Source organism: Sarcophilus harrisii, chromosome 3, assembly GCF_902635505.1.
Source record: "Sarcophilus harrisii chromosome 3, mSarHar1.11, whole genome shotgun sequence".
In the NCBI taxonomy this organism is placed as follows: Eukaryota; Metazoa; Chordata; class Mammalia; order Dasyuromorphia; family Dasyuridae; genus Sarcophilus; species Sarcophilus harrisii.
Window position 1 is genome coordinate 316,380,799 of NC_045428.1, and position 72,089 is coordinate 316,452,887.

The window sequence follows — 72,089 nt, forward strand, 5'->3', positions numbered from 1 at the left end:
TTATGGAGAGAAATTTAAGCAAAGTAATAGCAAAAGAAATATAGTGAATAACTAATAAACCAGTTTGCCTAGAATATGGAAATAATGAAAAGGAGAAAAATGAAACAAATATCAAAAAGTACATGTATTTTTATGCTTAGCTACATTATGCTGACTTTGCTTTTTAGTTTCCCTTAAACTGGCTGGCTCACTGTGGCCAACTGCATTAGCTTCTGAGTAAATGTCTGTTGCTAAAGTATTCATGGAGGTACTTATTGTGTTTCAACAATTCACAACCCTGAAGGCTTCACTTAAAAAAGAAAGAAAGGAAGAAAAAAGAATCACCATTTCTTGAATATTCTCTTACTGCCTTTTTTTTTATTTCCCCATACTCTGACTCATCTTTATTCTTCATCCTATGTGATGCTACTATCAACCACTCCAAACCAAACTTATCGCTTTTTTAAATTTCAGTGCCAGGGATATGGGTAATGGCTTTTGAATGTTTGCTGAACTAAAGACTTTTAGTCAGAAAGGAATCAAAGGATAGGGGAGTTCATAGGAGAGTGTTAGTTCCAGGACTCAGAAGTCAGTGGTCAAGTTGTATAGGGATAGATGAGAAGTAAAAAGTGCAGGCTTTTCAGGATAGAGGTGGATCACCAATTAGCACCAGGTGGGTAAGCAAGAATCAGGGTCAGCAAACAGGTGAGTCAGAAGCCAATTGGACAGAGAAAATCAGGCCACAAATGCCAGAGACCAAAGCAAGAGGTGGGGGAAGTTAAAGTCAAGAGTCAGAGGATATAGAATGTCTGAATGATGAGAACAAATTAAGCAGAAGAGATAGATGTAAGATGACAGTAATAAGGAAGGACTTTTTTAAGTGAAGCAACTTTTCTATCCCAGGCTCTGGGATTTCATCTGTTCATTATGGTAGAGACAAGAACTTGTTCCAAGATGAGGAGTCCAGACTGAGTAGGTAATTGGGAACACCTGCTTGAGTCAGAGAGCATATGAACAGAGACAAGTTGCAGTTTCTGGCTGACAAATTCTGCCACTCATAGTCAGGATGGACTGATTTTTCTCCTAATTTGAATTAGAGTACCTTTGTGGTGTGATTTGGGGAGTTACAGAAGTGACATCTGTGCAGATTTCTACCCCAATGCTCCCCAGTGCTTGAAATTTATCTATTTACTTAAAGCAGAAACGAACTCTCTCACCACAAAATTAGAGGTAAGGAGTAGAATAAAAGTTTTTTTTGAGAAATTAATCCCTGTGATATACTTAATATATAGCATTGTCTTATTTAAAAACAAAATTTGAAAGGATAGGAGGGAAAAAACCAAATATATCTTGGATGTGAGGAAAGTGTGAATGGTAGAAGAATGTAAAGGACACAGAGGTGGGAATGTATAGATATTGATGACAATTCCCCTCAAAATCATATTTTGCTATCTCTCTTTTTAGGCTATAATCTCTTCAGTTACCTTAGTGATTGTTTTAAATATTCTCATTTCTCCTCAAACTTTCCCTAACACCATATCCTTATAGGCTTTTAGCTGAGGACTTGCTTCAAAATATTATTCATTATTGTTTATGATTAATATTATTAATCATTATTATTCAAAAAGATTTTCCCCTTGATTCTCTTCAACTCATACCTTCTGACATCATTCCCATTATCTCCTCTTTTACTTCATTGTGATTATCAAACAGATCTCCTTGCACTCCCAACCTTCTACCCTATCTTTTCCATCACTTTGCTTGCATTATCACTCCCATCCTCTCTAAGTATTAATCTCCCACTATTTATTGATTTCTATGCTGCCAACAAACATGACTATGTGATTCCTATCTTAAAAATGAACAACCCCCTTCTTAATTGGTCATTCTAAACTACTAGCTATCACTCTACACTTCTCTTTCCCTTTTTAACTAAATTTGAGGAAAAAAAGCCATCTATAATTGGTACCTCCACATCTCTAATTTTCTTTTAGATCTTTTATAATCTGGTTAGTACTTCATCATACTGAAACTAAACAAATTACCAATGATATCTCTTTATTTTATTCTTTTAAAATGTGGTTTTCAATGAAAAATAAATTAATTTCTAATTATCCCAAGTACACAACATTGAGGAAAAATGAGAAAAAGTATCTTTCTAGTGTATATACATAATCAAGCAAAATAAAACTTCTATTTGGCAAGTCCAAAAATATGTCTCATTGTGCAGTTTTTTGTTAGAGGCCAAGTTTTTGAGTTTTTTGGACCCTTCTGGAGATGGACAGCATTCTTCATTAGCAGTCTTCTGTAATTAAAAGTTTCAAAGTTGTTTGCTTATTTTATACCAGACCTTTTTGTGATGACAAAGAATTGTAAAAATAAGAGGATGACCATTACTGATTTCTTAATAACCAAATATAATAGCTTTTTATTCAGTTTTCATCTTTCTTGACCTCTCTGTAGCATTTGACACTGCTGATTACTTTCCCCCCCAAGTACTTCCTTTTGTGTTTTTTTTTTTCTTTTGTATGTATGTGGTTCTTCTCATACCTGAATGATTACCTCTTAGTTTCTTTTGCTGGATCTTTAATTCTTATTTGCTGTATCATCATCTGTGTCATGTTCATTTATTAAGAGCATTCCCTAAGGCTCTATCCTGGGACCTCTCCTCTTTTGCCTTTATACTATCTTGCTGGTGATTTCAGCAAATCTCAGGAATTTAATTATCATTTTATGCTGATGATTCCCAGACCTATATTTTCAGCTCTAGTTTCACTTGTGAGTAGCAGTCACATATCACCAATTGTTCATGATACATTTTGAACTTAATATCCCATAGGTATTTCAAATACACTGTCTATAAAACAACTCCAACCTCTTCCCTTCTATAAGCTTCCCTATGTCTATTAAATACACTGCTATCCTCCCAGTTGCACAATTTCTTAATGTTATTGTCATTCTGGACTCTTCAGTCTCAATCAAATGCCATATCCAATCAGATATCAATTCTTGTAATTTTTGCCTTTATTACATCTCTTATCTATATCTCCTTCTCTATACTCACAGAATTCCTCCCCTAGTTTAGGTCTTCATCATTTGTCACTTGGATGATTGAAATACTCTTGTTATTGTTTCCCTGATTCTAGCCTTTTCCCACTATATAACCAACCTCTACATAGTTGTCAAGTAAATATGAATCTGACATGTCCCTCCCATTCCCTCACTCATAAACTTCAGTGAGTCTCTTATACTTCCAGGATTAAATTTAAATACTTCTGTTTGACAGTGAAAGCTCTTCATAATCTATCCCCATCTTCTTACATGTTACTTCCTTCCATATATTTTGTGTTTCAGCAATGGCATTCATATTCTATCCTTGTACTTTTGTACTGATTGACCTCCATGACTGAAATGCTTTCCTTGACACTTCTGCGTCTTAAAAACCTTGTTTTCTTTCAAGACCCACCTCAAAGAGTGCCTCTTCTGCAGGAAGTCTTTCACGGTGCTTGCAGTTGTGAGAATTTTTTTCTCAAAGGTTGTTGTTCATATATTCTCTATGTATGTTGTATAAACCTAATTCCATCCCTAGTTTTCTGCCTTTAGAATAAAGTGCTTTGAGGTCAGAGACTATTTTATCTTTACCTAGCATACAATAAATAATAGATTAATGCCCCTTTAAACCACTGATTTATTACTGTTACATGCTATCTTAGATTAGATGATTTTTAAAATCCCTTCTAGTTCTAATATTTTGTGATACTGATGATTTGGTTCTATATTTTGAGAAATATTCAGGAATGGGCTTAAATTTAACTTTGTATCATCTTTCACTCCACTGATTATATAATCCATGATTTTGAATCCTCCAAAATTCTGGGTTTACATCAGATTCAAGCCCGAGGCCTGATCCTAATAAAATGATCATAATCTTTCTTTGGTTTATTACTGGTCACCTAGAGCAACCAGGAAAAGCTCTAAAAGAGTTCACACTTAACCAAATCTGGCTATCAGGGTAGGTTTAGACTGTGACCCAGGGGTCCTCAAATTACGCCCGTGGGGCCTGAGGACGATTATCCCCCTCACCCAGGGCTATGAAGTTTCTTTATTTAAAGGTCCACAAAACAAAGTTTTTGTTTTTACTATGGTTGGGCCCTCCAACAGTCTGAGGGACAGTGAACTGGTCCCCTATTTAAAAAGTTTGAGGACCCCTGACAGTAATACATATTCAATACATTCAAGACAGTAATACATATGGGTAAGTTAACTACTATTTTAGGTACAGAGACTAGGCCTATGATTTCATTGGTATAATGAACTTCCCAGGAGGAAAACTTCTACTACTAATGAAGGTTGGTAGTATTAAAGAGTTGCCTAGAGCACTGAGAGTTTAAATTGTATGTGCCCAAGGTAGGACTTGAGCCCAATCACTTGCCTTTAATTAAAGAATGAAAAAGTTGCAAAGGAATAACAGGAACATATGGGTAAAAAAATAAATAAAATATTTAAATAGCCCATCAGCTCTTCTTCAGTGGAGTTTGAATTAGAATAACCATTTATTACTGTGGGAGATCCTTAGCCTTCTGACAAGGCTCTGTGAAGTCCCTTTTAGCCTATAGTCTTTTCCTGTCATTTGGATGCCATTAAGAAGGCAAATACACTGAGTAAATGATCCCATCATCATATTTAAACTGTTATAATAAGTCACTAGCTTGGTTTTCTAGGGAGTACATGGCTAATTAATGGTGTAGCTGATCTTTTCTTTCTCTAAGGAATACAATTCATTAAAGAATTTCATTCATTCCTTAGGTTGTCAAACATATTGAACTTAAGGGTTACCCAAGCAAGCCACAAGGATAATGCTGACTAAGAAATGTCCTTTCTTTGGATATAAGACTAAATCTGGGTATATCATTACCTAAGGCATTAAAATTCTCCCTTCTCTATAGGAGTTTCTCTATAGGAAAATATTCACAAATATTTTCCATGGACTTTATATTCAAGCTAAGTGAGAAATACATATATCTGCCTTTGCAGGAAATCTATGAGTCCCTTTATTTATCATGTAATGCCAGAGAAACTGAGGCAGGAGAGAGATTAGAGAGCCTTTTTAATATTTTATTAATTGGAGAATATAATTGACTGGACAGGACTCTCGTCTCAAATTATCCAGTCAGACAGAGATAAAGATGTACTGGGACCAAGGAATCCATGTTGGTCCCAAGGCTGGAGGAGACTGTCATCTCAAAGAATCCAGCGTCCAGTAGCCAGTAGCCAGCCTCTAGCGGCCAGCCTTCAGCCTCCAGCAGCCAGCAGCCAGCCTCCAGCAATGAATGGGAGAAACCCAACTTCTTAAATACCTTTTAGAAACAAAGAAAGGGTAAGAAGTGCGGGAAAACTTCTGCCAGGATGGGGGGAGACCATAAATCCTAAAAACCCAGAGACAGGATGTCTGAAAGTTATCAGTGAGGTATCTAGGAATATTTTAGAGGGATATTGTAAATTCTTGAGGACAGGGAACAGTCAGGAGGTCTGCTCTCTTGTTCATCTTGCTAACAATGTATAATCTTAGAGTAAATGGTCCCTCGTCTTAATGGACCAGAAGAGGGGTTTACAACTAAGGGGATTTAGACAGAACAGTTAAGGAAACTGAGACAAGGGAAACTAGTGCAGGGAAACCGAGTCAGAACAGTTAAAGAGAACTGTGGCAAAACAACCATTAATTATTTGACAATAAAGCTTTATGCACAGGATTTCTCTTCTCAGGATATGTGCAGTTTTCATATAGTTTTGTACCAAGGCATTCATTTCCAGTTTCTGAGAGGATGAGATTTTTGGTGTCTTTCTTACCCTACAACCAGAAGAACTTGGACAAAGTAACAAGTATTTGTTGAGCTATTATTATGTGCCAGGGACTCTGTTAAGTATCAGGGATACAAATATAATTAAAAATAAACAGAGTCCCTGCTCTCAAAGTGATTTTATTCTTATGAGGGAAGACAGTAAACAAAAGGCATCTGAAAAACAGGTTTTGTGGAGGAGATGGAAAGGTAGGTACAAGATAGGAAGTATAGCTGGCCTAGGCCTATTTTCAAAATGGAAGCCTTGAGAGGAATTCATCAATGGGAGAAGGAAGTCAGAAAGGCAGAGGGTATTTCAGGTTGAAAGAGCCCCAGGTACCATGGGAAATTTCAAGGAAAGAGAGCAACTGAGACATGATGGTAAAATTCTGAAAGCCAGAAGCAAAAATTGAATAGGTTTGAAGGATAGATGGCCCGGGGCAATCCAAAATGGAAGGCCTCCCCCCCCAAAAAAGGAGTTTTTTTAATGGGAGAAGGAGTTAGAACTAGCTAGAAGAGATAGAAGGCTATGACAGGCTGAGAAGGTCTGAAGAAAAAGAGAGGCTAGTTAGAGAATGGTAAAGTCTTGAGAGTCAGATTGGGAAGGACTAAAGTCAGGGAGACCAAAGAGAAGACTTTGGTGTTTGAACTGAGAAGATCCTAAACAAGAATAGAAACTGTGTGAATAAGAGAAAAAATGAAATATTTGAGAGATGATGAAAATATAGGGTAAATAAAACTTAGAAAGTGACTGGCTATGAGAACTGAGTGAAAGCTAATCTTGTTGAATATAAGGATAGTAGTACTATCAATAGAAATGGGAAAGTTGGAGGAAGGATGTATCTGGGATAGAGATAAGTTCTCTTTGGATCATGGTAAATTTTATGTGCTTATGCAATATTTTTTTATTATAGCTTTTTATATACAAAACATATGCATGGGTAATTTTTCAAGATTGACCCTCGCAAAAACTTCTGTTTCAACTTTCCCACTCCTTCCTTCCATCCCCTCCCTTAGAAGGCAGATAGTCCCATACATGTAAAATATGTTAAAACACACACATATAATATACATATGTAAGTACACAGTATACACATATACAATGTATGCATATACATACACACACATATATATATACAATACTCACACACACATACATATATATATATACAGTATATATTTAATATTTATATGTTAAATATAATATATGTATATATATTTATACAGTTATCTTGTTGCACAAGAAATATCAGATTTATGCAAGCAAACAATAACAGAAAGAGTGGAAATGTTATGTTGTGGTCCATACTCATTTCCCGGTATTCTTTCTTTGGGTGTAGCTGGTTCTGTTCATTACACATCAATTGGAACTGATTTGAATCCTCTCATTGAAGAGAGCCACATCTATCAGAATTAATCATCATGTAGTATTGTTGTTGAAGTATACAATGATCTCCTGGTTCTGCTCATTTCACTCAGCATCAGTTCATGTAAGTCTCTCCAGGCCTTTCTGAAATTATCCTGCTGGTCATTTCTTACAGAACAATAATATTCCATAATATTCATATACTACAATTTATTCAGCCATTCTCGAATTGGTGGGAATCCCTTCAATTTCCAGTTTCTGGCCACTACAAAAAGGACTGCCACAAACATTTTTGCACATACAGGTCCCTTTCCTTCCTTTAAGATCTCTTTGGAATATAAGCCCAGCAGTAACACTGCTGGGTCAAAGGATATGCACAGTTTGATAGCTTTTTGAGCATAGTTCCAAATTGCTCTCCAGAATGGCTGGATGTATTCACAATTCCACCAACAATGCTTATGCAATATTTAGATAGAGAAATGAATAATTATATACACCTGTATGTGTATATATATATATACATATATATATATGTATATGCATAGATATGTATGCCCATTATTTAGAAACTGGGTAAGCATGCTATCATGGAACTGATATACAATATTTTTTAACTTCTCCAGGCAACTGAATTTTTCTATATTTTCCATAAAATATTTCATGACTGACAGTATCAAAATTCTTTGTTAGATTAATGATCATTATATACAGATCTCTGTTTTGATTCTGCTGTTTTTCCTGAAGTTGTTGAGTGGCAAATATCATATAGATCATTTCTCGGCCCTTTATGAAATCACATTGGCTTTTGGGTAAACAATCATTTTCCAAGTGAAGGCTTAGCCTAATCTTGCAAGCACTGACAGCGAGAGGTAGAGGGAAAGGGAGTGGGGAAGAGGGAGAGGGAAAAGAAGACGGAAAGGGAGGAAGGGAGGGAGGAAGACAGGGGGAGAGGGAGGGAAGGAGGAGGAGACAGACAGAAGAGATACAGAGATAGGGACTCAAAGAGAGACCCAGAGACAGAGACACAAAAAGACAAACAGACACAGAAACAGAGAGAGTCAGACTCAGACACCCTCTCCCCCCTGTTATTGTCATAGGACAACCTATTTTCTTTTCCTTTGTAGAGATGACCAATGAAAGCATCCTTGAACTCCTGGAGAATAACCTCCTCTTACTATATTTTTTTCAGCTTTTGTATAAACAGCAGAGTCACCTAACTTGTAAATCTCAGCTGGAATAGAATAAGCACTGAGTCCTTGCCACATGAAAAAAACTTAAAAGCAGCCAAAAGCTCTTCAGTTTGAAGTTAGACTAGAAAGGGATCGACTTCAACCTGAGGTATAGAGAGGTTTTGAATCAATCAATTCAGCATTGATTGATGATGGTTTACTGAGAACATTGGCTCAGTTCATCTCTCCAGGTATGTCCTTATCACTAATTAATGTAGCTCCACCAGTATAAATCTTTACCCTATAAAAAACTTTCAGGGCATGTTAAAAGTGCTTTGGATTCTTACTACCAATGTGAAACTGAATTTCATCTGCCCTCTTAATGAGCCAAAAATACTCAGAAAAGTGTTCTAATTTGTTGAAGTTAAATCTTCTGGTAGTCATCTTGCCTTAGGGCTGCCATTTTTTTGTTGAATGCAAATGTTTAGCTTGGAATAGATAAGTCTATGATTGGTCCAGCATTCTGCTTTACACATCATTTTTATCATTTTCACAGTCTGTCTTCTTATAAATGACATAGTCTATTAAATGTCAATGTTTTCTGCAAGGTTACATCCACAGAGTTTTATTGAGTTTGGGTAAATAGAAGGAAATGTTGGTGATAAGAATGTCATGTGAGGTACAAATCTTCAGCAGCAAGTCATAGTTGCTGTTTCTGACTTTATTCATCCCAAAGACTGTCATGACTGATAATTTGTACCTAATCTGGAATTAAAATCATCCAGAATTATGTCTATTTTCCTTTAGCATGTTGGTGATGAGGTTCTTCAGGTACTCAACGTTTTTCTTTGATCTCATCAAAGTTTGTCATGATAGAATACGCACTGATAATTGTGACACAGTGCTTTCCTTCAAGGGGCAATTACATTGTTATGAGTGTCTCCCTTTGGGAGGCGTACAAAATCATTGACTAAATTAATTTTAATTGCAAAATTTACACCAGCTTCCTGGTGTTTTCCATCCCTGTAACCATTCCAGAAAAATGTGTATTCAATTCTGACTTTGGTAAATTGATCTTCTTTTGCCAGCTTCATTTCAAAGCTGTTATTTGACTGTGATACCTACTGAATAAGAGCTATTCATCTTTCAAGTCTTCTGGATTTTGTGCTGTCCATAAATGTACAGATGTCATGTATCAATGGTGAGTGGAGCCATCTTTGTAAAAGCTTATATACATTTTTTTTATGTTTTATGTGCAGGATGGGATACCCACTTATAGGGCAAGCAGGCCAGGGCTGGATGAAGCAGTCAATGTTTGGGGTATTCTTTTTAGACCCTTCCTCACTCCAGGAGGTGAGCAGTATAATCCTTTAAAATGATTGCTCAGACATCCAGAGGGTGCTGAATCCCACTGCTGTTTTAGTCCAATGAGAAACAATTCTGTGAGCTGGGCCACCTGTGTGTAAGGTTGTGACCATAATTCCTAGGGTATTTGCACCTGCTACTTTTTCATTTGCCTTTCACCACAGGACTTTGAGGTAAGTAAAAATTGTAAAATAGCATGAGAGATGTTTTTTGACTCACACATAAATTGGATTTAAGTGAGGCATAGTTGTTAAAGTTGTTATCTTACTCTTTTGTCCAGAGTTGTCTGGTGACAAAAGTTAAGACACTTGCTGATGGCTCAGGATCAGTGGATGACCTTTACATCTCCTATATCTAACCAAACACATCACTCAGCAGCTTCTCTTCCTCTGTCTTGATGACTATTGGAACAAATTTTTTGTTCCATTTTTTTTGCCCATTCTACTAGGGAAAATCATCACATACTTGGGGTACATATCCTCCTAATTCACCATGAAAACACACACATATAATATACATATGTAAGTACACAGTATACATATATACAATGTATACATATACATATACACACATATATATACAATACTCACACACAGATATATGTATACAGTATATATACATATATACTGTCATGATAAAAATCTGCAATAAAGAGAAATTGTGGCACAAAAATTCAAGCATGATCAATTTATTAGCAAGACTAGTGATTGCCAATATATGAGATCCACATCTCCTCAAAGGGGATACATTTGGAAGTCAGAATGGCTTTTTTATACAGTTATAAAATGCAGTCCAGTGATGCAAATTAAGCTAATATTGTGACTGGTCCTACAGAGATGAAGATGGACTTGACTCTGAGGGAGGGGGATTTTATAGCTCAGGACAACATGGAATTGACTCACATTGTCTGAAAAGTCTGAGTGTGTGAATATCCTGTAATCAGGTTAACTCATCTTCCTTTTCACCCTCCTCCCTTTTAAAACATGCAAACTTTGAGTCAGGCTGTAGCTCATGGGAATAGGGAAATTAATCTCTTACAAACACTATCACTGAAACTATATAGTTAATCCAAATCTGAGCTACCAGTGCTGATACATTGATTTGATACAATTCTCAGTCAAAAATAAAAAATAAAGTTGGGCATTAATTTTCAATTTCAAAATATTATATGTATGTATATATATACATATTCATATTCACATATAGGTATGTATATATATATGTATATATAAATTATATATATAAAGATAGAGACAAAGAGACGGAGACACACATACATACACGCAAAAAGAGAGAGAGAGAGAGAGAGAGAGAGAGAGAGAGAGAGAGAGAGAGAATAATTGGATGGAAAGTGAGTAAAAAGTAATTAGAAAAGTTCAAGATATAAAGAAGTAGGATAATTTTGAGTTAAAAAAATTAATGGGCGATTTCAAATGCTTTGACATCAAAGAAATAATACTAAATCATTTGAAATATTTAACAAGATTTGATAAAACTTTTCTGGAACCAGCTGAAAAAGACTTTAGTTCAAGAAAAAGATGATTCTAAAAGGACTGATTGTACTTCTGGCAGAAATGTGACTGAATTGGTCTTGGATTTGGGAATGCGACTGCCCAGTGGTGCTTTATAAGCTTCTCCAAATCATCCATCTTCCATTCTCTGCTCTTTGAAGCTTGCCAGAAACTTCTTTATAAGAATGTAATGAATTTAGAGGACACTAAGAAAAATTTATCTCACATTTCAAACAAAGGAACATAATATAGGCAAGAGAGGGTAGAAGGTGACAGGGTCTTTTGGGAGTTTGGAATTGAGGTTTTAAATAGAGTAGCTAAATGACAGTTTTTCCAGATAGTTTTTTTTTCCTTTTTTTCATGCCCTTGGGATAAAAATCATAGGAGTATAGTGTAAAGAGTTGGAAATGTCTTCAGAGATTATCCAATTCAATGCTCTCACTTTATAGATAAAGAATTTGAGCTCTAGTGAAGTCTGCTGACTTGCCTGGGGTCAAACAAGTAGCCAAGAGCAGAACTTTGAAAGGAATCCAGGTTATCAGATGCCAAATGTAGTTTAATTTCTACTTTCTCCCAAATACTTAGCCTTTCTGGGGTATTCCTTTTCTACAGAGTCTTAGTAGGAGAATGAAAGCAGCTATTTTCAGTAACACCCAGTTTCTCACCCTCAATAACCTCTTTCACTCATTAAATGTCTAGTCAAGACCACTTAGGTCCTCTGTTTTCCAGGGTTTAACTGTAATGTTCACATTTGCAAACATTTTTTTCCATCTACTTCAGTGCCTTCTGATTTTGCACAGCTGTTAACAATGTTAGCTGTTCTACATTGTGCCAAAAAATCTTGTCAATCCAGTGAAAAACTAACATAATTATGTGAGAAAATTAGTCACTTCTTTTGTCCTTCAAGATTAGAACCTGTTTGATTGAATTTTTTAAGGTTTACAGGCACTGGTTTAGGACTATTACAGACACAGCTGTTTATTTTTATAACTGGTGGGAGAATTAACCCTATACATTACCTAAAAGTTTGACTAATTATGCTTCTTAGATGAGGGCCAAAAAGAAAAAAAAATATTATTGAGAAAGACAAACCCCCAAAATAATTCCTACAATTTGTTCTTATTCTCAGTCTTGTCAACAGCTCTATGTCTGTGTTCATCCTGTTCCTACCTCCTTTTCTATCCTCCTTTTCTACACAAAAGTACCATATACAGAGGAAATATCAGTGCAAATAAATAATAAGAGACTGAACTCGATTTAATGGGCATTCACCAAGGGCTCTCTACTATGGCATCTCTGAGTGAGATCTAGGATTTAGAGCCCTGCCCAGAGTTCCCCGGGTCAGAATGGATAGAATGCAGTTTCCAAATTTGCCCTGTATTATGACTGTCATCCTTCAAATCAACCCTATCATTCACATTCAGACTCACTGCCCCTGCCCATGACATTCTCAATTTATTCTTCATGACTCACAATATACCCTCCAGAATCCTAACCAACTAATGATATGCTTTATATACCCAGGGGCTTACATTTACAGTTACACCTCTAATAGGGACTCATAATTCCTAAATAGGCCAGGAGATAATCAGCAGCTATGAGTAACTGTTTGCACTCGCTCCCCCAATCAGGTGTTTACCTTTTGCAGGTGTTCTTAAATTCTGCAACCAAAACCTTTTCTCCATTTTCCATGTACTGCCCTTTAGCACATTGTCAGTTCACACATGGTCTAGTCATGCTCAGTTCAATGTGCCATAAAATGTATGGATATTTTCTAGAATAGAATTCTTGGATGAAGAAAGATTAAATAACATTTTTTAAGAGTTTGACAGTTGACCTCTCAGGTTCCATCCAAACTCTGAGATTCTATAACAAAAAATAGTCAATCAATTTTGGATAAAATTGAAGTAATTCCCAAGTAGAGGATCCTAATGACAAAGAATAAATTCCAGGAACACACAATTCTGAATTTAGATGATTAGATGAATTTAGAGTTAGATTTAGTTTGGCATCTTTTTTTTTTATCACCTTTGGCTTAAGAAAAATGCATCTAAATCAAACCTTAGTTCCTGAGTGTCAGAAAAATTTTGATCCTTTAAACCCTGCTTGTTGGGAACACTACCCTGACTGTTTTAAATTAATCAAAGAATCTTTATTGCCATATCTGCTTAAATCTTAGCCTGGGTACCACCTTGCTATATAGGACAAAGGAGAAAGACACTTCAGTCATTCTTCAAAAAACTGGTATTCAGAGAAAAAAATAATATTAAAAAACAAAAGATATAGTTTGCTATTTATGGTTCTCTTAATAAATTATTTCACCACTTGTGGATCCTATATTTTAGTCTTTTCAGAGATCCTAAATCCTGCATTATTTGAGTGTCATGAAATATTGATTTCCAAAATGCTACAGTATATGTGGATATTGTAAGAATTAGGAAAAAAAAGGCAAAGAACACTTGCTGTGGCTGCTGATATACTTTATGTACCTCAGTTTCCTAGAACTACCAAAAATCTGAAAGCACAGACTCACTTTGCCTTCCTTATATAAAGAAACCTTGATGATAGAGGGGAACCACCACAAAGAAGCTTATCTGTTTAATGACAATATCTATTCAGATCTCTCATCTATGTGATGGAGCATGACTCTATAGAGGATTTCTTTTCCTCTTATCCTTTCCAATATCAGATTTATCCTAATGCCCCAAGATGCCCCAAGATGCCCCCAGTGAATAGTATGCCAGACCTTCTCTCCAAATGAATGATCTTTCATAGCAATGCCTGTTTTAGATATCTTTTGTGGTTCTTGTTTTATGTGTACAACTTCCTACTTTTTCTGCAGCCTATTCTTTCAAGAAAGGGTTAAACTCAAATTCTTTGAGGGAAAAAAGGGAAAAGTACAGTTTTAAAAATAGAACATGAAAAAGAAAGTGCAAGGATAACTTTCTCTGTGGAAGTAGATTTTTTTTGGGGGTGGCTAGACCTGGGATTGATGCAATTCCTGTTAGGTCCCCAGGGAGACCAAATAGATATTGAAAAAAAGAATAAGATAGAAGTTGAAATTCTTCAATCTACTCAAAAGTCAGGAGGGTATCATCTACTTTGTTTCTGTTGAATTTCAATTCTGTAACTTTATACTTTGCCAATTTATTCCACTTCTTTTGGTTCCCCTATACCCTTTTCTAGCAAAAATTCCTAGAAAACATAAAAAGGATGGTATGCTTAATTAAAGCACTGCAGGAAAGAGACCTAGTGATCAGGTATTATGTTCTCCATGAGCACAGAGCTAAGATGGACCATTTTTTTCAGCCAGAAGTAATCAATGTTATTACTGGGGTCAAAAAAAGAGTGCAGCTTATCTCTGGGCCCTGAGAGTAGTTTTCTCAGTTTTTGATAATTGGACTTTTTTTGTCTGATAGGATAGGGTGGTAGAAAGAGGACTAGCTAGGAATCACAAATCTGGAGAGTTCTGGTTCTGCTACTAGCTATCTAGTTTTTAATAATTCAGTTTGAGGTCCCAGGTATTTATTAATTTTCTTCTTTGTGCATAATCCTATGCTTTGTGTTAGAGAAGATGCAAAGATTTTATAAAGCAGGATCCTTTTCTATTGAATTTTACAGTTCAATAGGGAGAAGTAATTTCCCTTTTCTGAACCTTAGTTTCCTCATCTTTTAAATCAAAATATTGAACTCTTCAATTTCTAAAATTCCTTACTGGCAAAGTCTTTGATGTTTCAATCATTTTTGCTATTAGAGTAATAACTTTACTTTTTTGCTTTCTTGTTTACAATATTTGTAAGTTGAAAACTAAATAGCATAGATTTAAAAAAAAGTTATCTAAAAAGAATAGATTTCTCAGAATTTTCTGCCAGGGTAGCAATTGCTCTTATAGTTTTCAGTTGCAAAGCATTTTAATTTAAGTTTCTATCTGCAGTTTTATCTCTTATCTTATTTAGGCCATTAGTAGTATCAAGCTATCAACAAACTAATATATACTGAGTATATAGCAGTTCTTTCCTCTTCCCTTTCCACCTTGCTTCCCCTCCTCTCCTTTCCTATTTATCCTCTCCCTTTCTCTCTTTGCTCCTTTTCTTCTTTCCTCTTCATTGTGATTAATAGTACTACTATTCTACAAGTTAAGCTCTTGAAAGCCTAGAAGTTGTCTTTCACTTCTGTTTTTAATAAATATATAATAGATTTCCTGGTCAGAAACTTTTGCCTTCTCAGTATGTTCTTATTACTTGTTGCTAAGGTGATGTCCTTCTAATGGCTTTCCTTTTTCAGTTCAGTAAATAGCATTAAAATCTTATCATATGTAAGACAGTAGAGATATGAACCTAAAAAAATAATAGTTACTAGGCTCAGACTTATGTTCTACCAGAGATTCTTATTATTATATCTACAATCTGCCTACCTTAATCTATTCAGCATGTCATTATCAGATGTTTTCCCAATGCACAGATATGAGTATGTCTTTCCATTCCTCAAAAGCCTTTGATTACTCCCCATTGCCTTACAATTCAATCTCCTTAGCCTGACATTCAAGGCTCTCCATAACCTGCTACTAGCTTATTTTTCAATGCTGTATTCTTTTCATGGATTCTAAACTCCAAATTTATATTCTAAAACTTTGTCCTTTGCTTTTCTGCCCCTTTGCCTTTTCTCACAGCACTATCTATAACTAGAACAGTTCACAGTTGTTATAATACTTTGCCAGTGGAAAAAATGTTTTTCTTCTATTTACCTGAAAGAAAAAAGATGACACTGGAATGGATAGCCCCATTTTATAGATAAGAAAACTGAGGCTCAGATTAGGAAAATGAGATTAGGAGATTAGGAGTGGGAACCTAAGTAATTTTTATGCTACATTCTATTTTTAGGAATATAGAATTAGAGCTGGGAGGGATTGGATTTAGACCTCATCTACTTCAGTCCATTCAACCAATCATCAATCAATATGTATTTATTAAGCATTTACTATGTGTCAGATTCTGTTATTAAGTGCTGAGAATACAAAGAAAAAAAAAAGCAAAAACTCATTCAACAGAAGAGAAAACCAAGACCCAAGGAAGTTAAATGAATTACCTAAGCTCATGTGGTTAGTGACAGAAGCAACTGAACCCAAGTGTTCTGACACCAAATATAGTTAATGTTTTATTGTACACTACAAGTGCCTTCTCTATTATTCCACCTAAAATTATCTGCCCCTATCCTTCATTTTGGAGATATTATATATCTCTCCTTGGTAATAGAGGACAAAGAGTGGCAAAAATCTTTGTTAATTATTTTTGCTTTCTCACCACATTAAAAAAAAATTCCTGAGACTTGCTTATAAATAGCCAAATGAATTGATTTGAATTTTCCTGTTTTTTGATGTTTCAATTTTTCTTCCCCAACTTACACTAGCATGCCTTGAGCCAGGCTTCAATATGATATAGATTCCAGTAAATAGTGAAAAATGGTCTCAGATAATGATTAGGAATATAGTGGATAATAAGATGTAGAATCCATGAAATTTGGAATCGTTAGAGTTATAAGGACAGAGATAGGAAAAGGGATAGCCACTGGTTCTGTGATTTCATTGGTTTAGGGAATTCTTCCTCCTCCCTTCCTCTTCCTCTTCCTTCTTCCTCCTGCCCAAAAGTAGAATGGGTTGTCTTAGGATTTAGTCATTTTTCAGTGCCTGGAAGACTTCAGGTACAAAAACAATGCATGATCTCCTAGCTTGATATATCATAGACTGGATTCAGGTATGGATTGGGGTATATTATCTCTGAAATATCTTCCAATTCTGATACTCTCTTTTTTTGGGAAAGCATACTCTATTCTTTCAGTTTCTCTATGAAACCAAGAAGGGTATTAATTTAGTATATAAAATAAATAATTAATTACATGATTTATAATAATTTTAAATTATACACATTTTCTGAGAGACATCGAAGACCAGTTTCAGAGTAAAGAAAATAAAGGTTTGAATTCCATTTGTGACACATTGTTTGTAGAACCTCTGCCAAGTCACCGAAACTCTCAGTGCCGCAGGCAATCTTCTACCACTAGAAGATGTCTAACAATTGGTGATATGCACCCATCGAGGAAACTTCCTCCCAGTTTCCCACACTGATGAAATCACAGGTATAGAAAAATAACAGATAAAAGAAAAACCAAACCTAAAAACAAAAATATAAAGGCACATAAAAGTCACATCAATAACAAGAATTATCCAAATAAAGATAACCAAGATTCTAGTAATATTAGGGAAAAAACCCGTCAGTATCTTGAATACAACTTTTTTAGTAGAGAGTAGAATGAAAAAAAAATTTAGAATCCAAATTTGAAATTCTCACCAGTAGAGTTTTTATGAGAGAGGTTCTATTAAGATAGCTCTCTGGGTTTCTTAATTATTTTTTATACTCACAGGCTTTGTCCTTAAATGGGAGCCAACTGTTTTTCTCCTCAGGATTATAGGAGTAACAATGAGGAATTGTGACTTCTCACACACTACTAAGGAGACCTCAACTGGTGTACTTCCCATATCAATCAACCAGTTGAAAACAATTAGCTTTTATAAAGAATTATATACTGGGATGGAAGTTACAAAATGTCCCTCATTCCAGAGGATGCATTTTCCTCTCTGCATACACTTGGTCCTTATGGAGAGAGAACTTAAAACTTAAAATCAAAAGGGAGTTAGACACACGTGCATATTTGAGACCAAGGTGCCTTGGGACTCCAAGCTATAAGAATTCTTTTATCCCTCTGAGGAGTCCTTACCAAGGTAGCTTTAAGGCTTGCCATCTTAGCAAATGAGCTTCTTATCTGTGGTGACTTTTCAGGATGTAGCTTCTCCATATTGGGTCAATTTTCTGCTGATCTGTGTTGAGTAGACAGCTCAGCTTCCGTGTCCTAGTGTTTACTAGACTTGCAGAGGGGAACTCTGATGATTTTTTTCAACTTTTCAGAAGTAATAAGGTCCACCCCATCTCCATATATTTACTCACTTGAGAGCAAAAAAAGAAATACAAGAGAAGAGAGCTCTCTGTCAATCACCCAGGAACACTTGGCAATTAGATAATAGATAGAGCAGACTACAGTTCTCCCAACTAGCAGCTACTAGACATCTTCCTCATTTAAAATCTACCCTGGGAGAGCACTCTACTTGAACATTTGAATGGACAGCTTACTTTCTTCTGCATCATGTCCTTTTTGCTCATCAATCAACTAGGAGATTCAGTTACCTTTCATTGATGACTCCTTAGTCATTCATGGCCAGAAGAAGAAGGCTATCAAACCTCTACTGGAAGATAGAAATGAGAAAGGGACTATCACATGTACTTTCAAGAATATGCTTAGAAGTAAGCTCATTTGCAGTTTCCATTCCCTTCCCTGGAATTAATGCTGAGCACATCCCAAGCAAATGGGACCCTAGGGGATTTTAAAAGAGTATAACGCCCTAAGCAAGCAATGAATAAATATTTATTTGATGAATTGATTATTTCCCAAACCTAGATTTTTTGAATCTACTCTAAGTACTTAAGCTGCTCCACAATGACTACAATGAACATCTATATAGTATGGTAAAATTTGTAAAAAGTGTTATCTATATGTTATCTATCTAAATGAGATACCATTTATTCTCATTATCTCATTTAACTTGTGAATAGGTGATAAGATTATAAAATCTTCCCTATCCATAGTAACATAGTTACTATGACTCTCAAGGACATCCATCTGAGCCTAAATTGTTGGTACTATCTAAAGCAGAATGGACATTTTAGGGAAGTCAAGGCCACAGCTCACAGCCTCTTCTTCATTTTTTGAACATATATTCCATAAATACAAGGTTTTACAACTGTCACCCCGAAGGTAGAAGCTGCTACAATCCCCCTAGAAGAAGAGTTTCTAGCCATGGCTCTGACACAAATCACGCATAGGAACTTTACTAAAATGTCTAGCATGTCACTGCCTGTCATCTATCATCTAGATGCAGAATGTGATCTCTTCTGATCATAGGGAAATAGCTATTTCTAAAGCAAAAACAAAGAAAAGCTACCACAAAAAATGACAGAAGATAGAAAGGTGGCTAGCCAGCCTTAACAGAGCCTAATTTGAACATGTCTCATGATGACTTGAGTGTTCAGAAGAAACATTAAATTACTGTCCACTTTTGTAGCAAGTGATGGCCCTTATTCAAAATGAATCCTTGTAACCAAGTTTCCTTTTACTATCCAGAGAGTCTTTAGAGTCCTTCCTATCCCAGAAATTTGGGGGCCAGCCGAGTTAAAAATCAATCATGAATAAAAGGGAACCCTTTTTCTTTCCCCAGTTGACCTTATTTCCCATTTTGAATTGATATTGTTCAACTCTATCTTTGATATCTATATAATATTCTCTAACTAGTATGTAATCTAGTTGCCCCCACCCCTCATATACCACAACTACCAGTTTCCCGCTGCTGAAGCTCCAGGCTAGTAGGTATCTGGACAATCTTTAAAGGCAGAGCTGTTTCCATGAGCCTGGACCTACTTTTTCTCCACATCACAGTTCTTATGTTGACATTGAAACATTTTTATACCTATATGGCATGATTTCTTGGACATCAGAAAGGTTTCTTGCTCCAAGATGTGTCTTGTATTTACTAATACCTGAAATTTCTATTAAGAAACAAAGAATTTCAAAAATTAGACTTAAAATTTGTTTAGCAAAAGGAATTTTAGCAAAATTTAGCAAAAACTTTAGCAAAAGCCAGGAGACCTGCGTTTTCTTGTCCAGGTTTTCTCTATCATCAGTAGTTTTATTACTTTGATAAATCAGTTTTTTATCTGCAAGACTTAGTTTTCTCTTCTATAAAAGGATGGATTATACTAGACAATCTCTAAGTTTTATTCAGCATTGCACTTCTCTGATACAGGGTGATACCTTGAAGTGAACTATGGAACAAGGCAATGGGGTTGACCTAGGTTTTTTTAAAAAATGGTTCCTATGAGAACTGTAAGACAGGCATTTGTAAGAATTATGAAATCCTTTGTATTGCAAATATGGCTAATTCAAAATCTTATAGAAAAGGAAGGAAATCACCCAAAGACTTCTACAACCCTGGTTAAGAGAAGAGTGTAATTACAGCCATATTAGTACTTATTTCTAGTAAGTCTTTTTCTTTTATCCTTTCAGAGGCCATTTCTTTGGTTAAGCACCTAAAGAAGCAAAAGTCTTCCAATTTTTATGGAAACCTTCCATATTCTGGTAAATTTCTGAGTGCTTCTCTTTGTAATGATAAGAGATAATTCTTTGTGGAACAGATGGTTTTGGAGTGCCTTCTAGGTTATGATTGTTGTTGTTACTTTTTTCTGGGTTTTGCTAACCAGCTTGTTCCATATTAGAGTCATGGCATCTAAAGAGCAAGAAGGATCACTTGACATATTTTCATCTAATTTCATTTTACAGAAAATGAACTAAAGATGGGGAAAGGGAAGAGAGGAAAAATGATTTGCCTGGGGTGATGGAGGTAGTTCCCTACAGAGTTGGAATTAAAAATCCCTTTTCCCCAACTTCTAACCCTGTATCTTTTACACAGGCACCTTGGCTCTATAAATGGTTCTATGATAGTACAACAGTTGAAAAAACAACTAGGAAAAAACTAATTTCTTTCAGAAATGTTTGCTAACATTGGATTTGTCCCACAAAATGATAGATTGATGGGAGAGGAGGTGATGACAATGACAATAGATATGCGATTATTGCTATAAGGTTTGCAAAATAATTTCCACTCATTATTTCATTTGATCATCACAACCTTGGGGCAAGAACTATATAAAAAGGGAAACTGAAGTTGAGAGAAACTGTCTTGTCTAGGGTCATACAGTCAACAGTTGTCTGAAGCAAGGTTTAAAATCTGGTTTTCCTATATCTTAAATCATAACATGTTCCTACTGACATGAAGTGGTGGCCAGAAAGTTAAATGAAAGGATAGACACCACACTTCTAACCTATGTAATATTTCTCTTTATTCTGAGAAATATGCCAATCCCTTATACTGACAGCATATTTATGTAGTGAAAATTCATATCATTCTTGAAAAAAGTTTTACATTTATCAAAAAATCAAAACCAGAATTCATAAATTACCACTTTTTTATTTTTATCTTTTTATCTGGTCAAGGGAAATTTAGTTGGAATTAAACAAAAAATTACATAGTGTCAGATGTTACAAAGGGCTACTGGTCCTCAGCTGCATTATATACTTTTGGTTGCTATGGCAATAATGATTCTGATTAAAAATAGTGATAGGCAGAGACCTGTCACTGTGTCAGTCTTAAACATCCCAGGGGAAACAGGCAATGAGTATGTAGCTGAAAGGGCCTTTCTATGAGTCTGGAGAAATCTATATCTGTCGAGCAGAGTTTGCTTGAATATTTTTTTCAGGCCCTTGTCACTGTTTTGATGCCATTGAGATTTGAGCTAACTTCTGGGTTATGTTTGGATGCAATTAAATTGGCATTATTTGAGAAAACTAGACTTTAAAGGGATATCATTTTTCAATAGCTCATCTCCATTTTAGACCTTATCATTAAAAAAACAAAAAAATCCTCATAAGTATGACTTGCAATACAGGTGCATTGTGTGAATAGGTGCAGTTTATTCATGTTGATTCACTTCTGTGTTCCTGTTCTTGTCACACTGAATTATTTATTAATTTGATCCTTCTTCTTTGTCACCCCCTTCTCTCTCCCTCCTTCCCTCCCTCCCTTCCTTCCTTCTTTCCTTCCTTCCTTCCTTCCTTCCTTCCTTCCTTCCTTCCTTCCTTCCTTCCTTCCTTCCTTCCTTCCTTCCTTTTTATTCATTCTTTTCTTACTTTATTCCTTTCTTTCTTTCCCACCTACCTGCCTTCTATTCAGGAACTGTTCATTTACTTATTGTGTGTTCAGACCCATGACAGGTGCTATGAAATATACAGAGATGAAGATGCATTTCCTCCCTCAAGGAGATGACACTGGAAAATGGAACCTATATCCATGAAATATTAAGAGAACTCTACGAAACAAAATGTAATTATGTTCTAAGATATAATGCTTTTAAATTTTCAGAGACTTCTAACTTATTTGATCTCATTTGATTCTAATAACCATCTTATGAAATAAACAGAGCACATTGTATTATTCCCATTTTACAGAGATTTCAAATTATTTGCCTATGATCACCCAGGCAGAAAAGAGGAGAGCTCAGAATATTACTCACATCTTTCTGCTTCCCAGTTCTTTTTTCTACTCTCATAAACACTTTAGGAATTTAGAGAAGTAAAGCTTCAATATAAGCTGGAAGGATGGAAAAAATACTCAAACAGGTTTTGGGTCTGGGAGAATAGGGAGTATTTAAATGTGGAGAGATGAAATGAGGACATTTCTGTTAAGGAAAGGAGCGGCTTGTTAGGGCTATTGCATCTCCTACTGCTTGTGGTGGAATGATTTTAGACTTTTTTTTAGTTATATATATTTTAAGTTGCATTCCTATAGGAATCTATTTGAAATGTTATTTAACATGTTCTTGCTTTTAATTGTCTCAATATAATCGTTTTCACTTTTTCTTAACTGATTAATAAATGTCTGCTTCCAAAAGTTTTTCTGATATCAGATGTAGAATAGGGGATAGAGAAGGGAGGGATAATATGAAGAAACCTGAATTCATGAGACATTAAATCAAAGTGGAGAAAGATAAAGAATAATGATTTTGGGATGAGGTGGGAGAAATAAAGATTAAACTTTGCTGGCTTCTCAATTTCAGCTAGGCTCCTACTACCTGATGTGTGTATATACAAGCAGTTGTGATATGGTGGAAAGAGACATGGAGAAGGACTGACAAACTTTATATATATATTTTGTCCAGTCTCTGCAAATAGCACATTATAAATTTGGGTAAGTTCATCACATCTATAAAATTGTGTGTGGGATTAGAGGATCTTTAATGTTTTTTTTTTCTGACACTAAAATTCTGATTTTGTCTTTTCTTCTTACAGTGCTGGGCTCAGAGCAGTGCTCAATGTATATTTGTTGATTGACTAAATGATTGACAGTCTAGTCATAAACCTCTCATTCATGAAACAATCATGAACTGCTGTTGACAAATAATGGTATTATTTCTTATAAGTTCTCCGGTGATAATGTAGAGAAAACGGGTACACTTTCAATTTAAACCAGTATTATATAGGACTGAAAATGTCACTTTGTTGGAGGGAGGATGGGGCTGTGCAAGCAAAGACCCATCACAGCTAAGTTTAGGTCCTCTGGGAACCCCTGAGAAATGGTGAAGAGAAGGGAACCTGAATGTGTTACTCTAAGTCATGATGGAGTGCAGCCCAGATTGCAACAGTCAGCTGAGGTAATACATAATAAATAAGGCCTTGGTTAATGCTTAGCCTGGGGTGAGTAGAAATAGATGATCTGGGAGAGGAATAAGGTTTTATAATATATGATTATCAAATCCCTTTTCTCTCTGCCTTCATAAATAAGGACTAGGCAAGGCTCCATTTTATTATGGTTAATTTATAATTGTTTTAAATAATAGAACACAGTGGAAATGTTCACTTAACTAAAGCAATCAAACATTCCAAAGTAAGCAAAATGGATAATTGTAAAAGTCCTATTCCCTGATCAAATAAAAATGACCTCATTCCTATACTGCCTTGCCCTGGTTTCCATTTTGGAGGACATGGCACAGTGACCATTTCACATTGAAGAATGTTGACAATAAAGTATGTAGACTATGAAGCTTTCTCCCCTAGCCAAAATATAAGAACAATATTTCATAGCACTTAAAATTTTTATAAAATTCAAATTCAAATTTAGTGCGGTATATTTACCCAGAAAATTGTGGAGAAAACATTGAATTTGTGATTAGAGGAGCTGGCTTTTCATCTTAATTCTGTCCTTTTTCTACATGTGTATCCTCAGGAAAGTTACTTCATTTCTCTGTATTTGAGTTTTCTCTTCTATAGAATGAGAATTCAACCTGATGATTAAGAAAAGGCATCATGATAACATCAAAAAATTATTGAATTTTGAATGGAAGCACCTGGGTTCACTTAAAATCAATGGGATACTTAAATCCTGCATGACCTTAGTGGTCAAGTCCCTTAATTCCTCAGGGTTTGTTTACTTATCTGTAAAACTGAAATACTTGGACTAGACCTCTGTGATCTCGTCTAATTCCAAATCTATAATCAATGTAATCTCTTCCAGTACTAAATCCTGTGATTCTTAGGTGATTTTATATTGTTCTGCTGAACTATGATTAAGAGTTTTATTGGTTAATCATGTTTGAAAAAAATCACTTATATGAAATCTTTATATTCTTTATCTTTATACATCTTTAAAATGCCTTTAGAAGGATTTAGTATATGGCCAGTTGGGGTGAAATGTAATCAGAAGAGATTTTTAAAAATATAGGAAGTATAATCGCAAATTACAGCTCTTGACCTGATAACATGAATTCGGAAAAGGTCAGGACACTTAAGACATCACATTCTACAATATATAATTGGTTTTTTTAAAGAAGTTTTAAATCTCCCACCAAACCAGTCTTTCCAATTTTATGTCCCATTATTTGTCTTTGTTAACCCTCTACTGCAGTTCAGTTTACTCAATTCAATATACATTTATTATAAAATACTTGCTATATACTAAGCACTGTGTATACTGTAGTATACAAATTCAAACAGAGAGAAAGATAGTCCCTGCCCTTGAAGAGTTTGCCTTCTAATGGGGAAGGTAGCTCTAAAAGGAAGGTGAAAATAAGGGGAGGGAGAAGGTACTGGCATGGAGACACGCTGATAAAGACTGGAGAGTCACAAGTGAAGTGGGAATAAAATGAAGGAAAGCTGGTGTGAGCTCTCTCTCAAAATGGAAATTCTTACAGGAATTCACCAATGGGAAAAAAGAGAACACTGGATGGATCATTTAGAGAGAAAGCCACAGGAAAAAAGGGAACTACTGTTATGAGAAATTTGAATTTCTCAGTGAAATGTATGAACATTTGAATAGTGGTGGTAAGAGATAGAGAATCTGAAATAGAGCCAGGAGAGGAATGTCACTCAGGTTAATCTATCCCAAATCTGCATTGTCTGATTGATAAATATTTATTGATTTCTTGTGAATTCCTATCCTTTAATCATACAGATTACCTTATATAATATTTCTCCACAAATTCAACCTATCCTTAATTAGTTGGTTTAGTCCAGCTTCTTCAAAGATGTCTTCCTCCTTTAAACTGCTATGACACTCATGATCTGATCTGCATCACTCATTGTCACTTAGATTATACTCTTCCAAAGCAGCACCTATATCATTGTTCTATATGTGTGCCAATCCAGTCTCTTAAATAGAATGCAAGTTTCCTGAGGATAAGAAATAGAATAAGTACATGAGTGGATGAATGAACTTATATCTTTTTCTTTATATTTGAAAATGAGGCATTTTCACTTGAGTAATATTTTAATTACTATATGAGGTAATGGGTCTGTGAAGAAAAAAGTGATGAAAAGGAAATTAGGTGGATTTAGCTTTTTTTTTGTAATAATGATAAGAATGACAGGGATGATTCTGCTAACTGTACAATGTTTATATATTAGTTGTATCTTTATGGTAGCAAACATTTCATTGAAAAGATATTTGACATCTTAGTCAAACATTTAGATATTTCATTAGAACAAAAAAAATCCATATACTTCAAATTGTCCCAGATATTTGTCATGTATATAGGTAATGCATCTGGCTAAATTATTGACTGCTTCACAGTTTACTTGAAGTTTGATATTATTTAGCTATATTTTTCTTCCTGGGGTATTAATAAATACAGAGATTGTTAAGCTTTGTAATGAAGAGTAAGGAAGATGTTAATGCACTTACTTTTGGACCCTCTAGTAATGATAGTAGAAGAAAGTGATATAATTCATCATTCATTAAGTGCCTACAATGTATAACCTGTTAAGTTCTATATACTGGGATATAAATCAGTGGAAAATGTGATTTATTTGATTTTACTAACTCTATATTTATTGTATCACCTATTTCATTGTCATCTTCATTAAAATTTGAGCAAAAAAGGATTTATTTCATATATAATGATTTTATTCTGCATAGCTAACATCATGTCTGGCACACATTAGGTTTTATTCTCTTCCTCCCCTCTCTCTCTCTCTCCATACATATATCTTTCTAACATATATATGTATGTGTATACACACACAACAACAACATATTTGTTGATTGTCAGAAGTTGTGAAATATTCCTAAATTGAATAAAAATTGTAAAAAATGCCAAAGCTTTGTCAGCACTAAAGGATATTATAAATGATTATTCACATATAATGTGGCATAAAAGGCTTCATTGAGAACATAACTGAATCATTTCCTTTTTTTAGTTTTTTTATCTAGTGAAATGGAGAAAAAATAAATGTATGTCCCAAGGGTTGTATTGGTATTTTCAAGATACAAACAAACAAAAAACCAAAACAAAACTAGAAACCAGAAAACCTGTGACTAAAATGTCATGTAACATGAGTAGAGGTATATTAATCTCTATTGGTGGATAGCGTCTCAGGATTGTTGAAAGTATAGATCTACCTAAATACAAATAACATTTATAATTAGGGCTGATAAGTAGGCAGTATATTTGGAAAGATACAGAGAAATAAGTGAAACAAAAGTGTATCATGTCTACTCAATGTGCGTGGTTCAGAAACATTGCTTATCAATAAAATCCTTTTTTCACTGACTCATGTTAGAAAATTGATCAAGCTTTATGTATATTTTTGTGACTTCTCATTAAGTCAGTAACTCCTAATAAAGTACAAGTAGTGTGCTATTTGGAGCCAGAGGACCAAGGTTTAAATATCAATTCTTCCCATTTTAATCTATAATATCTATATATCTATTTCTATATATTTTGAACAGGATACAGCTTATCTCAGTTTTTACATGTGTAAAATTTAGGGATTAAACTAGATGATTTTTCTAAATATTGTTAAAAAAACAGAAAAATGAATTTATAAAAGTTTATGAAGGAGATAGAGGAGATTATGTCATTTGACTGAAAATCCAGTAGTTATGGGATGTATATACACTTTTTTGTGATTTTTATTGAAGATTTTCATTTTCAAAATATATGCAAAAATAATTTTTCATCATTGACCCTTGAAAAACCTTGTGTTCCAATTTCCCCCCACCCTTTCCCCACTCCCTCCCATAGATGGATAGTAATTCAATATATGTTAGACATGGTAAAAATACATGTAAATCCAATATAGGTATACATATTTATAAAATCATCTTGCTGCACAAAAACCAATCAGATCAAAAAGGAAAAAAATGAGAAAGAAAACAAAATGCAGGCAGACCACCACAAAAGAAGTGAAAATACTATGTTGTAATCCACACTCAGTTCCCACAGTCCTCTCTCTGAGTATAGATGACTCCCCTCATCACAGGATCATTGGAACTGGCCTGAATCATCTTAATGATGAAAAGAGCCACGTCCATCAGAATTGATTGTCATATAATCTTATGCTTATAATCAATGATCTCCTGATCCTGCTCATTTCACTTAGCATCAGTTCATGTAAGTTTCTCCAAGCCTCTCTGAAATCATCCTGCTGGTCATTTCTTACAGAACAATAAAGTTCCATAACATTCATATACCATAATTTATTCAGCCATTCTCCAACTGATGGGTATCTGCTCAGTTTCCAGTTTCTGGACACTACAAAAACGGCTGCAACAAACATTTTTGCCCATGTGGGTCCCTTTCCCTCCTTTAAGATCTCTTTGGGATAACTTTTTGAGCCTAGTTCCAAATTGCTCTCCAGAATGATTGGATCAGTTCACAATTCCAACAACAATTTATCCATGTTTCACTTTTCCCACATCCCCTCCAACATTTATTCATTATTATCTTTTCCTGTCATTTTAGCCAATCTGAGAGGTATGTAGTGGTACCTCAGAGTTGTCTTAATTTGCATTTTTCTGATTAATAGTGATTTAGAGCACCTTTATATATGACTAGAAATGGTTTCAATTTCTTCATCTGAAAATTATCTGTTCATACCATTTATCTGTTCACCATTTATCGATTAGAGAATGACTTGAATTCTTTTAAATTTTAGATAATTCTCTATATATTTTAGAAACGAGGCCTTTATCAGAACCCTTGAATATTAAAAAATGTTTTCCCATTGTAATTTTGTCTGCATTAATTTTGTTTATGCAAAAATTTTAAACTTAATATAATGAAAATTATCTATTTGGTGTTCAATAATGAGCTCCATTTCTTCTTTGGTCAAAATTCCTTCCTTCTCTACAGATCTGAGAGGTAAATCATCTTATGTTCTTCTGATTTGTTTATATCACTCTTTATGTCTAAATTATGAATGTATTTCAACCTTATCCTGGTTTATGGGGTCAGATATGAGTCAATAACTAGTTTTGTCATACTAGTTTCCAATTTTCTCAGTAGTTTTTGTTAAATAGTGAGTTCTTATCCCAAAAACTGGGGTTTGTCAAACACTAGATTGGTATAGTCATTAACTATTTTGTTCTGTGAACCTAACCTATTTCACTGATTGACTACTCTATTTCTTAGCCAGATGACCACTGCTTTATAATATAGCTTTATATCTGGCACAGCAAGCCTGCCTTCATTGACATTTTTTCATTAATTCCCTTAAAATTTTTTATCTTTTTTTCTTCCAGACAAATGTTGTTAATATTTTTTCTATATCGTAAAATAATTTCTTGATTTTAAAAATTGATCATATTGAACACTTGATATTTTTCCAATTAATTAGATCTGACTTTATTTGTGTGGAAAGTGTTTTGTAGTTGTGCTCATATAGTTCCTGATTTTCCCTTGGCAGATAGATTTCCAATATTTTATATTATTGACAGTTATTTTAATATCTCTTGCTGCTGAACTTTGTGGGTAATGCTGATGATTTATGTGGATTTATTTTTTTATCCTGCAACTTTGCTAAAGTTGTGAATTGTTTCTAGTAGTTTTTTAGTTGATTCTCTAGGGTTCTCTAAGAATACCATCACATCATATGCTGTTGGAATCTTTACAAAGTGTTAAGCCATTAGAGTTGATAGAGACAATAATTATCTAATTTAGTATGGTTCAATATGATTGATTTGATCTTAGAAGGAGATATTTTGGGCCAGAACTTGAAACAAGGTACTAAGTACAACTGATAGACAATAATGCACCTCCCTTGAAGTTCTTAGGGCCAGAGAGCACTCTGGGAGATAACCCAGAATCCCTCTCTGTCAGAGGAGGAGTTAACCTTTGGGAGATCATATATATAGAGGAAGTTCTTAGAGCTTAAGAGAATTTCTCCGGAACATTGACTGGGGTTGGAGAGGAGCACTCTGGGAAGAAGCCCACATTGCATCTTCCACCTTGGTGCTGGCTGGAGGCTGAAGAAAGCAGAGACAAAAGCAAAGGACAAAGCTGCAAGACCTCTTAGAACCAAGCAGAAAGATAGGCCTCTAAGAAAACTAATCGGGCTATATTGGAGACAATAAAAGATCTGAACTTTTAGCACCTGGATGTATTTTGAGTGATTAATTGAAACTAAAGCTGCCTCCAGAAAACCTCCCCGAGAAACCTGCTTTCTCCCAGAGAGAACTCTTATATTTTAAAGAACAAAAACACCAACAATATGCAGAGTGCTAATTTAGTTTCTTCATTACCTGCTCTTCTTCTTTTAATCTCTTTTTCTTCTCATCATCAAAGCTAACATTTCTAATGCAATGTTGAATAGTAATGGTGATAGTAGGCAACCCTGATCTTACTGGGAATGGTTCTAGTTTATCCCCATTACATCTGATGCTTGCTGATGGCTTTAAATAGATTGTTTTAAGGAAGACTCAATTCCTATACTCTCCAGGATTTTTTGATAGGAATGGGTGTTAGATTTTGTGAAATGCTTTTTTCTGAATCTATTGAGATAATCATGATTTTTGTTAAGTTTGTTTATTGATGTAGTCAATTATGCTAATGGTTTTCCTAATATTGAGCCAGCCCTGTATATGCAATTTCTTAATGATGACAAGATCACACTGCTTAAAACTGTTTGGAAATCACCTATTCCATTTTGTACGTTAAAAAAAATAATGGGACATACTTTAGAATTAAGACTGAGACTAAAAAAATCAAATTATTTTTGCTTTATTGCTACTAAATTAAAAGCACTTTAAGGGAATTACAACCTCATTCTTGACCTCAAGAAATTGGGAAAGAGACCAAACATTTGCATATTAAAATATAATAAATAATTAGATTCACTGAATAAAAGAGCTATCCTTGTCTATAATACACAATGACCTGAATTCAAGTCTTATCCCTGACACATATGGTGTATGTGACTAGGGAAAATTTCTTGATCTTTCCCACATTTCAGACAATTTATTAAGATTCAAAGTTGTAGAGCAGACATCATCCTACATCAGTAGAGGGAGTTTTCTCACTATGAATTTCTTATAACAAATACAAGTTCAGTGTTTTTTTTTAAATGTCCCAAAAATAAAAGAAAAGCTTTATCATCAACATCTAAAAACCAGTGCTATTTTTGTAATATGAAATTCACTAGTGGGGTTCAATCCATGAAGGAATGACATATATCGCCTTTCTTGTTTGAGTTCTTGAAGCATTCATAGATATTCTTTCTTCCCTTCTAATCCAACCACATGTGAAAGCTTGTTGGATCTACTTCCAGTCATACACAAGTGATTAAGGAGCTACTATTTTGTGGTAATGAAGAGTATTCTTGATAAAGAAGTTAAAAAGTCAGATGACTATTGGGTTTCTGAGTCAGAGCTTAATGTACAAATATGAAACACATTCCACCTCTAGATTGGTCCTTTTCTTCTTTTCTTCTCTATTAATGGGTAAAACAGAGCTGCTATAAATGACTAATTTAAGGAGTGACAGAAAACTGTATTCTTCCACCTTGTTGCTATGTGTCTATATGCATATGGAGTCTCTATTTTTTTTTTGTATTTATACTTTTGATAACTTAGGTAAATGAAGTATTTGCAGCTAGAATGGACCAGGACATAAACTTGTAAGTTTTGAAAGGTCAAAAGAGCCATCAGATTTCCCATTAGCAATTACATTCAGTACTAAGTTTAACCAATTATTTTAGCTGTGGCTGATTAGAGAAAAAATCATGCAAATCATTGTGGAAAGATGGTTTCCTTTAGATGGTGGTGGCTTAAGAAATCAGGCATACAAGGTTGTAATAGAAAGAAGGATTGGTTAGAAATTTTAGAAAGGCACTGATATTCAGACTGCAGCAGAAATCTGTTCTTAAAGAGAACTTTATAAAGATTTTACACAAGGTGAAAAGAAATTTGTAGGGCCAATAGTTAGGAAGTACCTTTGCCATCTCCTTTAAATGTGTTTCATTTCAATTGTCCTGTAAGTTTGAGGCTATTCTTCCCAGGTTCCTTATGTGTTCAAAGGAAGAGTGCACTCCTAACTTGTAAAAGAGTGTTTTATTACTATTATTTTTACTGTAGCCCTCTAGCAAAGACTTTCCCTCCTAAATCTCTGCATGTTCTATTAGTTGAATTCTAATTCTGAGCACAATATACAGAAACTTGGGATCTGCAATGTTAGAAACTCTATCCCCTCCTGATTACTACTAGCACTCTCATGGAGAGAGGAATGAATATTTTCAGAACTCAAACCCACACTTAAAGAACAGCAATTTGTCACTATGAAGGATTCATATTCAAAAGAATATGCTAGAAAAGATGGAGGTAGTTCTTAAAGAAGACTTTCAAGAATGTTTGGAAGGAGGACAATATCACTGCAATAAGTGTTTAGCATCATAAGGTGAAAATTTTTAGGGAGGAAACACTTAATTGTACATGTAGTGCTAGTGAATTTTTGAGATGTTACTTTATAGTCAGTCAAAAATATTTATTAAGCATATTCTATGTGTTAAACATAGATACAAAAACAAAAATGAAATAATTCTTGTCCTTAAGAAATTTACATTCTACTGTACAACATGTACACATATAAATATGTACAAAATAAATACAAGATAATTTCAAAGTGGCAGAGGGACACTGGTAGGTGGATCAAGAGATCCCCACTTGCTTTCACTGGTTAAGCATCAAATAAAAATTAAAGAAACAAGTATTTTATGAGTTCATTCATTCATTCATTCAGCAATCATCTACTAAGAGCTTATTACATGAAAAAGAGTGTTCTGGGAACTAATGGAGATTTAAGGATAATTACAGTATGGTTCCTCATAGAGTTTATCATTTAGAATGGGGAAACAGCATTGTAGCAACTCTTCGGATTTCTTGGTCTCCTTGCCAATAGCCTTTTCACTTCTCTATTGCCTCTCTCCTTTCTTTTGTTTGGTGAATCCCTGGATCACACACTGTTTTATAAGGTTGTCGGGATATGATCATTTCCCTTCTAGCTTCATTCCTCCCTCACTAGACTTCTTTTTCTTCTTAACCTTTCTCTCCCTGGCATCTCCTCTTCCTATTCTCTCTTGTTTCTACATCAAATTTATTAGAATGTGAGCTCCTTGAAAGTAGAGATTGTCTTTTATGGGGGCATGCTTTTGTGTTCTTAGTGCTTAGCAGCTTCTGGTATATAGCCAACATTTAATGAATATTTTATTTATTTGTGAAAATTATATAATTGCAAGAATAGAATAAGAATGAGAAATAAGGTAGCATATAAGATTTGAGGAAGGAAAAACCTTTTTCAACTGTTGAGATTAGGAATGGTCACTGGAGACTGGGTGGTCCACAAAGACTTCATGGAGGGGCTATAACTTGAATTGGAACTTTTAAAAAGGCAGTTTCAGATAGACAAGGTCAATGATTTGGGAAGTGGGAAGAATACTTTAAAAAAGAGTATGATGGTAAGGAGAGGAAATAGGTAAAAAGTACTTGGGAGATAGTCCAAAGGATAGTGTCCATCCTTTTAAAAAAATATTGTAAAAAGAAATATGAATTCTTGAGTGCATTGGAATTTTAACATGACCTGATGTAATATGGAATTCAGTATTAGATTTTCTTCTCAGAAGGATCAAAAATTTCTCATTAATAGGAACTCTCATGGTATAGGTCCCAAGGAGAGCATTATAGTGACTAGTAAAGTAAGAAAATATAGAAAAGAAATATATTCTTGAAAAGTGGAAAGAATTTGTGTGTGTGTGTGTGTGTGTGTGTGTGTGTATGTTTGTAGAGAAAGAGAGCATGTTATTGTTGTGAAGTTAAGAATCTTGTAAAGAGGTAGATCTGGAAAACTCATATTCATGATTCTTTTATATTGTCATCTTAAAATCTGATGTTTACAAGAAAGAATAATAGATGATTGAAATGGAAATATGCTGACTAGTAATAGAAGGAGAACGGAATGAAACGGATTTATGTGAAGTATCTTAATGAATGTTTTAATGCATTTTTAATCCATTAGAAAAAAAGGACAACCTTTATTAATTAAAAAAAAATCTGCAAGGACAAATGAGACACTGCATTTAAAAGCATTTTGAGATCTATAGGAAAAAAAAAGGTTATCATGCAAACTCTTGGGATAAATATGATAAGGCCTTGCTTATCCATTGGATATCTGGATATCCATATCCAGAAATCTCAGATATCTGAAATACTTTTTGGAATCCAGAAGTAAATGAGTAGCAGACAGTTATTATTAAAGCTGTGCATTTTATTCTTGAAAATGAGAGAGGAATGGCTTTATTTTATACTCTTATCCAGACATTTGAGTATGATATAAAGTAGCATATTAGAAAGAGCAGAATAAAGTGACAGGAGCAGAAAGTGACAGCTGACGGAGAGACAAGGGAAGAAATACAGGACTATAAAAAAAATATAGTTGTCTGTAGCTATTTAATGCAGGGTCAAATATCTCTCTATACCTCAGTAACTAGAGAATCATATAACAACATAGTAAAATAAATGATGTTTGTAATATATTGAATTATCAAGAATACTTTGAATTATGTTCATCATTTTCTGCCTAAGAAGATAGGGAGGGATGTGAGATATTGTAGAAATATTTTTATTTAAAATATTTAAAAACAAAAATAGTTTGGTTACTTAAAGATGCAGTCCAATTATCTAAAACATATTCTTATATGTAACTGTTTACTTTCTAATGATAACAAATAAATGAGGTGCTACTCTATCACAATCTACACAATGATTAGGTTTTGAAACGGTTGTCTAAATCTAGACATGAATCAGGATAATATAACTAGGATGAAATTAGCTAGAGATTAGCAGTTTGAAAAGGGATAGGGTAGGGCTGGATAAGATGAAATGAGGGTGGAGTTAAATGAGTTAAATTATGTAAAAAAAGTCTATAAATTCTAATTACAATAATTTTTATTACTATAATCAATATCATGACTATTATTATTTCTATTACGAGGTGGGTTAATAAAGAGATATGGTAGATGACATGGGATGGGTTAAGATGGAAAAGAGATGGATTATAATAGGGCAGGCTAAAATGAGATTGATGAGATCCTAAATAATTAGGTGAGGTTGGCAGAGAAGACTGAGTATTGAAGGAATTACTCCCTGAGGCAAGAAGGGAAGGGCACTTATAGTCCTACCTTGCTGTGTCTAGCCGGAAATCCAAATTATGTCAAACCCCCGAGGTTAAACTTCCCCTATAAATCTGTCCATGTTCCACACCATCTTTGCTAAATTCCTTTTGGGTCAGTCTGTCCCAGCACTCTGCCATGTAGTATTTTTCTCCTCTCCCATGTCTCATGGTATCTTTCTCCTTTCTTATAGCTAACTAACTCTTTTAGGGCACTAAATGCCTCTAGGAATTTAGCCTATTAGCTAATATTCCAACCTCATGGAGTGTTCCCTTTCTTCTAGCTATTTGTGAATAATTGTTAAAATCCTTTTCCTTGCTAACTATATGCTCCCCCAATTCTGTTTCACATTTACCATTCCTGGTGTCTATTATATGTCTTCATTTTGTCTGTAACTTCTCCTAAATAAACCTATTTTTTGCCAGAGAATTGCCATTACAAATTCCTCCCATGACCAAACCCCAAACACATAATTGGGGTTTGGTATCTGAACCCCAAAACCCCAAACACATAATTTGTCTTGGAATTGTTCGTCTAGATCACATCAAGATGAGTGGGACTAGGTGAAGTAGGATAAGATTGTAATGTTAACATTGATTGGAGATGAGATTTGAGACCCCAATAGAAACTAGTTCTCAACTAGTAATGCTTGTTGATTTTTTATCAAATGGTCTTTAGTTTCCTGGGTGGATTGAATTTTACTCATTGACAGACCTGACTTCTGTTATGTGAAATGTTTGAAAGAGAAGAATTTATGAAGCTTTCTAGCACATGGATGGTGACAGAAATTTTTAGTTCAAACCAAATAGGCAAATAAAAAATATAAATTAAAAAAATTAATAACAAAATCACTCTCAAAAGTAAGAGAAGTGTAGAAATTGGAAGTTTTGTGAGAATAAAACAAATTCAGTTTTTGACATATAGAACTTAAAATGTCTACTGGAATACCATTCAAAATATCCAAGAAACAGTGAATATAGGAGCCTAGAGGTCAGGAGACAGGTAAAAACTGCACAAAAAATCTGGCAATCATATCAGCAAGATGATTGAACCTATTGAAGCCTATGAAAATACCAAATATAGTGTAGATGGAGAGAGAAGAGTGCCCAGGACAGAGAGTAGAGGGACACCTACAGTTATTGGATGAGATTTGAATGAAGATCCAGCAAAGGGGACTTGGAGGGTTCAGACTAGTAGGAAAGAGGATATAAATGTCCAAGGTCCAGACATTAGTAATCATCATTCAGAATTGTTTGACCCAAATCAATAATTAAACTCTGCAAACATTTATTAAGGTATTGTGCTTAATACTGGGGAATATAAAGATTAATAAAACATTCAATTGAACGATGCAACAAATGGTTTTTTATCTACTTGTACAAGGAACTGCTTAGGAAAATTAAGGACTAGGGATACAAAGATTAAAATAAACTACTTTCTACCCTCAAGGAACATGAATTCCTTGGAACAGTTACTCCTGTAAAAAAGTTACTTTTTTAGTATAGAAAATGAGAATCCCTGATCCCGGTTTCTTAAACTTCAACTTGTCTTTGACAATTTCTGAATCTATTCTTCACCTTTAACATTAACTTTCCTCTTTAATTTCCCTCTGTCTCTTCATATCTCTCTATTACCATATATTTCTCTACCTAGCTTGGATATCATGCTCAACCCTTTTAACATTGCTGTCACTTGCACCCTAAATTCCTGCATCCCCTTGACCTTCCACCATTCACTCTATGCCAGTCCCCAATCCTAGGGCACTTCTTCTATTGTGTTTCTTTGCTTTTACTTCTATGCTACTGATTGCCAATCGAGAAAACCACAAAATTGTACTGATTTCATTCATTATAAATTCATGCTGTCTAACCTCAGCTAGGCCCTCATTGCTAATCAGCAATCTTTTTTTATTCAATTCTTATTGATTCTCTATCACATCTTACACAGAGAACGTTTCAAATATTTTTCTCTCTTTTCAAGCTTCCAGCTCCCCACTAGGCCCTCTCCCATAGCAAAATGACTTCATCTCTGAATTTAGTAAACATTTCAAGGCCAGTAAAATGAAGCTCCCTCAATTCTGCTCTTTCATATGGGAAAACTGCATCCTCATCAATTCTCTGCCACTTCTCTTCCATTTCAGAATAAGTGTGCTTATTTCTTGCTAAAGCTAGTTCCTTCTCCACCCATGATTCAAGTGCTAGACTTGCTGTCAGGAACATCTGAGGTTAAATCCTGCCGCAGACACTTAGCTGTGTGACTCTGAGCAAATAATTTAACTACTCTCAACTTCATTTTCCAAATTTGCAAAAGGGAGATAATAATAGCACCTACTTCAAGGGTTTGTTTGTTTGCTTTAGAAAGATCAAAGGAGATTGTCTATGAAACTTTAAAGTCTTTATGAATGTTAGATAATGTTATCTCAAGTATTTTCTTTTTCATCAAACACACTGAGGTCTTTCTATGAAAACAAACAAAAACAACTCTCAGTTCATTAGCTACTGCTTATCTTGTTCCTTCCTTTCCTTTGACATTTTTAAAAATAACCACATGGTTTTAAAACTGTTCAAGATTTTAGAAATTATTTAGTCCAATGTACTCACAGTTAAAAAGTCCTGAATGAAGAGTCAAAAGATGTGGGTATTTGTTCCTTCTTTGTTATCAGCTTTGCCATTTTTTTTTGGATAAATTATTTTGCTATTTTTGGCCAAATCAGTGCCTCTCTTAGCCTTAGTTTCCTCACCTTTAAAAAGAATCAGTTGTATTAAGATCTGTTCCAGTGAGAACATTCTATTGTTCTAAAGACACTAATCAGTTCCTCCTCTAAAATCAAATCTGAAAGTAGATCCTGAGGCTTAGAGATCAACACAAATGTTTCTTTTACATTGTAAATTAAAGATCAAAAGACAGTTCTGTAAAAGAATGTCATTAGGGACAATATTCAAAGGAATTGTAGTCATGTTTTAGTACTCATTTATGATAATGATTATGATATAATAATACAAATTTAATTTTTGCACCATTATCAGAGTTCTGAAATTTGTGCAACTGTTATTATCAATAATATGGTCCTTTTTATGATTATTTACATTTTCTACTTTGAGTATTATGTCACTGTGCAAATTGTAACATCAGTACTTTAAAAGATCCTTGTCCATTGTATGAAGCTTCATTGTTTTAGTCATAAGTTATTTTGCATAAGTTATTTTGCCCTCCCCTCTCCCCCATCCCCAGTCAAATGCTTTGCAGATGGGCTAGACCAGGTTGAGGTCAAGGATGCTAAAGCTTCATTTTTCAAGGGGACTAATGATATCATGGATGATGTCTTGACTTGCTTTATATGAGGCAGAGTTGCACTAAGTCAACAATCTCACAATTTCTTCCTAAATCCAGTTTCAGGACAAAAGTCAAGATCATAATTGATGGCCCAGGATGCAGTAAATGACTTTGGTATCTTCACTGCTTGACCAAGTTCTAAGTGTTGCACAATGCCTATTTTAACTGTCTTCATAGCTGTTAGAAGAAATTGTTCTCATCTGATTATTTCACTGGAAAAAAGTCTTTATATGTTTGGGATAGATATTCCTCTAAGTCACCACTGGGTTTGAGGTCCATCAACCTCAACCCATGACCTGTTAAATGCTTAACATTAATTGACTTACTAACAATTTTATATTTTAATGTCATTATGAAATAATATGTCTTTCTTAAAATTCTTTGAATTCAGTTACTTAAAATTATTATTTTCTAAAAGTAGATTTTGAGTTAGAACTGACCACACTGAGCATCTAGCCTGATACCTTCATTTTACAGATGACTAAGCCATTTATGTGGCTTGCCTAAACACACATGGGTGTCAATGAAAGAATCAGGATTTGAATCCAAAGTCAGTATGCTGAACTGATGCTGAATGAAATGAGCAGGGCCAGGAGATCATTATATACTTCAACAACAATACTATATGATGATCAGTTCTGATGAACCTGGCCATCTTTAGCAATGAGATGAACCAAATCAGTTCCAATGGAGCAGTAATGAACTGAACCAGCTATGCCCAATGAAAGAACTTTGGGAGATGACTAAGAACCATTACATTGAATTCCCAATCCCTATATTTTTGCCCACCTGCATTTTTGATTTCCTTCACAGGCTAATTGTATAATATTTCAGAGTCCTATTCTTCTTGTACAGCAAATTAATGGTTTGGTCATGTATAATTATTGTGTATCTAATTTATACTTTAATATATTTAACATCTACTGGTCATCCTGCCATCTAGGGGAGGGGGTGGGAGGAAGGAGGGGAAAAATTGGAACAAAAGGTTTGGCAATTGTCAATGCTGTAAAATTACACATACATATAACTTGTAAATAAAAAGCTATTAAAAATTAAAAAACAAAAAACCAAAAACCAAAGTCAGTGTGCTTTTCATAGGGCCATGATATTTCTTATTTTTTTCTTTTCTCTTTAAAAAATAATTTCTTAGTTATTTAAGAATAACAGAGACAAGACTGGACAAAGTTTTTTTCTTTAATATTTGAATGACACAATATAGATTGACATTGGTCCCTTAGCATGATTCATCTTCTTGCATAGGAGACAAAAATTCCAGAGAGAGCAAGGTACAGGAACTCTGGCTTCCCTTAAATCTTCACCATTACTGCTTCCCAACACCATTCACAAACCCTTTGAGATCTCCTAAGTGCTTTGCAATTGGTGGTTAACTATTTAATACATTAAATAGTTCCTATTTTATTATAGTTTGGCTTTAGGCAAGGGGCAATTTATTTTTCCTTTTATTTCATAAAGAAGGGATCAAAGGGATTGTTTTAGGAAACTGATTAAATTAAGTAACGGAGTTTGAAAAATTGCCATTAGCAATACTACCAAATGTTGCACCCCCATCATAAAGACTGGAGCCAAGAAAAACATTTACTTTATTACATGAACTTCAATGAGCAAGGAAGAGAGTTGCCAATCAGGAAAGCTATACTTAGCATTTATGTAGCATCTTGTACTCGAGAGGAAATAAATCATAATGGTGATTGAAAAAAAAAGAGTGGATTAGATAACACTACATGTTAGATTCAAGTTGAATAAAAACCACTTACAATGGAAGTTGTGAGCTGAAAAAGAAGCAGTACATTTACTAGAGGGGTGTGTGTGTGTGTGTAGTCTTGTGGATGTGAGGGGAAGAATAAGATAGTGGAAGACTTTTTAGAAGACACTTTTTTAAGACTGTGATATAAATTCATTTTCTTAAAGAGGCAAATCTAAGCCACATTAAAAACATTCCTTTACTAGGGCCTCTAATAGTTTCACTGTTGCCTATTGGTTAGTGTGAGGTACATACAATACTGAAAATGTACTGAAGGACTAGATCATCTATATATTTCCATTTAATTTCTGGAAGTCTATACAGAAACAAAAAAAATTAATTTCAGCATTTAATTCCTGGAAAATTCCTTTTATTGTTCAATTAAAGAATATAGGGTGTTTGCTCTGGAATTCTCCTGGATTTATTTTCCAGGTCAACTGTTTTTCCAATGAGGTATTTTACATTTTCTTCCATTTTTTTTTCATTCTTTTTAATTTGTTTGACTGCTTCTTGATGTCTCATTGAGTCATTAGCTTCCATTTGCTTGGTTCTGGTTTTTAATGTTTAATTTTTTTCACTTAGCTTTTGTATTCTTCTCCATTTGATTTTTTTTTTTGTAGTTGGTAATTGTGATTTTTAAGAAATTGATTTCTTCAGTCAATTTTTTTTTTTTGCAGTTGACTAATTGTATTTTTTTCCCCTGAGGCAATTGGGATTAAGTGACTTGCCCAGGGTCACAAACTAGGAAGTGTTAAGTGTCTGAGCCTAAATTTGAACTCAGGTCTTCCTGACTTCAGGGCTGGTGCTCTATCCAATGCACCACCTAGCTGATACTAATTGTATTTTTTAAGGAATTGTTTTCTTCAGTTAATTTTTGTTCTTCCTTTTCTAATCAATTGATTCTATCTTGCAATTCTCTTGTTTCTTTTCCAAAATTTTCTTCTACCTCTCTTATTTGTCTTTTAAAATCCTTTGCCAGTGCTTCCAAGAAGACCTTTTGAGCTTGAGATCAATTCATATTACTCTTCAAGATTTCACATGTTGGAATTTAGTCCTCTTCTGAGCTGGTGTTTTGGTCTTCCCTGTTACCATAGTAGTTTTGGGGGTTAATGTTCTTTTCTATTTCTTGGTCATTTTATTTCTTGGAGAATTGTTTCATTTCATCTCTTTGTAGGCTCTGTTGTTCCAGACTCTGTTCAGAGGCTTAGCTTCACGTGGTTTTTGAGGGAAACTAATAAAGTTCAAGCAGCTTCCTGGCTTTACTTCCTAAAAGTGAGAGGTAGTTTTAAGAGAAATGATAAATGAAAAGAATGAAGTTAAATAGAGAACTGAAATAATACAATAGGAAAATAATGCAGTAGAATTCCTGTTCTAGAGATGTGAGAGATCAGAGGGGTACAGGATAGATTTCCAGTTATAAGAAGGAAACAGAAAATAGCAGTGGTACTTCAAACGACAGCAGCAGAAAACGTTCTGCAGAAGTACAGTTGGTCAAGATCATGTCAACATAGTACCATAGAGGAGAGTTCAAGTGGTATCTTATTATTTCGGACAATGTTGGGAACTAACTTGCAGATATCATGTATCATAACAAGAACCCTGAGCTTTAAGTCAGGCAAGCTGTGTTTAAGCACCAGTTCTAGCACTTATCAGCTGTATGACCTTTCCTTTCCTTTCCTTTCCATCCTTTTCCCTTTCCCTTTCCTTTTCCCCTTCCTTTTCCTCCTTCCACACAGAGTATCATACATTTACCTGTTGGTCCTTTGCCCAAAGGAATATAAATTTTGATGTCTGAAGCCTCATAAAATATTTAAGGTTTATGGGCTCTGATTGGCTCAGAGTGAATGTAAATAACAATTTTTTCTGTTTTGGCCAGAAAATCTGAAAGCCTTCTCCTCCAGATTGATGCATATTATTATGTGAAAAAGGTAAATTTTAAAAATCCAATATTGGGAATTAAAAAAGAATATATAATCATAGTATAAACATAGCATACTACAATACATAGCATAACATATATAACATAGTATAAAATATAGTATAAACATAGTATAACATAGTATAAACACAGTATAGTATAACATATATAAGATAGTATAACATATAGTATAAACATAGTATATATAGTATAACACAATATAAACATAGTATAGTATAAACATAGTATAATCATATATAACATAGTATAAGGAGAATTGTATTTCAAATTAGAGAAGCTAATTTCAAAACCTGGTATGTATATATATCATCCATATTTATTTGAGTAAGTCACTTTACTTTTACAGCATTTATTCTTTTCATTTGTAAAGTGAGTGATTGGAGAAATAAACCCTCTGCCAAGTCTTTATCATGTGATCTCTATGATATTTTCCAGAACTCAATCCCAGAATCTATTATATTTGAACATCCTTTACCCAGAAAGCAATCAATCTGCATTTGAATATTGCTATTAAGGAAAGAACTCAACACATCTGAAATTAGGAAACCAGGAATCTAAAACATCACTGTTCTATGATATGACTGTGTTTCAAAATAGCATAGTAGCTCTTTGCTAATTGGTAATAGAATATACAAATCATCATAGATAACAATAAAGATAAAGAATCTTCATATTTCTACAAAAATTAAAGACTAAGTTTTCAGTAAAAGATGAGGGCATTAAATTCTGAGCTATAAACAAAAATTGATTCTTTTGATTAAAAATTATCTTGAACTTGACCAGAACAGGGGAAAAAGAAGTACAGTGGAGAATTGATGGCTTTAGAATATGGTTATGTAATTTGGTCATATATAAGGGGAGGTACCAAATTCAGGTCTCTTCTATTCTCTGACATGTACTTGAAAGGAATAGCAGAAATGGTGAAATGCTGAAAGCTGTGATTTTTTTTAAAAAATAAAGTCAAATAATCTTAGTTCCAACAGATCCTATAAACCGTGAAAAAAAAAGCAATAGGTGTGTTTAATTTCTCTTGGATTCTGGTTATTACAAAGATAGCAGAATTTTAAAGAATTTTATTATTTTTCTATCTGACTGAAAAAAAAACAACCATTCTTCTGGTGTTTGTATTATTGTCCCAAACCAAGGGAAAACCACAGTTCCAATTTTAAATAGTTGTTTGGCTTGAGTACATCACTTCATCTTTCTGAGATGATTTTCTTAGCTAACATGTTAAAGGGCGTGAACTAAAAGAAATAGAAGGCAATCCTAGACATTAATAAAAAAAAATTAGTAATGATTTCTTTAATTTGTCTTCTCTCTGGACAATGAAGTTGTAAGGATGATTAAAAAAAATAACACCAACAAAACAAATGGACTGGTCACTCAGTATACGGAACTCTGTTCAAATTATTGGCAGCTAGGTGGCACAATGGATAAAGTACTAGACCTGGAGTCAGGAAGACTCTCCTTCAGAGTTCAAATCCAAGTTCATTTTCTTACTAGCTGTGTGACTTTGGCTAAGTCCTTTAACTCTGTTTGACTCAGTTTCTTATCTATACCAAATACAGCCGTAAAGAATCAAATCACTAAAAAGTGACTAAAAATCTCAAAATAGTGAAGTCTACAAAAGTGATATCCAACTCAGAATTATGCCAAACACATTGTCATTTCAATCCAGATTATTTCAACAGGCATCTATAAAGTAGATGGCAATAAGATAATACAATGGATAGAATTCTGGGCCCAGAGTTTGACACCTGTGAGAGACCTTAGCTCAAAAACACCAAGATCTCCTAGTGTATCTGCACCCATATCCAATCATTCTGATCTGTATCTTGTGACTGGATCCAGATGGCTCCTGAGGAAAAAGTGAGGCTGGTAATTTTACAAAGCTTTCCTTCATTTAATCTAATCTAATTAATTAACTCACATGTCATGGAATCATCTTTCTATTGTCATGATTTTTTTCAAGAAGGAAGAATAACATTAACATTAATATTAATACCACCACCAATAACATTAACAATAACATTAATACCACCATCAACAATGACCTTGCACTTGTAATTTAAACTCTCAGATTATTATTTCCTCATCTATAAAATGGTAGTAATAATGCTTGCACTGACTACTTCATGTGAATATAGTAAGGATAAATGTAAGAGAACTCCTATTATAAAGTGGTCCTCTTACAATCTATCATCACTATTACCATCATCATCACCCTGAATGATGCTAAGAAAAAAAGTGAATGAAGTGCTAGTTAACCCATAGTATAACCTTTCAGCCTTGATTTTGTAGCATTGTTCAGTTTTGGTTTTTCCCTTCTAGTGCTTAGGTAACATATCTTTATGTTTTAGTCATATTTGCATTTTAAGACTGAAATTGACTTTTGAAGTCATTTTAATCTAACCATTGCACTTTACTATGAGAAAACAATCTCTGAAAGGTTGCCTAAGATCAACTTGCTTATTAGCAAAGCTGAGAAAATTCCCAGATCTCTTCTTTTTTCCTTTCAGAAAAACCCGTAAATAAATGATTTTTCTACAATATGGTATGATTTCCCTTCATTGGTATATCCTTGGTGAGGTATATGGAACAATAGAGAATAAGCTAATCTACAATTCTATAAATTATCCTCTTTATTCTCTCCATCCCAAGATAATTAAGCTTGGGATATTTTCCCAATGTAAAAAAAGAAAATCATCTTTCAAAAAGCAAGATTACTTCTCTTAAATTAATTCTTCCTTCATTTTCACCTCCTCTTCATCTCTTAGCACTTTTGCTTTCCTCCATAAGACACCTTCCCTTTATTTTCCCTTTACACTCTTTTTGTTCCAAATAAATTATCTTATTTTCTGTTCTTCCTCCACAATACTCCATCTCCCAATTCTCTATCTTTCTTTCATGCATAGAATGTACTCAGTCCTCATCGCTACCTCTGAGAATCTCTAACTTATTTGAAAGTTTAGCTCAAGTGCTACACTAGACTTTTTTTTTTGATCATTCTAATGTGCCAGTGCCCCATCACTTTCAAAGTTAACTTGAATTTACTTGGTATATGTGTTTATTTTTATATGTATAAGTTGTTTCCTTACTTTCCTCTAGCATGTGAGATCCTTGAGGCTAGGAACTTTATTTTCTTCCCCCAGCCTAGCAATGGAGGGTATAATAAATGTTTATTGAATCATCATTTTTTTTTGTTGTTGCTTTTTGAATGAATCATTTACAAAAGGAAAACATTGAAACAAACTTTCCTCAAAATTATTCCTATATGAAAAAGGAAAAGCATGGCTGAACTACAGCTGTGTACATACAGTATCAAAACATGGATGAAAAGTGAATGTTCCGTTCATCTGGTTATAATAATAATTTAAAAATTATTATAAGTAATTATAAACATAATTATAATGAATAATTATAAAATTATCATAATTAAGAATTTAAAAAACCACCACCAACAAAACTTCTTTCCCCTCCTCTATAAATGTGCTTTACTGGTGGGTAGAATTAGTCTATATTCATCTGAACTCACAGTTAAAAAAAATATGGAAAATCAAGATTTTTTCATGAAGTATGGAGGAATTGGAAGTATTCAAAAGAATGCAAGCAAGTTCTAATAGAACATCTTTTGCATTCAACCTTAATATATCCTAATGATATATAGGATAAAGCTGCCGGTATCTCTGAAAAAAAATAAATGGGTATCTAGTTTAATAATCATATATTGTAGTAAGACTTACTTTAGACATTTGGATTTTTGTATAATTTTTCTTCACTAAGTTCCTACTTTGATTTTTACAAGAATTTTATGTGGACCTTATGAGAATGAACCCTGGGTTCTGGAATGCCACTATAACAAAGCACAATCTCTGTCAGCTTAATTAAGTTTGAAAATCATCACTACGGCCAGAAAAATGTCTGTCACAGAGGTATAATCCACTGACAAACTATTATTATGTCTATTGTGCCTAAAATGTCTAGAGTATTATAGAGATGTGCTATACACAATTTAGACAAAACCTCTGCCCTCAAAGAGCTTGTAGCCTAGCTAAACTGGGGAGGCAAATCATTTGATTAGACAATTGAGGATATATATATTTTTTCAGTTACAGGAATTTTCTAAGACTCCTGGGGCATTTATTAAGCAACATAATGTGTTATATATAGTAATAAGTACTAGTAATTGCAAAGATAAAAACAAAATTGCTCCTGCTCTCAAGGAGCTTACATTTTTTTGGGGGGAATAGATGACTTAAAGTTTTTCATGGCCAGATGGGGCCACAGAAAGAGGAGAAAGGAGGGCTTTTAACTCTTAGTATAATACCTTTACTTTTTACTATAATTGTGGATTGGACCTTTTGTATTTATAGACTAGAACTTTTACCTGGATTTACTGAGTGTTTTGTCTAAGATGAAATGGTACTAAGACATTAATTAGTACAGACTAAGTGGCACAATGGATAGTTCTGAGCTTGGTATCAGAAAGACCTGCATTCAAATCGAACTTAATAAAATTTATTTAACCTCCACCTGCCTCAGTTTCCTTACCTATAAAATGAGAATAATAACAGCATCTTCCTACCAGGATTGCTGTGAGGATCAAATAAGAATAATTTCTAACATGCTTTCTAAACCTTCAAGTAATATGTAAAAGTTAAATTATTATTATTTCCTCTTAAGCTTTTAGCAAGATCATCACGCCCACCTTAATACATACTTTGGAATACTTGATTCAAGGGCTAAAACTTTAAGGGGTTTGATTGTTTTTGATCCAATATTCAGAAAATGTTGTTTACATCTGCTGGCTTCCTGCTTTTGTGTATGTCAATATTTATTGCTAATTCAAGGTCAGAATTTAACCTCAGCTTTACTTGGTCAATATATGCTTCTTAGAGCAATAAATCTTGGTAATCGCCACTGTCCCAATCAATATCTGCTTATTATCTATTTATCATCTATGAGTGAACACTTCTAAATTACAGACTTTTAGAGAGTCAAGGAATCAGTTCCAAGAATGGAGCTCGGCAAAACATAGATGACTCGGATATAAAACCTTCTGAATCTATACTTTTAATCTGGCAATAGAAACCATGTCCTAAATTCTTTGGAATTTAATTGTTAATTATTTAATCATTAGTATTTTTCAGGAGTTTATTATGCTCCTAGGCATATAGTTATCAACATTTATTCACCGGTCCAAAAATATCTAAGAATCCCAGACTATTAGCTGGAAGAGATCTTGGAGGTCAACGAGTCCAATTTCCATTCAGACTCGATGATTTTAAAAGTCTCTTCCATCACTAACAATCTATAATTCTATGTCATTTATCATGACTAGTGGGCAGCTTGCCTATGTCCCCATGAAGATGAATTGCATTAAGTGACACTATTTGGCTTCAGTCAAACTAATAATAAATAAGAGCACATGATGGTATTAGTTATGCTATATCTCTTTGTCCTATACAAGCTCAGCGATTGCATAGTCCTGGACTTCATCCTTTAAATTTTCCACAAACTATTAGGAAAGGAAACTATGTACTTTTTCATTTTGATAAATCTTTATTTAATTGTTCCACAAAGTTATCTAAGGATCTAGGATTATCACAGGATCCAACTTCTGATATGGTTACCAAAGTTGGACAGGTTTTCACTCCCTTAATGTTCTCTTCAGTACCAATGCTATGGTTTGCAAACAAGCTATTTACCAGCTCATGGATGCAGTCTAAAATGTTCTTCTCTTGAATCTCTGGCATCATGTATATGGACAGTTTGGGCATGTAGTCACAGAGTAACTGGTTTTGCTGAACTAACATTCATATTTTTCCCCAAGTTATTTTTCATTTTGTGGATATTCAACTTTTTTTGCCAGAAGACTAATAAATTGGCTCTAGTTTCTTGATAACAGAGGTAATTTCTCTTCCCCTGGCAAATACTCAAGGTATTGAAAGTACATGTTCTAGTCTGACCCTTTTTGCTCTCCTTATCTTTGTTGTTCTTAATTTCATTTATATAAGAATTAAGATTTGTGGTTATGCATCTTGAATCTGTCTTTTCACTTTTTACATCTAGCCTTATTGTCTAATGTGTTCCTTTTAGAGGATTCTGGATACCTATACTTGTATTTCTATTCATGTTTTCCTGAATCATAATTTAAGGATGTATAATCTGAATCCAAGTCTTCAGAATCCTTAGAGTTTTCACTTTGATTCTTCATTTTTCTGAGAAACTTACAAGTTTCCTTAGGTGATTCATTAGATCCAGAATTTTTTTGTTCTGAGACCAACCTTATATTCTGAAGGAAAGTCTTCTGAGCTCTCACTTTTCTTATCATTCTCATGTGCAAACTGTTCAGGGTTTTGTCTATAGTTGGTGATTTGGGAATCCAAATCACAGTTGAATTGACAACTTATTTTATCCAAGATGCTCAGGATCTTTGAATTGTTCTTATCCTTTTATGCTTTGTCTCATCGTCGCTCACTACCATTCTCCTGGATGTTCAATATCCAAATGTAGAAGTGAGTTTCATTCTTTTTGTCCATAGTGCTCCTGATCTTTCTAAATGTGGTCTCTAGTAATGCAAACTCTTTGACATACTGAATGACATCTCAAATCTTCATGGGATTCTGGATGGTTTGGATGAAGTTATTTAGCTCCTGAAAACTTTTTCCTTGCCACTTTAAGCAACTTTCTTAATGTCCTCATCTTTACTCAATAGCAATATTTTAAAGATAGTTTAAGTTTAAGATATCTCTTTAAGATAATTGTTCTATAAAGATGGATTTTTATATCATCCTATCTCTGGATGTAAGTGACTCCAATTTGCTGTCTTAAGTAATGGTGAAAAGATAATGTATATAAATTGGGAAAGTAGCTATGAGACATTAGTGAAGTAACAGGAAGGGCTTGGGAATTTGGGTTTAATTTACTTATAAACGAAAATTGTATCTTTCTGGAATTTTCTTTTAAAAAAATGAGTCACATTAGTCCATGGATATGCTAATGGCACATGTACATGGAATACTTTTAAGACCTTAATGCTGCTTTATTCTCCTGATAGAAAAGTTTCAAGTAGTCTCTAATAAGTATTGGTAGCAAAAGTACTTTTGAATCTAGAATTCTAAGGTACTAAGGATGACTGAAATGTGTCAGTTTGAAATACTTATGGAAATGTACTGATTTCTTTGGTTCTTTGTACTTTGGGCTGCCTATGCTATATTTGGGCTCTATTTGGAATAATTAATTAATAATAATTATTCAGAACAATTAATTAATAAGTATATCAGGGATATGTATATATCTCTTCCAAACAAGTGATATCTTAATCTCTGCTTTTGAGGGATAGACAGATGAGTAAGACATGTCTTTTGTCCTCAAACATCTTACATTTCTTTTTTTTCTTTTTTTCTTTTTGCTGAGTCTAATGGGGTTAAGTGACTTGCCCAGGGTCACACAGCTAGGAAGTGTTAAGTGTCTGAGGGCAGATTTGAGCTTAGGTCCTCCTGACTTCAGGGCCACCTAGCTGCACCTGTACATTTTACATCTTGTAGAGAAGATAAGACATAGATTAAAATGTTGGGTAGAATACAAAAGTGCAATAAGAGAATATTACAATTCTGTAAAAGTTTAAAAGAAAAAAAAGTCACTTTTGGATTGTGCATCATAGAAATCAGGTGAATTTATTTGTTTTGATTTATTTTTCTCCATATGAATCATCAATTTAATTTTGCCTTGGTCAAAAAGAAGCAAAATAGGTGAATAGTAAAATAGATCTATCCCTTGATTTTTCTTCACTTTGCATTCTTTTTATCACTGCATAATCACCTTTTACCCATCTTGGATTATATTGTTTGCTTCTTTCAAGGCTTCATCCTTTCAAGCAAGAATGATCAATCAATGAGAGCTTATGTACAACTTACTTTGTTTTAGCACAGTTATATATTTTGTAGTTTACTGCATGCTATGCTCATTGGAAGATTTGAAAAATTCAAGAACAGTACCATAGTATCATAAAGAAAGAAAAAAATCTAAATGATGATTATGGTAAACATCAACCGACCACATGGGATGTGAGAAGACCATGTGACCAAAGCAAAATATTAACTATTAATGAGTAATGGTAGATAAATTTGGATTAGGTGATTTGAGAGAGATTAAATTCTAACAGTTAGATTAAGTTCACATGAAATTTATTGGATAAAACAGAGCAAAAAGAATATTCTAAAATTTCATTCTCTTTTCTAGACCAGGACACAGTTTGCAGCTTGAGTTAACTTCTCCATGTGGAATTTTGTTCTAAAAGCAAGTATATAAATATGTCCTATGTATTATATTTGAGGCACTGCTTAGACCCAAGAGAACTTCATTTCTTATTTTGGTTTGGGTGGAGGAAGGACAATTACAATACTTTCAAAAGAGTAGACTGAGGGCAGCTGTGTTTATTTTTGCATCTCTTTAGTAAAGCAAAAGATTACCTCAACTATCAGACACCAGCTGATCCATTGCACTACGTAAGGAATGTCTCATTTAGGCACTAGAATGTTGGGGTTTTTAACAGGGAAATAGTTTAAAAAAAACTGTGAACCTGGCATTGTGCTTTTTGGAGGATGAAGTTGAGTGACCTCAGAAACCACAGATGATAGTTTAAAGATCCAGACAGGATGAAATCAATTTTAAAAAGCAGATATGATTTTTAGCAAAGGGAATGTTAAAAATATCAATGGTGATCATGGATTATATCACTTTCGCTTGATTCTGAGCCATGCTATATGAGAGAAGGAACACCTAGCCCTGGAGAAGTTAGCTTGTACTATAGTATCTTTAGGGAAAATTCCAGCTTTAGTAAACACCAGAAAAATAAAGGATTGTAAGAAGAAACATACAATGAGTGGAGTCTGTTAATCATAGAAGAAGGTTCCAAGGAGCACAGTGGAAAGAGAGGTCAGAAGAAGAAATGACTAGAGGTGACATAGATGGGGATGAAAATTTGTGGAGAAGTATAAAAATAAAAGACTTTGAGAAATAAAATTTTTTGGTTTTAAATCATGGAGTCTAGAGGAGCAGGTGGTAGTAATTTTCTAGTTATAAGGCATGAAATTATCAAACTATAGAGAAGCTAAATCAAGGATAAGGTTCTGATAGTGTTCAAGAGTTTTGGCAAACATTGTCTCTGAGATGAAGCTCCTTATATGATTACAAGGGAGGGGGATAATAGATTCTTTGATAGAGAAAATATCAATGTTTACAACAATTATTGACATTGAATGCTGACTCTATGAAATACTGTCCATGGTAGTAGGAAGACCATGGCAGACTGTGATAGTCATCTATGCTGGTAAAGTATTTACTCCAGGGAAAGAAGGAGCAGTTTATATGTGCAGGCCTTGATCACCAATCAGATAATTCCATGTGTTGCAGGTACTTTCAGTTTAAAGAGTGGAACATGCTTTATTGAGACTGTTGCTCTGGGAGAAAGTGTTGTGATGGTCACAGGGACATCGGGATGGCCTCCTGGGAGTACTCATGTGGCTGACACTGAAGAGTTGGGAGTTGGGGGTAATCCTTTATTCCATGTTATTTAGCATTTATTCTGTCAGACTTAAAACTGGGACTTAAAAGTCATGTTTTCCAACCTTTAATTCTATACATCAAAAAACTTGGGCCTAAAGAAATTTTAAAAAACTTAATCCAGAGGCACATAGGTAATAGCAGAGGCAAAACTTAAATCAAGTTCTCTGGATCCAAATGCAGATATCTATTCCATACTGACTTCTTAGAGAGTGAGACTTATCTAAAAGACAGGAACTTAGGAAATCTTGTCCCATCAATCAAGAGGGTATTCCAATCAGAGAATTTGATGGACCAAATTTCTCAGTCCTATTAATATGAGTTGTACATATACAGGTATGACTGTATTTTGTGTTAATTTCTTGAATCTTTTCTCCTTTCTCTTTCTTTCCCTCCCTGACTGATCCATTTTATTGCCATACTTGGTTGAGCACTGAGTACTGCAGCACAACTTGAAGTCCAACATTAAAAAAAAACATAATTCTCCCCTTTCTTGTCATCTCTACAAAATCCTTAGAGATGAAATGGATGACATGGACTCCAAGAACTCACTATGAACTCTGACTAATAGTCCCTCACTGTGGAGAAGGAAATCAGGCAGATCTTTCTTCTCTTCTGAGCCTGTAAATTTTAGTCTGGCAGTCCCAAATGACAGTATTCTTGCAACATGTGAAATGTCAGAAATCTAAGGTAACCAGGGGTTTTGATGTGTCAAATGTGTAAAGGAGGTGACAAAAATCACTTAGAACAGCTGCATTTGTGTGGAAACTGCACGGGCACTGAATATTTCAGCACTAGCTTCTTATGTGCTTGGCCAAAACTATAGTTAGCATATCCAATTTTAGATGACTTCCAAAAGATTGACTACTGCATGTGTGAGAAAAACCCTTGATGCATCTTCAATATTTCTTGTTCATATACCTCTTAAGAAATATGTGAACATTCTAGAGGTTCCCAGTTGGTAATTTCTATCCAACTTAAAATTTGTTGGGAATTCTTCTTAATTAAAAATCAAAATAGAAGAAAAGGGATGGGTCTTCTTTCCTAATCAATTGTATCCTGCTAATATGACAGCAAAAATAAATGGTCTTACTTGCTCCTACATTATCCTGTACAGTCAGAGGATCTGATTTTGAATCTTGCCTATGACTTCCTACTTAACACTTCCTACCTGTGTAACTTTTGGTGAATCCTGTAACCTCTCTGAGTTTCAGTTTTCCTACTGGTAGAGTTACAGGGTTGGATTCAATATCCTTTAGATCCTTTCCAGCACTGTTGTACCTTTTAGAACTTGTATTAACTTGGAATGTTTTATAAAAATTTAAGACCAACTCCACATGATTGGGGTATGAATTTGGTATGAAGGGTTGTAGATAAACCCCTAAATTTTAAATTTCTTAAGGTCTGCCCCTGCTTGGAGAATAGTCTCATTACTGACCTCGAGTCCAAATCCATCTTCTTTGTCAGTGTTGTCCAAGTACTTAAGAACCAAAAAGAAAGTCAATTCCAGGCAACAATGAGTTAAATGGATTTCTTTTTATCATCAAACAACAAACCTATCTTCTCATATTTTTTATGCATGCATGTTGTCTCTTCAAATATCAGACTCCCTCAGTGTTATATTTGAGCCATCTCCTAAGAGACTAGCTTGAGATTTCTATGGATTACTATTTGAACCCAGGCCTTCTGAGTCATTTCCAGGTGTCACACTTGTCAGAAGCCATATTACAATCTACAGCTCAGTGAAGGCAAAGGAAAAATTGTTTTCAGTGTGATGGATTTATTTAGGATGGCATGAATAATTGAAAAATACAGATTTCATTATCTGAGTAGAAATTGTAATACTCTCCTGAGTTTGGGTATTCTTCAACATTCAATCTTAGTTTTTTCTCAGCTTCATTCTGTATACTTGTTGCCTCAGAGACCTCATCTATATGCACAAACAACTCCCATTTCTATGAAGAGGACCTGCAATCAGTTTGATTTCTCTCTCTCTCTCTCTCTCTCTCTCTCTCTCTCTCTCTCTCTCTCTCTCTCTCCAGTTCCTTGTATTTAGATTGTTGAATCACTTCTCTAAGAGATTCTGCTGCTTCTGTCCTAGCCCAGCTGGGTGCCCAGTAATCATCATCCTTATTCCAATTCCAGGAATTAGAAGACTTCCTGGAGGGGGAAGAATAATGAAAGAATACTACTAGTGGAAATGATATTTAAATCCTGAACCTACCACTTACTAAGTCCAGTTTTCTATTTGTACCCCTTATTCACAGCTACAGTACTAGGAATAGAGGAGGTATTTAATAAATGAGTATTGATTGGTATGCACAGATATAAAATTAGAAGAGTCCTTGGGAATCATCTAGTCCAACTGACTCATTTTACAGATTACAATAGGACATCATCTTTACTACCCCACTGGCACATTCTCCCACTTTCCCTTGTTTTGTCCATTGCTCTACCATTTTCACAGTCATCCAAGCTCAAAATTCAGATATCTTTAATGCTTTCCATCAGGCACCAACTTGTAATAAGTCTTTCTTTGTAAGGATTCTTATATTTGTTTCTTCTTTTCTATTCTCACTGCATTATAGTAGCTCAGGCCCTTATTACAATTTCATCTATAAAATAAAGTGAGTTGGACAAGGTGATTGTTAAGGTCTCTTTAGGCTCTAACTTTGATCCTATGATCGTGCATCACATTTGAAATCTAGCGTTAGCTTAACTGATATCTCTGCTACCAGTAAGTCTCTGCTTTCTCTTTTTTTTCCCAAAGTCTTATCTTCAGATGGATTCATTGCATTCTGAGGCTGTTCAAAATCTTTTGCTTCCTACAGCCATGCTTTGACTTTATTTCTGTTTTCCAGTCCATAATATGCTGACTCTGACTATCTGTTATCTATGTAACCTTGGGCCAAATCAGTAAACTCATCTGAGCCACCATTTCCTCACTTGTAAAATGAGAGTCGAATTCCATTCATTCAACAAGCATTTATTATAAATTTATAAATAGTTCCTGTTCTCAAAGGATTTACATTCTACTTTTAGGAATCACTAGGGCCAAAATACATACAAAGTAATACTCAAAGTCTATTTTGGGGAAAGGGCGTTATAATAGTTGGGGGAGGAAAGATCAAGTAGCTGGCATTTGAGTTCAGCCTTGAAAGAAACAAAAGTCCTTTTTAGGTCTAAATCCTATGATGTTATTTCCCCTTAATGTCACCTTTTTGTTTTTTCCTCTTAGTTTGGATTTGTAATGCTCAATAACCAAAGGGAAAAAGAGACAAAACCCTCATTGGCATGGATTCAGCTTGCTGACACTGGAACACATCTTAGATTTCATAGAGCTAATGTAATCTAGCCAAGGACAAGTCAGTAGTCAATGGCCCTCCACCAATGACAGGCAGGCACTTAATATAAGTGGATTCCTTGAAGCAAGCAAAATTGAGATTGACCCACATAGTTAAGTTATACTATATCTTCCCTCACATTTCTTTTCTTCCTTGAAACCTTAAAAAAGTATCACTCTATTTATCACTTTAATATACCAAAAAATCTGCTGCTTCTTTTTGCTTTCATTCTGCTCTCTAATTTAGGATTGGGTCCCTTCTAAAAGAAGTAAAGTGGAGGGTAGAGAGCTTGACAGGGAGTCCAAACACCTGAGTACTAGACCTGAATTGGCTATTAATTACTTTGTAATCTAAATCTGTAACTTCTTAGTGTCAAAGTTTTATAAACTGAAAAATGAGGGAGCCAAATTAAATGAGTGTTGAGATCCTTCATTTTTTATATACTAAGATTTCAATTTTCTGTTTAGATTTACTGGACCCCATCTCTGGTAGAGTTATCAACTAGGAAAGATTTGTCTTCCATATCTTTTGCTATTTGTTATACATTCTCTTTCTCCCTCTCTGTGGTGGTTTTCTGGAGGCAGCCTTAGTCTCAGTTGAAATAAATAATTACTCCAAAATGCAGCCAGCTGGTAAAAATGCAAACGTTTATTTCTTCTTCCAAAATAGCCCAGTTAGCTGAGACCTAACTCTCTGCTTGAGCTCTAAGGGATTTTGCAGCTTTGTCCTTGGCTTCTGCCTCTGCTTTCTTCAGCCTCCAGCCAGCACCAAGATAGAAGATACGATGAATCTCTCTTGCCTCGAAGATAGGGCTTGTAGGCTTTCTTCCAGAGTTTCTGTCTTCGATCCCCCTCGATGTTCCGGAGAAATTCTTCCTCGCTCTAAGAGCTTCCTCCATATATATCATCTCCCAAAGGTTAACTCCTCCTTCTCGAGGCAGGAATTATGGGTTATCTCCCAGAGTGCTCTCTGGCCCTAAGAACTTCAAGGGAGGTGTGAATTCAGACTAAGCCAGCCCTGAATTCTCCCAAACGTGTGAACTCCATTGAGTACTTAGATACTTATGAGCTCTCTAAAGGTATGAACACAAGCATTGTTTCCATCAGTTGTACTTAGTACTTTGTTTCAAGTTCTGGGCCAAAATATCTCTTTCTAAGATCAAATCAACTCCAATGGCTTAACAGTTTGTAAAGATTCCAACACCTCTCCTTTCACTCTCTTTCTTTCCTTCTCTTCTTTCTCCCTCCCTTCTCTCTCTCTCTCTCTCTCTCTCTCTCTCTCTCTCTCTCTCTCTCTCTCTCTCCCTTTCCCTCCTTTTTCTCCACAATTCTCTATCGAGTTTCTAGTAAACTGATTTTATCCTTTTCCTCTATTATCATAAACTCATTGACACTAAAGAGGGGATAACTGAAGTGGCTTAATATGTTACTTCTTCCATGAGTATTTGTATTTCAGGATTAGGAAATATCATCTAAAGGATTGAGTTTGTGGCAACTAAAGATCTAATAGGGAGTATTTTTTTTTTTGAGATGTAGGGAGTAGGCTTTTGCTGCTCCTGATTTCATTCTGCCTAGATTGTCATCTGCTCAAAAGACAGACTTATAGTGTTTGCTGAAGACTTTCTGCATTTCCTGCCTTATTGCATGAGATTATTGCATCCAGACTTAGGTGACTAACATCTATTTTTATATAAATGTCTATAAATTATTTTCCCATACACATTTTTCCTAAATTTTCTTTCTTTTAGAATAAACATATATATGTAAACTTCACTTGGAACAAACTGTCCTGCATAAATTCATATCTATGATCTATGTTTTCAGCACTAGCCTTGGCTGCAGTTTTGAAAAAGGAAAAGTCCCTTCAATATGCATGATATTCTCTTACTTCAAAGTAGTATTTCTTCCAGATTCACCTTTCTGAAGAATACCATACCTCAATCATCTGGATCATTTTCACCCTACTTTTTTCATTAAATGTGATCTGTGCTCATTTCCTCTGGGCCCTGCTAGACATTTGATATTGAGCTGATATATTCTATGTAATTCATGTTGTCTAACATTCTAGATTCTTCATTATGTTTATTAAATCTCCAGTTCATCATTGGTCAGACATTTTCCTAAAATACTACTTCCTATCATGTCATTCTTTTTTTTTCTAGAACCTATAGAAAAACTATAGCTTTCCTACTGCTAACTGCTCATTGCTCAGTATCTATCTTCAATCTATTCCTATATTCTTATAATCCTCAAACAGTATTCCTCCATTTTAGATCGTCTGGTGCCTCATATATTCCACGCATATTCCTTCTTCCATACCATTGATAATGCTGATACCTCTCAAGTGTCAAGGTGATTTCCTTTCTCCATATGAGAGGCAAGCATAGAGACATGAGAAAGGAAGACTATTATAATTACAGAACAAACTGTGGCAATCAAGAGGAAGAAATAAGAAGGGAGAGGTTGTGGGAAGAGGTATGTTCAAAGAAAGCTAAGCAATAATCCAACAGATGGTACCCATTAAATGTACATTTGCACATATGCATATATGTAAATGTTATAGCCCATATGTGGAACTTACCCACTTGCCAATAAGGATACTTATCTGGAATAGCCAGATTGTGCTGCCCAAGCTCAGGAAAATAATTTTTAGACCATGGAAACCAATTGAAATGTCAACACATGTTGAAAAAATGCTATTAGTGATACAAATGTCAAATCACATCGTGCTTAAACTGACACAGGGAAATAAAACCACGAGCTTATTAGAAGATACAATAAAAATGTGGTTAACCAGAATATGAGAAAAATAGGAGATTCTTACAAATTGGTTATTGGCCTCTTCTAGTTTCAGTTCTTATTATTGAAGTATTGGGGCAAGATTTATGGTTTTGTTGGAATAAGGAATTCCCTTTACCACTGCAGGGTAGTAGCTTTTCTGCAATTTATAATCTTAGAGAGTTGCTACTGAGAGGATAAATGAATTATTTAGTCAGTCCAGGTCACAGATGGGACTTGAACTTGGGTCTTCCTGACTTTAAGAACAATTCTCTATCCACATATTTCTCCCATTATTGAAAATGTTTCTCAAATATTTGAGTTACTTTACTCCCATTTTAGTCCAGATTAGTGAAGACAATGAACTATATGGTATGGTATAATGAGATTTAAAAATCATCCAGCACCTCATAATTATTACTCTGAAAGTCAGTGCCCAATGCAGAGGTAGAGGGAGCAGAGAGGGTAAATCAAAGAAACTCAAATTTAGAAGAATGTGAGAGGTCCTCCAGTTCAACCCCCTGAAAAGACATTAAATTAATGCAATTTGCTGTTGCTTAACAGCCTTCAATAGCTTTTCACTCCACTTCTGAAATAGCTCATAAAGATTAAGTCAAGCTAATGGAATTAGAATTTTCTTTAAAGAAAGAAGTTCATAGATTTAGAAGGGATCCGAAAAACCAGCTAGTTTGAATCCTTGATTCTACGTAGGACATATAAAGTGAGAAGGGGGTTGAGGGAGGGAGAAACAGAGAGAGAAGCAAGAGGAGAGACTGAGAGATGGACACAGAGAGACAGAGACACACAGAGAGAGACAGAGGCAGAGACAAAGAAACAGACAGAAAGAGTTAGAGATTCACACACACACACACACACACACACATACAGACACAAAGAGACAGACAGAGACAGAGTGACAGAGGCAGAGAGGCAGAGAGACAGAGACAGATACAAAGACACAGAGACACAGAAAGAATCAAAAGGAGACAGAGACAGAGAAAATATTAGGTACTTAGTATGTGGCAGGCTGATGCTGGGAATATAAATACAAGCAAATAATCCCTGCCTTCAAAGAACTTACATTATTATGGGGGAGGAAAACTTAAGAATAACTCAAAAGGAAATGTGGAGGTGGGAAAAGTATTTAGGCAAGGCAACACAGTGTGAGGGTGTTCTGAATATAACATGGAAGGAGGAAACCTACCTCTCAGGTCCTTGCTTTCCAGAAGCAGAGTCTAAAGTTCTAGTGAGAGAGAAAAGAGTATGTCACAACTGAGACTAGAAGTTCCATCTTTTACTAGTCACACAATGTCAGAGTCGGAAAGTGCTTCATCTAATCCAATTCACACTTAAACAGAAATTCCCCAAGGTACAAACCTGACAGCTGGTCACTGAATCTTTGGTTAACTTTAGTAACAGGGAATTTGTTACTTATCACAGCAACTCATTCAATTTTACATTTGTCACATTAAAAAGTTTTACTTCCTACTGGTGGTATCCCTGAAGTTTTATTTTTATCCCTATTCTTCTCTCTGGCGTCAACCAAACAAGTCTCATTCTTCTTTCATGTGACATGATAGGCTTTATTGTCTGATTTTATAGATGAAGAAACTGAAGCACTGAGAGATAAAGTTTTGCTCATTGTTGCACAGCTGGAGTCTGAATCAGGATTTGAACTCTTCCTGTCTCCATATCTTGCACTGTATTCAACTTGCCACCTGCCTGCAGCATGGTAGCTAGAATGGAGCAAAACACTTGAAATGTGATCTAACCAGAGTAGAATACACCAAGATTAGACACTGCCTTATTTAGATACTTTGCATCTGTTAATGTAGCCTAAAATTCCATTAGCTTTTTTAGATATGATGTCATGTTGTGAACTCATTTTCAGGCCCATTAAAGCCCTTTGAAACCTTTTCACATGAATTGTTTAGTTATTTCTTTGTGTTCTATTTTTATTGCAGTCGTTATACACACCCACACCCTCATACACATACAGACCACATATACCTACATATACATAAACACACACGTATATATGTACACACACACACATATATATATAATTTAAATTTTGAGTTCCAAATTGTATTCCTCCTTCAAATATCCTCACCAATTGAGAAAACAAGTAAGCAATATACCAGTGATACATGTGAAATCATGCAAAACATTTTCATGTTAGCCACATAACAAAAAAGCAAGAATAATAAACAAAATGAAAAAATACACTTTAATTTGCATTTAGTTCATCAGTTCTCTCTCTTGAGGTAATTTTTTCCTCATGAGAATTTCAAAATTGTCTTGAATCATTGTATTACTCAGAGTTGCTAAATTTTTCACAGTTGATCACCCTTATAATGGTGCTCTTATTTTGTACAATATTCTGGTTCTGTTCATTTTACTCTGCATCAGTTCATATAGGTCTTCTTGATTTTTTCTGAAATCATCCTACTAATCATTTCTTACAGCATTATAGTATTCAATCACAAACATGTACCCTAATTTGTTCAGCCATTCTTCAACTGATGGGCATCCCTTCAATGTCCAATTCTTTACCATCACAAAGAGTTGCTTTAAAGATTGTATACATATAATTCCTTTTCTTTTTTCTTTGATTTCTTTGAGATACACACTTACTAGTGGAATTTTGCATCAAAGGGCATATGCAGTTTTACAGTTTTTTGGGCATAGTTTCAAATTTCTCTCCAGAATGATTGAATCACTACTAATAATGTGTTAGTGTTTATTTTTCCATATTCTCTCCAGAATTTGTCATTTTTACTTTCTGTCATGTAGGTAATATGATAGGAGTGAGGTGGTATCTCCTCATCATTGTTTAAATTTGGCATATAGCCTTGAAAGAAATACAATATGTTTTTTTAACTTTATTGACAGAACTTATGTATGGGGAATTTTTTACAACATTATCCCTTGCACTTATTTCTGTTCTCACTTTTCCCTTCTCTCCCTCCACCCTCTCCCCTAGATGGCAGGCAATCTTATACATGTTAAATATGTGTAGTGTATCCTACATAACATATGTGTGCAGATCTATATAGCTCTTTTGTTGAACAAGAAAAATTGGATTCAGAAGGTAAAAAGTAACCTGGGAAGAAAAACAAAAATGCAAACTGTTTACACTCATTTCCCAGTGTTCCTTCTCTGGTTGTAGCTGATTCTGTCCATCATTGATCAATTGGAACTAAATTAGATCTTCTCTTTGTTGAGGAAATACACTTCCATCAGAATACATCCTCATACAGTATTGTTGTTGAAGTGTATAATGATTTCCTAGTTCTGCTCATTTCACTCAGCATCAGTTCATGTAAGTCTCTCTAAGCCTCTTTGTATTTATCCTGTTGGTCATTACTTATAGAACAATAATATTCCATAACATTCATATACCATAATTTACCCAACCATTCTCCAATTGATGGGCATCCATTCCCTTTTCCAGTTTCTAGCCACTACAAACAGGGCTGCCACAAACATTTTGGCACATACAGGTCCCTTTCCCTTCTTTAGTATTTCTTTGGGATATAAGCCCAGGAGTAACACTGCTGGATCAAAGGGTATGCGTAGTTTGATAACTTTTGGGGCATAATTCCAGATTGCTCTCCAGAATGGTTGGATTTGTTCACAACTCCACCAACAATGCATCAATGTCCCAGTTTTCCCACATCCCCTCCAACATTCATCATTATTTTTTCTTGTCATCTGGCCAATCTGACAGGTGTATAGTGGTATCTCAGAGTTGTCTTAATTTGTATTTCTCTGATCAATAAGTGATTTGGAACACTCTTTCATATGAATAGAAATAGTTTCAATTTCATCATCTGAAAATTCTCTGTTCATATCCTTTGACCATTTATCAATTGGAGAATGGTTTGATTTCTTATAAATTAGAGTCAATTCTCTATATATTTTGGAAATGAGGCCTTTATCACAACCTTTAACTGTAAAAATGTTTTCCCAGTTTATTGCTTCCCTTCTAATTTTTGTTTGTACAAAGGCTTTTTAATTTGATATAATCAAAATTTTTTATTTTGTGATCAATAATGATCTCTAGTTCTTCTTTGGACCCATTTTGATCTTATCTTGGTATATGGTGTTGTGTGGGTCTATGCATAATTTCTGCCACACTAATTTCCAGTTTTCCCAGTAGTTTTTGTGAAATAGTGAATTCTTACCCCTTAAGTTGGGATCTTTGGGTTTGTCAAACACTAGATTGCTATAGTTATTGACTATTTTGTCCTGTGAACCTAACCTATTCCACTAATCAACTAATCTATTTCTTAGTCAATATGGTTTTGGTGACTGCTGTTTTATAATATAGTTTTAGATCAGGTACACCTAGGCCACCTTCATTAGATTTTTTTCATTAATTCTCTTGAAATTCTTGATCTTTTGTTCTTCCATATGAATTTTGTTGTTATTTATTTCTAGGTCATTAAAATAGTTTCTTCTGAGTGTGATTGGTATAGCACTAAATAAATAGATTAGTTTAGGGAGAGAAATACAATATGTTTAAAGAGCTCCAAAGTCCAAGTGCAACCTGCCTTTCTAGACTCATTTTATACTACTACTCCTAGCCAAATTGAACTATTTGTCATTCATGACCCATTATCATTCTGCCTTCTCATGCCTGCATGCCTGTGTATACATCATTCCTCACATTTAAAATGTGCTTCTTCAACATGTTTTCCTTTCTACTTTCTAAAGAGCCAACAGTCTCTCTCTAGCGTCTAACCTTCACCCTTATTCTATCTTCTTGGGGGAGTCTTATCCTTCTTCCATGAAGTAATTATTTAAATATTTGATATCATCTTTCATGTATTACTTACTTCTTTCTTAAACACACTAAATCCCTCACATTTATATCATGGTATCTAGTTTTCTTACCATGTTGGTCACTTTCTTTTTGATGTATCTCACCTTGCCAGAGGAATAATTTGTGTGACAATAGTAACAACAAGAACAGTAAAATTGCTTTTATATAGACCTCTAAAATTTGCAAAATTCTTTATATATATATATCAACATAATTGATCCTTACAACAGCTTTGAAAGGTGAGATTGGATTTTGCTAAAGATTTTCCATAAATAGAAGAAAGGAGAGGGGACTATATAAAATACACAAGAAGAGCACATAGGTACAAAGTCCAAGGTGTCAGAAACAGATCTGTGACAGGAATGGAGTTGTCTGGATAAAATTAAGATTCTAGGAAGAACTCACCAATGGGAAAAGATAGCCTCAATAGTAGAGGGATTTAATTAGCTAAGAAGTCTAGCGGTGCTGAGGGAACTTCTGTGATGAGGAAGAAGGTGGGGCTTTGGAAAGGAATGAGGAATTATTGGCTTGAGCCCTTCCTCAAAATGACCTCAAGATTTCCTCTACTGACCATAATACTTGAAAACATTAATAATATTGATATTGTATGTTACTTTTAATTATTATACATTACATTGATAGTTATTATTATGGATATTATAATTGTGATCAAAAGACAAAAAGAAGTTGGAGCTAAATGGAAAGATAGATCATAGATGCGACTTGGAGAAGAAAACAAAGGAATTAGTAAATTTATTTTGTTATGCAGCCACAAATAATTTCTTCAAACATTTAATCACTTCAATTGCAGGACTAATGGTTATCATTTGTTATGAAGAAAAAATATTCCTCTGAAAAAAACCTTTCATGCTAACATCTTTTGCAGAGGATAAAGATACAACAAAATTCTGTGGTGAATTCAGTGAGATCCTCCAAATTAAATTAACTTAGACTTGAACATTTGATCAATTTTATTATTTATTATTATTACACATAGCACTAATGAAAATGAAAACTAGGAGAACTGTTGGACTAGACTAATGAAACAGAGAATTGTGGCTGAAAAGCACAATTCCAATAACCTCAGGGGACTGATTTTCAAGTTACCTTAAAGAGAAAAATATCAAAGGAATGGAGAAAAAATAATCAATATTGTCACTTCCCCTAAAAAGGTGATTGGATCATTAACTTCTGACCATTTGCCTAGTTTCCCTAGCTTTCTAAAATGTTAATGAGAATAATCTATATAAGTATCAAGGATATTCTTGATGAAGATATGAAATAGAAATAGGCAGTCTTTCCCTAAAGATTTTCCACAGCAGAGCATATCTTTAGATTCACACAATTGACTGAAATATCCCATAGTGTTTATTATTTAACTATAAGAAAGAATTTGATTTAGTAGAACAAAATGTTTTGTTAAAAACTCATCTCACAAATAGTGTCTCCAGTGAATATGTTAAAATTATATAAAAACCTTGAAAAATTCAACAATAGATGTCTTAATTCATTAACCTTCTCTTACCATCAACAATGCATAAAAAGGGAGACATGCATGATAAAGGTATTTGCCATTGTCATATCTGACATGTGGATTACAAATGGAAGGGAAAATTTCTACATATGACAAAGTCTTCCAAATGCTCCTATTTCAATATGACATCATCCTGACTATGTCCAGAAAGAATTTATTGTAATTATACACTCAGAAAATAAAGTGAACAAAAAATGTCTACTGTACAGACTAGGGTATTTACTTTCATAATCTTTAGAACTAATTCAACAACTAGGCAGACTTTGCATAAAGGTAATTACTTCAATCCAGAATTTAGCAAGATGGAGAAAACAAGCTAGAAGTACACTGGGAAATTGTGCTTTTTTGTAGTTTGATTGATGAGGCACTGAATAGGTAAATTAATTTAAGGAGAACCATCACTTTTATTGTATTAGCTCAGTCTATCTTTGAACGAATAATATTTTTCCATTTGTTTATTCATATTCCATTTATTCATGTAAAAAGTTTGTCTTATTAAGTAGTCTCCCAATTATTTTATATTGTCTACAGTTATTTTAAATAGACTTTTTCTTTCTATCTCTTCTTGCTAAGCTTTGTTGGGCTTACCCTTTCAAGGAAGAGTTCATATCAAAATCTTATTTTGTTTCCCCAGAATTCCAAGATAATTTGTAAAAACTTTGTTTTGGATTGATCAGTAAAATCATCAAGGTGTAGTAGTATGCATATGAAATTTAGGGTCAAAGCACTTGAATTTGAACCTGAGGTCTTTCACTTGCTACTTGTTATAACTTGTCATTTTGCCCCTTGAATTGATTGCTTTAGTTGTATAATGAGGGAGTTGGATTAGATGATCTCTAAGTACTTTCCAAATTTAACAACCTAAAGACCCTCTTACATAGGGCTTTTTTGGGGGAAGGGGTTACTCCAATATTATCTAGACATCTATGGTCCTAGACTCCTGAAAACTTATGATTTATAATTAGATTGTTTCTTGAGAGAGAAAAGTTTAAAGTTAATAGAACTTGTTTCAAATCCTAGATCTACTACCTACCTTCGTGACCTTGAGAAAATCACTTAAACCATGCTGGGCTTCAGCTTCCTCATCTGTAAAATGAGGTAGATAGTTTCTAAGGACCTCTCCAACTTTAAAATGATGATCCTATAATACTATGAATTGCTTTACTATCATGTGAAAGCTCTCTGAGACCTCACTTGCTTGATTCAGAAAGCTTACCATGAAGACAAATGATTCCGTGAACGTGGACTAGAAAATAGAGAATGTGAGTTGGAGAAAACAAGATTCCCACAAAACAATATGTCTTTTTACTACCTAACATTCGGAGGTGGGAATAGCAAATAGTATGAAGAAAATAAATTGCCATTTGGTTAAGTAATTTGTGCTGAAGTTTTCTGTGCTTGGTAGCAATTTGTTCACAAGTATTGTTTGTATCCCAAATTGTTTCTGTTAGTCAAAAATAAAATGTTCACTCTGTGTTGTAATATGGATTTGAAGATATCTGATTTGCAATAGTATTAGAATCTATTTTGATTTCTGTCTCTAAAGCACTAGTTATTTCTGGATATAATTCTCACTGCTCTGGTCTTCCTCAAATTGGAGAAAATAGAATATAGAAAATTTGGTGATAGAGTATTCTCTGAATCATTCTTACTCTTGCTCCTTTTCCCGTCTTTTTGCTCTTACTCCTTTTTTCCTTTCCTTTCTTTGTATTTGTATCTATATTCCTAACTTCCTCTTTTTTTCTCTGTCTCTATATGTTTGTTTTTCTCCCTCTCTCTTTTTCTTTCTGTCTCTGTTTCTATTTGTTTCTTTGTGTCTGTTTACAGCAATTTCTAAGGTTCATTCTACCGATTTGTTCTTCCTCTTTTTTTGCTATATATGTCTCCTTTTTCTTCTTTCTGTTTTCCATTACCTACCCTCCACCCCTCAATTAGGATATGAAGCTTAAATCTTAGAAGTATATCCTCTGGAGCACTTTGTAGCACTACATGCTCATGCTCTTTCTTGATATTTAAGAAATAAGCCTGACAAGGAGATAAAATTAGATGTCTAGATCTCTTTGAGCTGCGGCATTTATCCATAATTAGAACATATTTGCATTGCACTTTATACTTTACAAATAGCTTTCATAGCCACTATCTAATTAGATGCACATGACCATCTTCTTGTGAGAATGTATATGTATAACAAATAACAATATCTCTTTCTTGAAGTTTTATTTGTTAAAATAGTAAAAAAATAAAGCAAAGCCAGAAGTTGCCAAATATTAGAAAACAGATTAATAGCAGAATCAGGGATAGGACCCAAATATGCTGGTTCTCAGCTCAATATTCTTCCTGTTACACCACATGTACTTCCTGAGCACAAGGCAGCAGATTGACAGGGAACTTATAGCACTAGGGGAGTTTTTTCCTTTTCCATCTTTTATTTATTTATCATGACTTGTCTTTTTTAGGTTTCCATCTATAATGAAGAAACTGTGTCCCAACACCGGGTAACAGTAACATGCATTTATTCCCAAACTGTGAGTCTTTTTTTCAACTTTCCTGCCAGAAGTGCTAATTTGAAGATTTCACAGCCATGAATCATCAAACAGCAGGTGTATGTGAAAAGTAACATCATTGCCTCAGTGACAGTAAGAATTAGTTGGAAAAAACAACTGGCTTCTGTGAAAACAGGCTAGAAGCCAACATTGCAGGGTGATTTCCTTAGGAACAGATATGTTTATTCCAAAGGTGAGGCATGTTCACAAAAGAAAGACTGAGTAAAGAATTGGAGAGAAACTTAATCTATACACCAAAAAATTCTTATTGATAAAAAACACTAATAGGTACAGACACTGTTTCTAACTAGATGATAAAAATCATAGATTAAAAATAATTATAATTTTTCTTTTGTTACATCAGCACAATTGAAAACTATAAAATACATAAAAGCAAAGTGAGGGACATATGTGTATGTGTGTGTAAGAGAGAAAGAAAGAGAGTAAGAAAGTGTGTATGTGTCTAGAAAATATACCATCATGTAAAGCAATGACCAGTAAACAGTCTTATTCAAGTACAGGCACCTTGGAAGAGAGATGAATGGCTCCTCTTTGGGAAAGTAAGGACCATGTCTATATTTCACAGAAAAAATATTGCTAGCAAAGTACATTCTTTGTGCAGGGTGTCATAGCCATTGGATGTTGGTGATGTACCCCATTTTTGGGAAGAGGAACATTCTTGTTAGATTTTGTTTGGACACCAAGGGGCAGTAGGACTCTGGCAAAGGGTTAACCATAGAAATGAAATCCATTCTCCATATATTGGAATCTTTGGACAAAATTCAGTTTCTTTTTTCTAGTTATACCTTTATGTAACAACCTGCTAGCACCCAGAACACCCCAGAATCAGCTGGAGTGAGGATAAGCAAAAGTCCTCAATCTTTATTCTCAGTCCCCAGACGCAGGATTGAACAGGATGGATGCAGATTCTCTGCGATCACCTTCTCCCTCATCTACCACGGAGAGTGTGTCCCTGGCTAGCTTTACTCCACCCCCTATTCCCTCCTACAATCCTCTATACACCAATCATTGAGCCAGTATGGATAGTGGAAAGGACTATTTTCCAAGCATATGCCCATAGAGTATCGTCCAATCAGAAGTTAGCCTCAAGCGCTCAGCAGTCCTGACCTCAGTGCATTGATTCAATAGTTCCAGCCCTCTATACCTTTATCATAAGGTATTGTATATGTAAGATAATGGGGCTAAGGTTAGAACTCTATTCTTTTTTTTTTTTTAATAGCTTTTTATTGACAGAACCCATGCCTGGGTAATTTGTGCAACATTGTCCCTTGCACTCACTTCTGTTCTGACTTTTCCCTTCCCTCCCTCCACCCCCTCCCCTAGATGGCAGACATTCTTATACATGTTAAATATGTTATTGTATATCCTAGATACATGTGTGCAGATCCATACAGTTCTCTTGTTGCACAAGAAAATTGGATTCAGAAAGTAAAAATAACCTGGGAAGAAAAACAAAAATGCAAGTAGTCCACCTTCTTTTCCCAGTGTTCCTTCTCTGGGTGTAGCTGATTCTGTTTATCATTGATCAATTGGAACTGAATTAGATCTTCTCTTTGTCGAAGATATCCACTTCCATTAGAAAACCTCTTCATACAGTATGGTTGTTGAAGTATATAATGATCTCCTGGTTCTGCTCATTTCACTCAGCATCAGTTCATGTAAGTCTCTCCAAGCCTCTCTGTATTCATCCTGCTGATCATTTCTTACAGAACAATAATATTACATAACATTCATATACCACAATTTACCCAACCAATTCATTCATGGAGAATTCATTCTCCAATTGATGGGCATCCATTCATTTTCCAAGAACTCTGTTTTCCTAAAAAGAGAAGAGGGAGGTATCCCTGAAGTGAAGACCTGGACTTTATGAGGTATATTTGAAGGAACATTTGGTTTTACCATTTATTACTTTATGACTTTGGGCAAGATTTTTACCTTGTTGGACTTCAAATAATTACAATTAACTGATTGTACTACAAACCTTTGAGGTGGAAGTTACCTTCCTATTCTGAAAATCCATAATCTTTGTATTTTCATAGGATTATAAATTTAAGAGAAGATACTCAGAAATCATTTATCCATACATCTCTTTTTACAGTTGTAACTGGCCAAAGGTCTCACACATAAGTGATTGAAAAAAAAGTATTTCAATTCAATTATTTAGATTCTAAATGCAATGTTCTTCGCAATGCATCACACTATAGTATATTCAACAGCTGTATAAAATGATACTTGCTGCAACGTTTGTGTAAAGTAACTGAAAAATAGTAATGATGATAAGATTTACTGTCATATGGACCATTTTTTTTTCTAAATTATCCAAATCTAGGAGAACTTAAATAAGTTTAATGATCAACTTTTAAGCTTTTATAAACATTTAAAAAAAACCTGGCATTTCATTGTCACTGGCAGCTGAAGAAGACTAGATTGTAATTCCAGCCTTTCTATATGATCTATAGTTATTTTAAATGGGATTTCTCTATCTCTTGCTGCTGGGCTTTGTTGGTAACAGAAATATTGATGATTTATGTGGATTTATTTTATATCCTGCAATTGCTAAAATTGTTGTTTCTAGTAGTTTTTTAGTTGATACTTTAGGATTCTCTGAATATAACTTCATGTCATCTGCAAAGAGTAATAGTTTTGTTTCCTTGTTATTTATTCGAATTCCTTCAATTTCTTTTTCTTCTCTTATTGCTTAAACTAACATTTCTAGTACAATAATGCATGACAGTGATGATAATGGACACCTTTATTTCATCCCTGATTTTACTGGGAATGCTTCTAGCTTATCCTTATTATACATAATGCTGGTTAATGGTTTTAGATAGATACTACTTATCATTTTAAGGAAAACCCTGTTGATTCCTATGTTCTCTACTAGCTGTATTAGGAATGGGTGTTGTATTTTGTCAATTTTTTTCTGCATCTATTGAGACAATAATATTATTTCTGTTGATTCTGTTATTTTTGTTGATTTGATATGGTCCATTATGCTGATAATTTTCTTTATATAAAATCACCCCTGCATTCCTGGTTTAATCTCATTTGGTTTAAGTGTATTATCCTAGTGATAAGTAGCTGTAATTTCTTTGCTAATGATTTGTTTAAGATTTTTGCATCAACATTCATTAGAGGAATTGGTCTATAATTTTCTTTATTTGTTTTGGCTCTTCCTGGTTTAGGTATGAGCATCAAACCTGTGTCATGAAACGAATTTGGTAGGACTCCTTTTTTGCCTATTTCTCCAAATAATTTATATAATATTGGAACCAATTGTTCTTTAAATATTTGATAGAATCCACTTGGAAATCCAATGTGGTTCTGGAATTTTTTTCCTAGGGAGTCCATTGATGGATTGTTCAATTTCTTTTTCCAAAATAAGCTTATTTAAGTATTTCATGTCCTTTTCTGTTAATCTGGGCAATTCATTTTTTGTTGTAAATATTAATCCATTTCACTTAGATTGACAGATTAATTGACACACAATTAGGCATACTAGCTTCTAATTATTGCTTTAATTTCCTCTTTATTGGTAACAAGTTCATTTTTGATACTGATAATTCGGTTTTCTTCTTTATTTTTTCTAATAAAATTAACCAAAAGTTTATCTATTTTATTGCTCTTTTTATAAAACAAACTCTTAGTTTTACTTATTGGTTCAATAATATCCATACTTGAAATTTTAATATTCTCTCCTCTCCTCTTTCTAATTTGGTATTTAATCAGGTTTGTAAAATTTGCTCTTTTTTCTAGCTTTTTTGGTTACATGTGCGATTTATTGATCTCCTCTTTCTCTATTTTATTCATGTAAGCATTTAAAGATAAAAAAATTTCCTCTAAGAACTGCTTTGGCTGCATTTCATGAGTTTTGTTATGTTAGCATATTATAGTCATTTTGTTGATTGTTTCTATGATTTGTTGCTTGACCTATCTATTCTTTATGATTAGATTTAGTTTATAATTAATTTTTCCATGGGCCTTTATTACATGTAATTTTTATTGAGTCATGATATGAAAAGGATGCAATATTTTTTCCTCTCTGTTTTCAATTTATGTTTTAATATTTGGTCAATTTTTGTGTAGGTGCCATGTACTGCTGAGAAGATATATTCCTTTCCATTTCCATTCACTTTTCTCTAGAGGTCTGTCATATCTAACTTTTCTAAAATTCTATTCACTTCCTTAAATTCTTTCTTGTTTATTTTGTGTTTAGATTTTCTAGTTCTGAGAGAGGGAGGTTGAGATCCCCTACCAATATAGTTTTACTATTTCTTCATGTAACTAACTTAACTTCTTTAAGAATTTGGATGCTATGTCACTTGGTGCATATGTTTAGTATTGATATTCACTATCTATGGTACCTTTAGCAAGGTTTAGTTTCCTTCCTTTTAAAATTAGATTTATTTTGTTTTTGCTTGGTCTGAGATCAGGATTGCTACTCTTGCTTTAATTTTTTTAAGTTGAAGCATAATATAGTATACTCCAGACTTTTATCTTTACTTTATCTTTTTGCTTCAAATGTGTTTCTTGTATTTCTAATCCATTCAGCTGTCTGCTTCCATTTTATGGGAGAGTTTATGCCATTCAGATTCTCATTTAAGATTACTAACTTTGTATTTCCCTCTATTCTATTTTTCTCCTTTTATATTTTTCTTTGTCCTTTCATCTTTTCCCTTCTCACCAGTGTTTTGCTTCTGACCCCCCCCCCCACCTCTTTCAATCTGCCCTTCTTTATTTTCCTTTTTACCCCTCCTATTTCCCTATAGGGTGAGACATGAGACATACCAAATTTAGTATGTATATTATTCCAAATTTGAACCAAATCTGATGAGATTAACGTTCAAACAATGCTGATGTCCCTCTCTTTTCCCCCTTTATTGTACTAGGTATTTTGTGCCTCTTCCTGTGATCTAATTTACTCCATTTTATCTCTACATTTCTCTACTTCCAGTAAAAAAATTTATCTATTGCTTAATTTCTTTTTTTATATCACATTACAGTCAACATATACACATTCCCTTTGTCTATGTATACACCTTTTAATTGCCCTGACAAAGAGATAGTTCTCAAGAGTTATAATTACTATCTTCTCATGTACAGATGTCAACAGTGTAACTTTTAAAAAACATATTTTGTTTATCCTGTTTACCTTTTTATGTTTCTTTTGAGTCTTATATTTGAACATCAAATTTTCTGTTCAGCTTTGGGTTATTCACCAGAAATGATTGAAAACCCCATATTTCATTGAAATTCCATCTTTTCCCCTTGAAAGATAATGATCCCTTTTGCTGGGTAGTTGATTTTTGGTTGTAGTCTAAGCTCTTTTGCCTTTCAGAATATCATATTCCAGGCTTTCCAAACCTTTAGAGTGGAAGCTGCTAGGTCTTGGATAATCCTGATTGTGGCTCTTTGATATTTGAATTGTTTCTTTCTAGCTGCTTGCAGTATTTTCTCCTTGATCTGATAATTCTGGAATTTAACTACAATATTCCTTGGAGTTTTCATTTTGGGGTCTCTTACAAGACGAGATCAGTGAACTCTTTCAATAACTATTTT

General features: G+C 34.3%; 1 long non-coding RNA gene across 1 annotated transcript; it reads left to right on the top strand.

The window, feature by feature from the left end:
- The first annotated feature begins 788 nt into the window (after positions 1-788).
- LOC116422396 lies at positions 789-26,393 on the top strand. Its single transcript, XR_004233010.1, has 5 exons — positions 789-1,209; positions 9,440-9,552; positions 22,149-22,268; positions 23,002-23,132; positions 23,234-26,393. It is a non-coding gene; the product is annotated as an uncharacterized LOC116422396 (long non-coding RNA).
- Positions 26,394-72,089: the final 45,696 nt, after the last annotated feature.